Source organism: Simochromis diagramma, unplaced genomic scaffold, assembly GCF_900408965.1.
Source record: "Simochromis diagramma unplaced genomic scaffold, fSimDia1.1 OVJJ01000802.1, whole genome shotgun sequence".
Taxonomy (NCBI): domain Eukaryota; kingdom Metazoa; phylum Chordata; class Actinopteri; order Cichliformes; family Cichlidae; genus Simochromis; species Simochromis diagramma.
Window position 1 is genome coordinate 7,786,076 of NW_024387492.1, and position 65,117 is coordinate 7,851,192.

At 39.6% G+C, this 65,117-nt stretch overlaps 1 protein-coding gene and 1 long non-coding RNA gene across 2 annotated transcripts; one reads left to right on the top strand and one right to left on the bottom strand.

Annotated features, from left to right (window-relative positions):
• Positions 1-1,995: 1,995 nt before the first annotated feature.
• On the bottom strand, positions 1,996-8,756 carry LOC120725342. Its single transcript, XR_005694099.1, has 4 exons — positions 8,559-8,756; positions 7,115-7,167; positions 6,487-6,567; positions 1,996-3,403 (listed from the first exon to the last, which is right to left on the bottom strand). It is a non-coding gene; the product is annotated as an uncharacterized LOC120725342 (long non-coding RNA).
• Positions 8,757-14,330: 5,574 nt separating this feature from the next.
• LOC120724981 (cAMP-specific 3',5'-cyclic phosphodiesterase 7B-like) lies at positions 14,331-39,511 on the top strand. The gene is given in 15 exon segments (XM_040017549.1): positions 14,331-14,634; positions 17,788-17,848; positions 23,320-23,703; positions 27,309-27,398; positions 30,334-30,431; positions 30,433-30,498; positions 30,592-30,655; positions 30,877-30,972; positions 32,127-32,227; positions 33,408-33,539; positions 33,638-33,729; positions 34,162-34,306; positions 34,439-34,535; positions 34,983-35,063; positions 36,097-39,511. Coding segments are annotated over 13 exon segments (1,590 nt in total). The 5' UTR covers positions 14,331-14,634; positions 17,788-17,848; positions 23,320-23,387; the 3' UTR covers positions 36,309-39,511.
• Positions 39,512-65,117: the final 25,606 nt, after the last annotated feature.

Below are 65,117 nucleotides of genomic sequence, written 5' to 3' on the forward strand. Positions count from 1 at the left end.
GGTTTCTACTGGCATGCATTTGACAAGGGCAGTAGCAATATGTTGGAAAGGGAAACCTCTCACACACTCATAAGAGGAAGCTGCTTACTTTTTCCTGGCACTGCATCTTCCACAGGTTACACACAGTGACACTGATTGACCAATAATGACAGTGTAACACAAAAAAATGTTCATTACAATAGAAATCCTGCTAGTAATTGTCAGCTTATAGTCAGTTTTACTGTCATTTATTTAGGATGCCTTGTTATCTTCTTCTCTTTTCTCACTTTCTTAATCAACATTTCATACTTGTCAGTATTATGAAGTATTTGCTCTGACTGATCTATGTAGGATCCCAAAAGAGTGAGTATACCCCAAAAGACTTCATTCTTCTCACTGAATTTATGTCAATCTACTTCCTGACATTTTGACGCGCTGCCTTAGATATTATGGACACCTGAAATAAATTACACCTGTTCAAAAAAACAAAAAACTGGATTACACAAACATATTTCATATTTCACCAGCAGGTTGGATGTCTGTTTATTTTTGGAGATAAGAAAGAAATGTGCTGAATGATATTTCTCTCTGTGGTAAAAATGCATAATTTTGATACTTTTCATATAATCTGATATTTGTAGTGGTATTGTGACTTCCCTAGAATCTGAGACATTCAGCTCAGCCAGCTAAATGACATTTTGGCCCACAATCTTATATGTTCCTCAGTTTTCAGTTGATGCAAAGGAGAACATTGTGAAACACAGGTTCATTACACTAACCCAAGTCCACTAGGGAGACCATATTGAGAATGGTGAACACACAAAACACAGATGCCAATGAGTAGAGGGCATCAGGACTATCCTTTGGTCTTACAAGAGTCAGTAAACACTGGAATAACTACTAACTGTGCTCCTCTGGATACTCTCCTGAGTTGAAGAATACTTTTGAAGGACTGCTGTCATTGAGCTTTACTACTTTGCTATGAAACATTTTAGTAATTTTTCTGTTACAACTTAACATGCTTGTGGTGTTACACTAGAATTACAGAATTATGTTTTTGAGTTTTGCCTTAAATTACAGTTCAAACAAGTGTGTCACAAACTTTCTGTGTTAAGTGGAAGTGCACGTTTGTAATTGTGCAATGCTAAAAAAAAAATTGATTTAAAGAAGTATGGTTTTGTTATTGTACCGCTTTTAAAATGTTTCAATATTTTCGATATTTTTGTTTAAAGTACAGGCGGCACGGTGGTTAGCACTGTTGCCACACAGCAAGAAGGTCCTGAGTTCAATTCCAACATCAGGCCGGGGTCTTTCTGTGCGGAGTTTGCATGTTCTCCCCGTGTTTGCGTGGGTTCCCTCCGGGTACTCTGGCTTCCTCCCACTGTCCAAAGACATGCAGCTTGTGGGGATAGGTTGATTGGATAATCCAAATTGTCACTAGGTGTGAATGTGCGAATGAATGTGAGTGCGAATGGTTGTCTGTCCCTGTGTGTTGGCCCTGCGACAGACTGGCGACCTGTCCAGGGTGTACCCTGCCTCTCGCCCTATGACAGCTGGGATAGGCTCCAGCGCCCCCCGCGACCCTGAAAAGGATAAATGGAAGTGGATGGATGGATGGATAAAGTACAAGGATTTACAAAATCCCTTTATCATTGACAGAAGTCATCTTGCCTATAGACCAATACATATTTTTTAAGGTGGTCATTCAATCTCAAATCAGCCAATGTTAAGAAAATTTCCTGCTTGACCATTTCTAATTTGCATAAAGATTTTGTCGTGTTTGAACATAATCAGTACTGTGAAATTTTAGGTTCACATCAATAATATCATATCAGTTTTATTTTTTTGGAAAAACTTTCCACTGACCCACTTTCAGGTCTTCTTTAAGAACACATCAATGTTCAGTATTTGAACATAAATATTTCAAACTCCATTAAAGACAAAAGTCTGTATTTTCTCTTGTTGTTTTTTACCATCAAGTTTTGGCTAGTTAAAATATGAAAAAAAAAAGCCCAATGTTTGTTCACAGCAATTTAATTCCTGAATGATATGTAGTTGAATTTTACAATACCAAAAAATAAACCATATAGAATACTTGTCACAAAAAAAGGGGAAAAAATGCATATCAGATGCTATATATGGCAATGCTTGAAAATGAACATCTCAAAAACTGTACTCAAATTAGAATAAAAATAATAATCTATTTAAATTTCTAGAACATTCTCCAATTTGCAATAGACTTATTATGGTTCAGTTTGGACATATATATTGGAACATCTAATTTCTTATTACCATTGGCCTATACCCTTGGTAAGCTTAAGTTCCCAAAAGAAAAGTATTTTATTTGAGTTTTACTACTGTGATTCAGATTTATAAAGGGGTTTATAAAATAGCATAAAAAACATAATTAATTTGAGCTGGGTTAGAGATAATTTTTCCTGATTGGTCCCAAATCTGTGTAATGTCTTTGGAGAAAAAATTTGTACAAAATATGTAATATGTACTATGTAATTTTAGTTTCATATATCAAGTACTTTTCAAGATATATTCTTGTGAAAAAAGGTCCGTCAACCCGCTTTAAAACATTTTTTCAAAATCTACAGCAATTACATTTATAATGATTACTGATAAATTTGATCAAAACATTTTTTTTAATAAAAAGGTCAGTTGACCCACTTTCACACCATTTTTTTCACGCATTGTTATAACAATTCTAGATGTGATGTAAAATATATGCATGTTTCCCCAGTGATTATTTTTTCAGATATTTGCTTTATTTTGCAGTAAATTCAACTACATATAATTCAGAAATTGTCACTGTCTTCTTCTAATTGTTCCAATGTATTTTTTATTAGTGTGTACTGAAATAGGCTGCTTAAATTTCATAACTTTTTGATGTATCCAGACCAAATTTGAAATCCAGGTTTTTTTATGATAATGAAACAGTAAAAAGTTGTTCATCAGGCATTTATCTGTAATAGTTTTTGAGATAGTCATGTTCAAACATTGCCTCACATTTCATTATCTGCAGGAAAAATGGCATTAAAGTGGGTTGACTGCCTTTTTAATAAACTATCTTGCAAACTATTTGATATATATAGCTAAAATTATCACCAAATGTTATTTACTCTATACTCAAACTTTGGAACATAACATTTTTATGCAAATTAGAGAAATGTTTGAAGAGTAGACAGGAAATACAGCAGAGGCAGACATGCAGTGAAAGCCAACAGGAAGAAATTAGCTGCTGCATTAAAAAAAATTGACTTCTACTTGCTTTTATAGTAACACTTGATTACAGCAGCTTAGGGTTTGAGAAATGAAATTTACAAAATTATCTAAAAAAAACCAAAAAACCAAATTGTTGCAGGATCAACTGTAATTGCCCAAGTAGAAATGTTATGATTGTCATCCTCTTCTTTCACTGTGAGAAATACAAAACAGAAAAAAGAAACATCATACATTGTTTATATATAGTCAGATACATAAATATTTGAAAAGCCACCAAATACAATCAGGAGTATCCCTTATTCCATACATCCATTCATCCATAGCTTTAATTCACAGCAAAAGTATTGCATTAACTTTTGTAGAAATTAAAGCCATTTATACACAACCCAAAGGAGTGGCCAAATCAGTCTGGTTCATTCTTAAAAAAAGATGTGCACTGACCCAGTCAGTAACACCCAAAGGCCTGGAAGACCACAGAATACAAGTGGGTGATCACAGAATTTTCTGTGGTTAAGAAAAACAATGTCACAACATTGAACTAAGTGAAGAACACTCTTTAGGAGTTACATGTATAACTGTCAAAATCTACAATCATGCGACACCTTCACGAAGTAAAATAGAGACAGTTCATAACAAGGAAGGAATCTCTGGTTACAATAAAGAACAGGTAGACCAGATTAGACTTTGCCAGAAAACATTTATATGGGCCTCCGCAGTTCTGAAAAAAAGAAAAGGAAAAAAAAAACCATGTGTTCGGGCAGATGAAACCAATAATAATCTGTACCGGAATTACTAAGAAGCATCCAAAGGATGTTTGCCTATGAAACATGGTTGAGGCAGTGTTATGGTATGCATGGTTCTCAGTGGAACCCAGCCACTAATTTATATTGATTTATTAAGCCAAATGCAGCAAAACTGATGGAGCAGTGCTTAATGGTGCCATTGGATAGTGATCCAAAGCAAATGCAACAGCTGCCAAAGATTTTCTAAAGGCAAAGAAATGAGATATTCTTTAATGGTCAAGCGAACCTGATCTCAACCTAACAGAGTAGCTTTTCAGTTACTGAATACAAAACTGAAGGTAGAGAGACCCACAAACAAGCAGCAACTAAAGATGGCTAGATAATATGAGACACAAATTGTCATGATCCTGGGTCCTTTTGACCCAGCGTTTTGTGTTTTCTGTTATTGTGATTTTGGTTCTGTTCTTCCTCTGTTTAGTGTTTATTCGGTTCTGCCCATGTATTCCTGTGTTAAGGCCATGTTTCTTAGTCCGTGTCCTTGCATGTGTAAGTTCCTGTTTTATTGTGAAGGTCTCTGTCTTATGTCAGTGTGTTCTATTTACGTTTCCCCTGCCTCGTCAGCTGTTATATCTTTCAGGTGTGTTCCCCTCCTGTTTCCCATCCCCTGATTCCTGGCGCGTGTATTTATAGTGTGTGTTACCTCGTCCTTGTTGCTGGTTCGTCTGTGTTATTTGGCGTTTTTGTGTCTGTGAATCTCTTGCCGTCATCCTGTGAAGTCTCCCTACAAGTTGCTTTCTCTCGTGTTCAGGTTTTAGTTTTCCCAGTGTAGTTTGTCTAAGTTCGGTTTCTCGCCACACTCTCCTTTTGTTTGTTATCACTCGAGTTTTGCATCAATAAAGCCCTCTCATTTCACTGCATATCCGTATCTTGGGTCCTTTGTTAAATTCACACGGCTTGCCCCGGCAATGTCATGATCCTGGGTCTTTTGACCCAGCGTTTTAAGTTTGAGTTTATTTTGTTCATTAGGTTATCTAAGTTCATTTGGTTATTAGACTCCTTGTGTTTTCTTCTCCTGTATTTAAGCTTCCCCTCACCCTTCGTGTTTCATGCTGCGTGTCTTATGTTATCAAGTTTGTATTATCATGCCTAAGTGTTTCTAGTTCTTATTATTTCCCCCTCGTGTTTCCAACCATGTTAAATCTCCCCTGCTCTTCATGCGTTTCATGTCTGTGTCTTACATTGTCAAGTTCTGGTTGTCGTGTCTAAGTCTGCATGTTTCCTGTTTTATTTTGAAAAGGGGTCTTGTGTTCTGTGCTCATGCGGTTAGTTTTACTCTTGCCTGTGCATCATTATGTTTATCCTAGTCAGCTGTTTCCTCATGTGTCTCCACTTCCCCTAATCACCTCCTGTGTATTTAAGTCCTCTGTTTTCAGTGTGTGATTGTCAGGTCATCTGTTGTCCACACCATGTTTCCCATGCCATGCTTCCAAGTTTCTTGTCTAGGTTTTTCTTATTGTTTGTTTAGATTCCCCAGTTTAGGTTTGTGTTGATTTTGCTTCAGTTGCCTTGCCCTTTGTTCGTACCTTTTCTACTAGCCATATTAAACGGCTCGCCTTTTGTTAACATTTCAAGTTCTGTTCCCTGTTCCTTGGCGTCTGTGTTTTGGGTCCTTTTTCAATTCATACAGTCTGCCCTCGCCAGACTGTGACAGGCAACCCGTGACAGAAATTCCTTTGGGGTTGCATCAGGAAGGCTATCCAGCATAAAAATCTGTGAAATAAAACAATGGAGTACCCTCTGTGGAATCAGGGAGTGGCCAAAAGTAGCTATAGGATTTCTTGAAATAATTCTAAAATAATTTATGTAGTCTGATATGTATTACCAATTACTTTTTGGTGGAGATTGTGTCATTGTACAAATACGTACTTTACCTAGCTGGATTTATAATTTTGCAATCTAATCTTTCTTTTACAAGCTTTTACAAATGTTGGTTTCATCTGTCTAAACAGTGTTATTTCAAAACTGGGCAGTCTTTCTTGAAATTTTTTTCAGCAAAGTCTAATCTGGTCCTTTTGTTCATGAGGTTAGGAAAAATATCTTGGGGTAAACCCTCATACGGCATCACATTCACTAAGTTGTCTAGTGATTATAGACTCAACAAAAATATTCCACATGTTGTGAATGTTGATAAAGGACTTTTCTTTGTTATTACATTTTTGATTTAGACACTCCTGAAAGTTTCTACTCTGGTCAAGAATTCTCATTAACAGCTTCCAAATCCAAATTTGCAAAGCCTACTTCAGTCACATCTTTATGACTTAACTTCATATCCATTAGTTTACAAAGTTGAAACTAAGCAAAAGGTGTTACTGTCCGTTATATTTATGCAAAAACATGGATCCGACATTCCACAACTGTCATAATGAAGTTCTTTAAGTATGTTTACGGGTGAATTTGTTTTGAGTCTGAATTTTAAAAAGGGCATTGCAAGAAAAACAACTGAAGTTTTGCTTGATCTAAAAAAATGTTTTACCTTTTGGTATGCTGAACCTTTTAGTCTATCTCCATTGGGGTGACGTCGTCATCCATGGAGGAGACAGATGGTCCAGCAGCACTGAATGGGAAATAAAGGCAAATGCATAAACCACAACACCTGTTTATTTAAGCAGTGGCAATAACAGTATGTTGTAAATTAATTTTTAAACAGTACATAATGGAACTTGCTTAAAATTAAAAATTAAATGTCTAGTCTATTCTACAAAGCAGAATTAAAAGCTTATTGTAAGCTGTTAAATCTGCTTAATTCTGCAGAGTATTTTAAGCTTACTAGTTTTCTACTTTTCTACTAGTTTATACTAGTTCAACAAAAAGGTTAGTCCTCTCAGGCTCAAATTAAGTTTTTGTTGCTAATGCACAAAAGAATACCTGCAGTGGTACTTCTGAGTAAAAAAAAAACTCATAAAATATGTATGTGGGGTAATCAGGTTGTTAACTTTTAACTGTTGCAAATCTGCAATGCCTGCCTTGAGAGGGTTATACATCTAGCATGTATACAAACAGATACTGAATATAGATCAACAATAATGTAATGAAGTTTGTCAGTTTGTGTTTAATGTAATAAACACAAACTGACAATGTAAGTAGAAAAGTGTGTAAGTTACCGGCCAGGAACTGGTTGTTCACCGTAAGCAGTCCAGTCCATCAGTTCTGGTTCCTGGAAAAAAGAAAAAACAAACAAAAAACACATGATTCATATCACATTGTGTCGCATTGTGGTGCTATTATACTGCTATGAAAAGCATGTTGTCCTGGATATGGTCTGTTTGTTGCTAAACCCTATGAAAACCTTACTTCGTGGGCAGCGCTAGTAAACGTATTTGGCGTAATGGGTGATGGTTTGCCCTTGATCACAAGGTTAAACTCAACCTGCAATTAAACAAAAAAGCTTTATGGAGTTAAATATATTATATAATGGTTATATTATAATACCAAATACTTTTTTAAGCTAAAATTCAACCTTACATATGAGCGATGTGGAATGGAAAGATACACGTTGATAGCGTCCATTTTTCCGGAAGTACATCAACACGTACAAACTTGGCGTGCTATCATGTCTAACTATTCATGACACAAATGAATGCTATTCACAGATATATATGTACATAAATGCTCGTCATGCAAAACTATTAGTTATTGTATTTTAGTATTTTTAAAACCATTTAATTCCTAATATTTTTTAATTTATGTATTAGTTTTCTGTTTCTGTTGAAAGCATATATTTGTATTTTACAAAGTAAACACAATTTATGTTTAAATAATGAAAAATATAAAAGCACTAATTTTCTTTTTATGAAAATTATTAACTTTTAACAAGATTTTTAACTAGGTATTCCCTCTATGCTGAAGATGCACTATTTAACATGTGCTCTCAAATGAAGTGTACACAGTCTCTGACTCTCACTTTAGTTTAGCTCAAAACGCACTTCTTCTTTTTGTCTAAACAGTGTACAGTATGATGAATGTGGTTTACGGTCCACACTACCCCAGTATCTCAAATAAGAGAAAAAGAAGATAGCCTTCCTCACTGGCAGGATTAGATGCATATATCAGATGCTTCAAAGAGTCGTTTTGTAATTATCAATAGCAACTTCAAAGTTCAGGAAGAGGCCAGCTGACTTCAGTATGTATTTGCATGTATTTTTGCATCTGTAGCATGTTTTTTTGGGGGGTTTTTTTGGTCTCACAAGTAGGTTGTGGATGAATAGTCAAATTTTTTAGGAAGTGTCAGGGTGCTGGGTTTTTATTTTTGAATTCATGATTATTTCCTTTACATTATGAAGATGATTTAAGTTCAAGCTTTATACAGTTTAATCTTGAGCCTGGTTCTTTGAGTCTATGTCTTTGAGCTTATTTGTATTTCTACTACAGTCAGGTTCCTTTTGTGTCTTTGTCTCATCCCTGTGTTTCCTGTGAGAGTTTGTCGTGTTCTCTGAGTTTATGTTTCCCCAGTCATGTCTTTGTTTATTCTCTCTCTGTCTGATTTTTTTTCCTGTTTGTGATCTCCCTATGTGTCTCAATCCCTCTCTCTCTCTCTGTCTCACTTACCTGTTCCTTTGTTCCTCTCCTTGTGTTTCATCCTTGTCTCCTCAGCCTGTCTCCTCATGTTTGCTCCATGTCTCCCTTAATGTTCCAGGTTATACTCCTTTTCCCAGAAGTGAGGGATTTCGTCAGCTGTAAAGGAACCAGTTGCACAGAGGTCAGCTGATTACCAGCAGCTTCTAGGTGTGTCAGGCAGGAATGCAGGTAAACAGGAAGAACCCCGCCTTTGAAGCAAACTAGGAGTTTTACAGATGGTTATGGGAGGCGCAGGAGAAAATGTTAGCTCGACACAAAAGGATATCATGAAAGTTTCTATTTCTAAGTAAAGTGACCCAGTATTATCTGCATGGTAGTCCATAAAAAGAGCTGGGTAAAATTCCCTAAATTTTTAGGAAAAGTGCTTAAATGCTTTCTTTAATAACTTATTTACCAGAGGACACATGAAACCATTCTTTATGACAGGAAAGAAGATAATTCTGTTCCACAATTCATAGCCATGCACCCTCACACTGTTCGCGAAGACAATCAATAAATATGCCAAAGTATTGCAGATCATGAAATGTTCTTTAGAAGTATATTTCCATATCCTGCTGATACATGTTGAATTTTCAACAACAAGTTAACTATAAACGATAGTTAATTCTCCTACACAGTCTTCCTTAAACTCATGACGTTTTCTACTAAGTTCAAGGAAGAGTGACAAGGAAAAGGGAGTAGGTGGCCTGTCTGCCTGATAGACAAAGTTATTGGTCTGTCAGCCTTTATCGCTCCTTCTGGCCAACTGGCTGATCTCGGGGCCAACTGGCTGATCTCGGGGGCTCTAAGTGTTAAATCATACCTTTTGGTTTATTCAACTCAGCTGTTATATTTCAACAACACAATAACATGAATATTGTTGTTAATGTTATCAATGATTGTGCTGTTGGTTTAAACAATGTGTCCTTTGTCACACATTACCCCTTTTTGCATTCTTTAGTAACTTCTGTTGCTGCTGTAAACAACAGACAGCTGACAGCTGTTGTGGAAATTTATTAACAAAGCCTGCAGACACAATGAGCAGTTAAAACCCAACACTTTATTTCCCATGCATGAGGAGAGACGTCAGTCACGGGGCACTGAAAGTCGTCTCTGACAATGAACAGTTCAGGTCCCTTTTAAACACTGTCACGGAACAAAAGGCTTTTACAGTTGCAGTTCCCACCTTGGCTCTAAACAGAAAACTCTCTATCACCTGTGTGAATCTCCCCCACTCTGGGGTCAAGTCTTCCTGTGTGAGCTTCCGTCTCCTGGGAGACATTCACCAGTTTCTCACCGTCTGTTTCCCAGCGTGAATGAGGTGTGAACCAGACATACTAAACTAAATAACATGAAAGCATTTCATCAAGACAATACATTAAAGGACAATACGCTAAAGAGAAATCCCACAACACAGCTCACAAAATGGGTAACTCTTTGAGGTACTCATAACTATTAACTATTATTAGTAACTATTATTAACTATTATCTCCCGTTTCTCTTGTGTGCTGTGCCATAGTGTGTAATCCCACCTTGTCCAATTTTATAGTTCCTGGTTGTTAGGTTTCAGTTTTGTTTCTGTGCTAGTATTTCTAGCTCCCTAGTTCTATGGTATTTCCTGAGTTCTAGTTCATAGGTTTTGTTATTTGGCTTCCCTGTGTTCTGTGTTGTGTACTCTGTGCCTTCCTGTCCCATGTCTCAGGTCCTAATGTTCTGTCTCCCCTGTCTCTGTTCTAAGTTTACTTATCTTAAGTTCAGTCAGTGTGTTTCCTGTTTTACTTTGAAGGTCCGTGTCTTATGTCAGTGTATTCAGTTTTGCTTCCTCCATACTACCATCTAAATTATGATTTTACAGATTTAATGTTTGAAAGTGCCAATAAACTTTCAGAAGCTATAATGAAATGTTTGTTACTTTTTTTTTTTTTAAATCCACTGTTATACAAATTAACTTGGCACAAAAAGGAAATTTATGTTTGGTTGATTATTATGTTGTTATAACAATGCCTCTTAGCAGTAAATCTTATATATTTGGAAAGCATGTTTATTTCCCCTTAAATGTTCTCAATGAACCCAAAAAACTCATTAATATCAAAGCTGAATGTTTTTGAAGTAGTTTTTAGTTTTAGCTATTTTAGGGGAATATCTGTGTGTGCAGGTGACTATTACTGTGCATAATTATTAGGCAACTTAACAAAAAACAAATATATACCCATTTCAATTATTTATTTTTACCAGTGAAACCAATATAACATCTCCACATTCACAAATATACATTTCTGAAATTCAAAAACAAAACAAAAACAAATCAGTGACCAATATAGCCACCTTTCTTTGCAAGGACACTCAAAAGCCTGCCATCCATGGATTCTGTCAGTGTTTTGATCTGTTCACCATCAACATTGCGTGCAGCAGCAACCACAGCCTCCCAGACACTGTTCAGAGAGGTGTACTGTTTTCCCTCCTTGTAAATCTCACATTTGATGATGGACCACAGGTTCTCAATGGGGTTCAGATCAGGTGAACAAGGTGGCCATGTCATTAGTTTTTTCTTCTTTTATACCCTTTCTTGCCAGCCACGCTGTGGAGTACTTGGACGCGTGTGATGGAGCATTGTCCTGCATGAAAATCATGTTTTTCTTGAAGGATGCAGACTTCTTCCTGTACCACTGCTTGAAGAAGGTGTCTTCCAGAAACTGGCAGTAGGACTGGGAGTTGAGCTTGACTCCATCCTCAACCCGAAAAGGCCCCACAAGCTCATCTTTGATGATACCAGCCCAAACCAGTACTCCACCTGCCACCTTGCTGGCGTCTGAGTCGGACTGGAGCTCTCTGCCCTTTACCAATCCAGCCACGGGCCCATCCATCTGGCCCATCAAGACTCACTCTCATGTCATCAGTCCATAAAACCTTAGAAAAATCAGTCTTGAGATATTTCTTGGCCCAGTCTTGACGTTTCAGCTTGTGTGTCTTGTTCAGTGGTGGTCGTCTTTCAGCCTTTCTTACCTTGGCCATGTCTCTGAGTATTGCACACCTTGTGCTTTTGGGCACTCCAGTGATGTTGCAGCTCTGAAATATGGCCAAACTGGTGGCAAGTGGCATCTTGGCAGCTGCACGCTTGACTTTTCTCAGTTCATGGGCAGTTATTTTGCACCTTGGTTTTTCCACACGCTTCTTGCGACGCTGTTGACTATTTTGAATGAAACGCTTGATTGTTCGATGATCACGCTTCAGAAGCTTTGCAATTTTGACACTGCTGCATCCCTCTGCAAGATATCTCACTATTTTTGACTTTTCTGTGCCTGTCAAGTCCTTCTTTTGACCCATTTTGCCAAAGGAAAGGACGTTGCCTAATAATTATGCACACCTGATATAGGGTGTTGATGTCATTAGACCACACCCCTTCTCATTACAGAGATGCACATCACCTAATATGCTTAATTGGTAGTAGGCTTTCGAGCCTATACAGCTTGGAGTAAGACAACATGCATGAAGAGGATGATGTGGACAAAATACTCATTTGCCTAATAATTCTGCACTCCCTATAAATTCTGGAGGTAGTCTCTGATAAACTGAGCTTTGTCATCTTGGAGGATATGTTTTGGTCCCAGAACTTAGAGACATGGGATTATCGCTGGTTGCAAACTCTCATCTTGATATGTAACTGCACTGAGATTGCCTCCAATTATGACAAATCTTGTTTCTTCAGTGAGGGAGATGCTGCCAAACATGATCACACTGTCTCCACCAAAAGCTATGACAGTCTGAACGTACGATCTAGCTGCTGTAGGCAGAATCCAGATTCAACGTTCCTCCACATGTTTCCTGACTCAGTGTAGGTCAAGCTACTTGAAAAAAGTAATTAGTTACTAATTACTGATTACTTCTCCAAAAAAGGAATCCCATTACTTTACTGATTACTTATTTTCAAAAGTAATTAGTTACTTCGTTACTTTGTTACTTTTCAAAAACATGATACATAACCATAATACACAATAAAGCAATAGACCTTTCAGCCCAATTCTATTTTCTCTGCATAATCCATCATATAACATTGAATCAAATGGAAAGCCTCTTTCTAACAATTGTTTTATTTGTTTTAGTCTTTTAATTTTATGCACATTGCATTAAGCAAAAAATTTAATTATATGCAGCTGTTTTTGACTTGAAGAAATTGTTTAACATTTAAACCTATTTTCTGCATATTCCAGCATATAAAATAAAATAATGTTTTGTGTTTACACTCACTCGTTTAAATAGATGCAAGTAAAACACAGCAAAATATAAATCAAATCAAGTAGTTCCATAACTACATGGAAGTAAGTACTTCCATGCTTTAAACGCTGCATGGTCGTTCTCACGTCTGTTGCTGCCACAGGCATCGCACGTGCTTACATCATTGTCATGAGACACTCTCACAAACAAAATCATGACAGTTTATGCAGTAACGCAGCGTGCTTATAGGAAAATAACAGTAATCTCATTACTTTTTTGCAATAGTAATCCCTTACATTACTTGTTAATTGAAAAAAGTAATCAGATTACAGTAATGCATTACTGCCCATCTCTGTTCCTGACAGCAGCGCAAACAGGCCTGATGGTGAAGAGTAGTCATAGTAGGCCTCCTTGCAGCCCTGTGAGTTGGGACATTGGCTGTGTGCAGTCTGTTCCAGATTGTCTCAGTATCTCATTCTGAAAAATCTGTAAAAGACTGCCTACTGCTCCTAAGTGCCGACAGGGTGAGGAACCAGTCATCCTGTGGTGTCATCTTTTTAGAACACCCACTTTGCGGCCTGCCTGTGACATCTCCCATTATCTGAAACTTGGTCTTCAATTTGGAGATGGTACTTGCTCTGACTCCAAGCAATGCTGCAACTTGTGTTCACAGAACACCAGCTTGAAGTTGTCCTATGGCACGAGACCTATCCAGATCAGTCAAATATGACATGCTTGGAGCAGACAACAAGTGACGCTATAACAGGGTCCATGCTCACAGGTGTTGCTAGTCAGGCAGCTGAAGCTCAAAAAGAAACTTGAAACAAGACTCAATAGCAGAATAAGCTGTTGGGCAATGGCAGAGAAAATTTTGGCAAATTTTTAATGGGTGCAACTCACATATTCAAATCTGCCGCTCAACCCACAAATGTATTTTTCCTACAATTTTTGCACCACTTAAGGGGAAATAAACAAGTTTTACAGTCGTATGAGATTTATTGCAAATAAGTATTATTTCAACAAACTTTTAGTGCAGTTTATTTCGTTTCTGTATATTTCTATTCCACTAGATGTCAGCATTCAGCATGCTGAAATATACTTTGACTAATGTGTTTAAACGTGGCCTGAATGGCAACAACCAGATTGTTTGTTCTCTAAGATCACCAACATGTGCGAACTACTCGGGGACGATTGTTTTATAGAGTTAACACTGAAATAACATCCATTTACTTATAAAAGTGAAATAATGTGGTAGTTGTAGTGTAGTAATTATTGAATCTCTGTTAGTATAAAATATATATACTCTTATTTCTTCCAGTAAACAACTAAAGGTTGGGCTGCATTGCTTTATTGTGTTGTGCAGTATCCCGTAGTAGTACTTACAGTACTCATCCTTATTTTAGAATATTCCAAATTAAAAACACTGTTTATTTGATAACGACCAATCGTAATTAGAGCAGGTACTGTATCCTAGTCCTGATTGGATCTTTCCCAACAAGACCCGCCCCGCCCCCCTCCCCTCCTTTCCCTCTGCGGCTCACCAAGCACATACACACACAGCAGCAGCACGCGGGCAGGGGCGGAGAGGGAAAACAGCAACTTGGGTTTCACCTTTTAAAAAGCCCACAGTGTCCTTACCACGCGTGTATGATGAGGGGTAACCGCGAGAGGAGGATGAAATAGTTGTTTTATAACAGTTGTCAGCTCGGACTCTGTCACCTTTCGTCCTGCTGTACGCGATTAACTCCTGAGCTCCCCCGTGACATGAAAACAGTCCGCACGCGCCTGATTCCGTAGCGTTCACTTGTCATCTGCGAGCTGCCACGATGGTTAAATGTCCTGTTTAATGGTCGAGGTACGTAGACTGTGATTTTTTTTTCCAGCTGTGTCGGCTGCGTGCCTCTAAACAGACAGACTTGTTTTGTAATAGGCCTTAACGGCAGAAAGCCGTTACACCGTAACGACCTGTGAACAGTCTTTGGCGCTTAAATGAGAGTTTGTAGTGAGCGAATACTGTTTATGGTGCATGCTGTGGCGTTGCATTAATACCGGGTGAGCGTGCTAGTATTCTTATATGGGCTAAATGTTTGCACGACATGTAGCAAGCAAATAATGACCTTGTGTTTTTTTTGTGGTAAAGACTTATTGGTGCAGGCTTGTTCTTGTACGCCGTGTTTGCTGCAGTGTTCGGCCTTGTGTATTATTGCCATGTGTCACGTCAGTGTACTGACAGATTTACAGCAGTCAACCTGCAGCCTGGGCACTGCAGACCACACGCAAGCAGGGGAAAGATGTGAAGTGGACTTGTTTTTGGCTGGGTTTGCTTGTGGTGTTTGCTGACATGCCACAGCATATATGTTAAGTATTAGATGTTCAGTTATAAATGTCTAAGCAGATACTTGAATTGAATATGCATAAATTATTTACATAAGGTATGGGTAAAGAGGTGCATGAAAATTATTAACCTTAACCTTATTAACCTTATAAATAAATAACTCTAATCCTAACTAAAGGGTCTGTAGCCTATTAGAGAGGGTGGTTTTTACAATAAAAGTTATTTCAGGAACTTTGTAACCCACCTCATGGTTTTCCATGAAGCGAGGAGCTTACTCAATTGTGGGGAAGATGGTTTAGCTGTCCCCACTTCTTGACTGTGTGGCATTGTAGTGCTACCAGCAAGTTTTTGGTAGATGATATTATTGAGTAATTGTTGAATTTTTGGGTTAGTTTCTGTTAAATTGTCATTGTTAGATTAATTCCCTGATTTGATGTTTACTATTCTCTGCCCTCTGATATTTTGAATAGATGCTGATTATGCATTATTATGCATCATTATGCACACTGCTTATTTCTTTTATTCCATGCATCACTTAGTACAAGTGATGCCTGCACAGACCCTGCCCATGAAAACTTTTGAAGAAACTGATCCATAACATTAACATTTAATATGTGTTTTCTTTGACCATGTTCCACTTCAGGGTTTAATGAAATTTGTCAGTGGTATATATGAAAAGTTTTAAATAATTTAAAACTATTTGTTGTCCAAACATCTGTATCCATGACTGTCACTGACCTGTTGGTACCCGAGTGGACATTTAGCTACAGATGCAACCATTCATATGTTGTACCACATCCATTTTGTATTGGCTAAATATTCAAACATAGTGTAACGAATATTTAAAACACTTCAAATTGCCATTTGTTTCCCTAGCACAAAACGGATGGGGGATAAATATCAACAAAAACAAAACATTGACTCCCCGCTATGTACAGGAGAGTGAAAAGCTGTGTTAGTCATAAGCATTTGAGAGAGAGAGAGACTTAAACTAGAAAGCTGGCCAGATGAAATGAGTAATGATGTGAGCATAGAGATCATGGAAAAAAATGACAAGACGTGTCCTGTAAACATGCCATAACCACGTGGGCTGAATGAGCGAACAGTCACTGCCTCTGGTTTGCCTCCTTCCACCCATTTCCTGCTTGACGGTAAACAATGTGCGCTAAATCAGATGTAAATCCTCCTACTCAAGGTACATGTTTATGACTGTCTTGCTCCAAAGGAGTAACAAAGAAAGAACATGTTTAATAATGGATAACAGATGATTTGTCAGGTTAGCTAGAGTACCTGCTTTCAGTCATGTATATATATATATGTATATGTGTGTGTGTGTATGTAGTTTGTTCCCACATTGTACCCAGTCCCCTCTCACCCGTTTCCAAAATGCACATAGATGTCAAGCCATTATAACTATTATAGCCATTACTGGCTATTATAAATAGATGACCTCAATTGGGAAATGTACTGAGCTGTGTCTGACTGATCTACAGCACAGGACTCTGGGTTTTAATTATACTCAAGAGCTGACATCAGATCAGGGTACACAGGCAGATGTGGCACTGCTAGCAAGCTTTATCAATTTTGACTCATAAGACAGTCATGGTATTTTAATCTTTTGACATTCATATTACTTTGAAGGGACTCTTCGACATTTTGTAGTACAAAACAAAATTTAAAGAAAAAAAACTTCCAGTGGGACAGTAGCATCTGAGCTGAGAGTCTTAAACGGAGGCCTAAGTTTAATTGGAGGGTGAGAATAAAGTTTTCTGAATATATAATTGAAAACAATTACACAAACTCAGGGATTGTGACATTTTTATAAAAATAATTCTTAACTGTAAACTTAATGTTAACTTGCCGTTATACCAATAACGATAGTAACAGTGTAATAGTATCAGGTATTGGAGGGTGGGAGTTGAGAAGAACAGTACTGTGAGTCTTATCTGCTCCATCTTTCACTATTAAGGAAACAAACAAACAAAAAAACATGTGATTTAAATTAGAGACAAGTACACCTTTGATAGAAAATGACTAAAAAAGATGACTAAAGACCCCTGGCCGTGAGGGCCAACCATGTGGAAGCATGTGATCAATGCGCAAATCATTGCCAGTGTATGCCAGTATGCCGCCTGACCCACTTTTTAGCGTTGTTGGCCAAAACACAGACATGTCTCTACTGGAAGCACAGATGCCAGTGTCACTGATTGCCCCTACCCTCTCTTACTCACTGTGATGAATAATAATCTTTAAATAAATACCCTTCTTCCTTCCCCAAATTACTTTTTCAGTTTGACAAAGCACCCAACACAGGAAGTGTCCTGATGTGATGAAAATAGACCAAAATCTCTTGAAATATTTGCTATTTGCTATGGTTGGATAGATAGATCATCTTTAGTTCGTTTTTAGTTTAAATTCAATTTCCATTTATAACTGTTCATTTAGAATTTCTCTTACTTTTAAGTGAGGGCTTGTGGGAAAAGAGTGCAGGGGTGGCACACAAGTGTGAAAACCATCTGTGGCTTCACACGTAGGGTCACTGCGGCTTTTAGCACAGTTTCCTTTTTCACTAAACACAGTTCATTGATAGCAGTGTGCATATTTTTGGCCTTTGTAATATTAATGTCAGCCTTTCCTTCCCTTTCCCCTTTTCCCTATTCCTCTCTGTCACAGAGGTGTGGAGCTGTAGCCTTCAAAAGTTGGGAGCAGAATGCCATACAGGTTCGCATGCTGGGTAAGAATGATCATTGACCCGATTCCATCAATGTGCTACGTATGCTGTAAATACAGCATATGTAGTCAGCTGTAGTCTGGTAGAAGATAGTGTGTTCAGATATTTGGTTTCAGGCTTTCACTGACCTTTGGCCGAGAATAATCTCTATGTCAAACAGGGATGCATATTTCCGCTATCTCTGTAAACTGTCTACATTGTTAAGCTCTGTGGGTTTCAATACACAATGTGTTTTTAATCTGGAAAAGTCCTACATATGCAGGACTTAGCCTGCTTAGGCCATGTTTTTAAAGGCTTTGTCTTGAGAGGAGATATAGCTGTTAATCATAACTACAGTCTTAGACCTTGGGGATGAGACGATGAAGTGTAGCCACAACAGTGTGTCTAAAAATACAAATGCTGATGTCGTTTAACCCCTTACACCATGAATGTCATTGTAGCTGTTATAAAAACACAACCAGCACTATTTCTTGAAAGCTACTATATGAGACACTTTCACTGTTAAGACTCACTGTGTTATTTAACGTTTTTAAAATACATTTATCTTTATATCTATCAATTTATCTATCTAAATGATAGGTAATGGGTACAGGCTAGTTTAATGACTGCAGGCTATAACTAGGCAGAAGACAGACACTGTGATGAGAGTACTCTTTGGGAAACTGAAACTCAAAATTAGGAAGGGGTTCCCATTAAAGAAAATAAGACACCTGAAAGAGGTCAGTGAGTCAGGCGAGCTGATTTTTGTTCACAGCTCTGACTTTGACCCCCTTTAGTTTCACATGGTTTGTGCGGGAAATCCTTGACAATGCTTGAGTTTTACGGAGAAATGCTTGAAAACATTTGAAATTGGAATTGCACTGATATCTTTATAGGTCGCTGTTTGTTTCAGTAGTTTGCCTGAGATCAATAAAATCATTTAGAGAAGATTTTATCTTTGTCTTTCTCAGAAAATGTAGGAGACGTTTGTCGATTATTGCATGCTGCTCTGAGCGTGTGACTGTAGTGTGATCAGCTATTCTTTTTTTTTAAGTCTGTGGGTGGGACATGACAACATGTGGGGGACACTGCAGTTTCAATGAGTGCAGGCTTGAAAAGAAATCATATTAAATTAAAGAAAGACCCAGTCTTCAAGTCTCCTTCAAAAATCTAAAGGACAGAGAGTCAGTGGTTTCCAGCCATATAAAGTGATCTTTATTAGAAAACCTACAAAACGTACACTGTTCACATCTTTTTTCCCCTTATTTTATTTTTTATATGTGCACATGTTGTGTATGAGCTGTGTCTATCTGATAGATAATGACTGGTTAAACCACGGCACTGTTTACCCCCTGTTAACATGTCGTGCAGAGATCTGGAAATGCATTACAATGATGCAGACGAAAGCCATATGTAGAGAGTGAGCAACTGGTTAAAATTCACTGTACGGATTACAAATGATTTCAAATGTTAAAATTTGAGTTGAATGAAATCTTAAGTATGTGTTATTAATGTTGATATAGCATTCTGCCTTAAAGGAACACCTCAGACTTGAACAGAGAGTTATCAGACACAGATATGTTTTTATTTGCTGGTGGTTTTAAGTAAAAGAGGCATTTTTACTGTTCTCCTTAGGCTACAGAGATTTAGTGTTCCAATCAACCAAGCTAAAAAGAGTAACCCAAGGCACATATTTTCTTATCTGGTACAAGGTAACCTTTAATTAAAAATTAATTCAAGCTTAATTAAATATTAATTCAATAGTGCAATGTTTATGGCAGCAAGACAGACATTTATGCCAGATGTAATGTAAATGTATCATTTTCCACAAGGATGGAATGCACATAAGGTCACTGTGACCTTGACCTTTGAATACTCAGATATAATCAGGTTATGATAAAGTCCAGGTAATCACATTTCATATTTGCCAAAATTGCAGAATTTTCCTTAAGGCCGTTGCATGAATGAATGATGTGAACATATAGACAGTCCAAGGGTTCAATCCTCTGAAAATGGCTGTCACTAGTCTAAGCATAATAATATTCCATGTTTAAGGGAAAATTTGTTTCTGATGTGAATATAGTAAGATTCTTGGTGCAAGCACAGAGAAATACTACAAATACAGCCAACAAGAAAATACATTTTACACAAAATACCAAATGCTGATCTAAGCTACAATGAAACAACTCTATTCTCAGCACATAGCAATGATACATTTTCAATGAATTACTCTGTTCTGCATTTACTCTCACTGCCTGCTTCACACAGTTTCTCACAGTAGTGTATCTTTTATCTTAATGCTCTTTGTCTCGTGATTTCTTAGAACGAACTCCCTGCAAGTGATACGTGGCGTTCAAGGCTATGTTCCTGTCATGTGTGTGTGAGGGTGAGTGCGAGGGTGTTGAAACTTTTGTCTGCATGTGACCGTTTCTCAAGGAAACAATTCCACTGGAAAAACCAAAACTGTTAGTACTGCATCCTCCAAATGAAGTGCATGTAAAGAGGAGCACATGCTATATCTAACTGGCTTACATTCACTGAAATTTATTCAGATTAATAGATTTCAGCAGCCACAGAAATACATATGTTTTCAGTAATGTAGCAGGTGATAACGAGTAACAGATACTTCCATGTGAAAGTTCATTTTTCCTGCAGAAACAGAGCTTCTAACATCTTAGGGAGCTAGTCACACTAAAATACTAACAACAATATCTACATCAATTTTAGCTGTCATTATGATCTAGTTTTCTGCTTTTATCACATTTTTATCTCACTGTTATGGTTCTGAAAAGCTGGATGGATAAACTCAGTGTTAACAGAGACAACTGATAACCAGCAACCTTGTGATCTCATTTATCAAGGATGCTCAGTGTTGGGCTTCAATGCTGAGGAGCTTCATCAGCCTTGGTTCCTTATGAGAACCAGACTACATTTCAGTGGGTTTGAGAACTGAATATTCTGTTATTTAGTAAAAGAAAGTCGTGACAGGAAGAATTTATAGGCTGCATTTGTGAGTCATCAGTGAATTTCATGTAATAAGTCTTTCCAAAGGCAATGACAACAGTGTTTCTGCAGTTTTGCCATTGCCAGCTTTTTAGGTCCAGCACAAGCAATTTGCAGTGGAAATCCAGGTCTTTAATGGTTGAAAAGACATAAAACAGAGAGGTTTGAACTTGTCTTGAGGTACAAGTCTCTCCTACAATTGGGCCAATAAAATCAATTAGGCTAGAGAAGGGACACAGTTGCATGATGCATAATGGCTGTATGAGATAAAAGAATGAATTAGGCTTAAGGTAGAATTGATAGAACAGAGGATTGCAGATATTTAGCTTTAGTTTAGGGACATTAGCTAGCGGATTTAAAAATTACTTCATTTTAATTTTGAAAACTGACCATTTTCTTTTAACATTTCTAAAACATGAAAATCTTCTAAGAATTTAAAGGGGTTTGGGTTGTTTTTTTTTTTTTTTTCAAATCTTCTTCTGCCACTCTCAAAAATCCTTGCTGTGTTTTGGCCCAGGGCTGGTTAGTCACCTATACTGAAGAATTCAGAGCCAATAAATCACAGCAAATCCACCCAAGTGTTCCTGTGCCAGTGAGGCCTTAATGAATGGTGACTCACAGCATGCACCTCGTTTTACCCCCGAGCAGAAGAAGTTTATAATTGTATTCTGTTGAATCCTGCTCCTGTGGCATTGTTACTGAGTCAGTGCACCTGGGAACAGGGCATTAGTAAAAAAAGAGCTTGTATGCATAAGAGTTAAATAAACTATGCGCACGTAGGGGTGGGAATCTTAAAATAGCTCCTGATATGCTGATGACGCAGATTGCAAACTCTTTCAGGTGATCGGTCCACTTAGTTGTAATATTCACTGTCAATACAGTGTGCTGATTAGAAAATGCAATATGTAATAGGCTGCAGTGATAGGTGGCTTGCTCTTTGTGGTAACACCATTAGTCAATATTCTGCCAAAGTAATCAGTGACAACTTCCCTCTGTTCTGTGTTTAAATATTTCTTAGCACCAAGTCCTGTGCCATACAAATCCCATCCCAACTTCTTAAGTTTTCCCAAAGTAAATAAATAAATAATTTTAAAAAGTTTTTAATGTCAGAGTTGATGATTTAAAGAAAGATCTCCCACTCTGGAGACTGAACCTTGTAAAATGACACAAAAATTACCGCATAAGCATAAGCTAAAAAGTTGGTCCAGCGTTCCACGGCCACGACAAACACTGCATGGTTTCTCCTGGATCTGAGGTTTAGCTAACAGATGGACTCCTCTCTGGTACCGTGAGTGACCTCAGTGCCCCCTCGTCCCCCTAATTTTGCTTCCTTTATAGAAGCTATGTCAGTGGGATTGAAGAAATCCTAAAATTATTCCTTCCACATCCTGACTATAGCCTAAGTTGACATCACCTCGCATTTTGTCCGAAATTCTTCAAGGCTGATCAAAAGTCATGCTCACCAAAGATCTCCGCTCCTGAGTTTTTGCTTCAACTACTACCAGAGCCACACTTGGCCTGCAAGTACCTACGAGCTGCCTTCAGACACCCACAAGCTAACCAAGCCCAATAGGATTGCTTCTCCAGCCTAATGGCTCACTTCACCACTGATGTCCACCGTCTGGTTGAGTTTACTACCTCTATTTATGTTATTGTAATTTTCAATATCTCTCTTTGCTTTAATTTTTTTTAAAGTAATTTGATGCATTGGAAGTTGAATGGACATTATTTAATATTAGTAGTATTTTCTATTGTTTCCATCCAACAATGATGCATATAATTGAAAAAAACTGTAGGCCTGTAGTGAGTTCTTATAGTCTTGTCTGCCTTTAAATGCTAAATTTGTAAAAATAGACTTAATGTTTTGAACTACCGTTATTGTGAAAATGAATTCGGGGGACTGATGCGTCTGTGTATATATCCTAAATTCACCTCAAACAGCTTTGGTCTCACTATTCTCACCATGTGACAGAATCTGTGAACCGAAGCTCGACGGTGTTTCCCACAATCCTATTGGTCTGTTATTGGGCTAGTAGGCAGAGAGAGACGGTGTGTGAGTGAGCTTAGAGAGGGGGAAGGAGGGGCTTTTAGACTCCACAACAAGGTTGGCGCGAGTGAGATTGAAGAGGGAAGAGAGAATGCGGCAGAAGGAAGAACCAGACTGTCAGTGGCTCTGGGACAGAGGGATACGCAACGATTCTCTTCTCTTGTTTTTTGGCTTTTCACGGCACCTCACTTTTTGTTTCTTTTTTGTCACTCCTCACCTCTATGCTCTCATTCTTTCTGTTCGACTGACTTTCCTTTTACTGATACCGTGTCTCCCTGCAGTCTCTGTTACACTGTCCTACATCTAGACAACTCCTTCATCCTCACCCATGGCTACCTGACAGTGAGCTTCTCCTTCTGCCTTCCCTCTTCTTCTGCCCTCTCTCTTCTTCTCCCTCTTTCTTTGTCAACACCACCATATTTTCTCACCCTCTCCTCTGTTTCAGCCTCTGCTTGAGTTTGATATTTTTTGGTGCACCTGTCATCCATCCTTCCATCCCTGCGTGGTATCAAAATGCCTGTCCTAGAGGGACTCTGGGGCCCAGATCTCAGGATGCGGGACACCGGTCTTGATGTTGGGGTCTGTCCAGAGGAGCCTCCTGATTCTCCAGTTTGGGGTCCCCTCAGGACTCCTCCTGTTACATGTGGTGGCCTCTCCCTAGCCCTGGAGCTACCAGCTCTTATACGGCAACTCAGAGCAGCGTGGAGAGCACGCAAGGGAGGCTCTCAGGGGTCACAGAGAAATCAAGCAAGTCCTTGGGTGGAATCAGGAAAGGAGCAGGAAGAAGAGATAAAGCTGGACACAGAAAACAGGAGTGCACGTGTGGAAGGTAATGCGTCCAAGTTTGAGAGAGACAAATTTCATACGTCTCAGTTTCACCCATTAGCACTGAAATTAGTTTAAGGTCTTGTTTTTTTGTGGTTTTGCAAATGCATTTCATTTTTTTAATTTAAATATTGAGCTTCTGAGTCCGTGCCATGTTTTCACTGTTAACAAGACAGATTTGACAGATTGTCTCTGACAAGCACTCCTCAGGCCGTATGCTTACATGCGCGTGTGGTCGTACGCCACGCAGGTCGAAATGCGGTTCAGAATAGTTCAGACAGCTGAGCAGAGTAGACAGTGAAATGAGGGATTTGGGCTGTAAAGCCAGAGGGTCCATTAAATAAAGCTGTGTTACCATCTGTGAGCTGCAGCTGTCCGTGTGACATCATCAATCAAGCCTATGTCTCTTACTAACGAATTTCAGCATCAACCGCAATTAAGGACAATGTGTTTTATATTTAACAATCACAGTAATAAAGCATTGGAAAGTTGCATAGCATCAGTTGCATAGCATCATTATCACATAGGATGTGATTCAAAAAACTTACGTTGACTGAGTATTTATTGAATATTTATTTTTGACATTTAGAAGTGTTTACGGCTCGATCTCTGGCTTCTTCTACGATACCTTCAGTTTGTCTTATCAGTGTTTAGTGAGACTTGACCTTTTAAGGAAAATTAATAGGTTTGAAGTCTGACGGCAACTGGAAAATATTTTTATAATAATCTGATGATTAAAATTGGAACAGCGTGGATTTTTAATAATGAATAGATGATTCATAATGTGGGGAATTACCTTTGCTGACTCAAGCAAGGGGGAAATGGAGAAACACTGTTCTCTGTCGGTGACTTTCCCTGTGATGACCTCATACATGCGACGATTTCTTAATGAGGGCGAATGGCTGTCTGCGCACTGTTTGATATCAGCACATACAAATGTGTGGAGACACTGCTGATAAGTTGTCAGTGGTGATTGTGAGTCATTGTGACATTTACTGTAGCAAGGGCTTAAAGAAAGCGTCACAAAGCACAGATGGATAGTTTTTAAAAAACACAATAAACTTTCATCCTGTGGTTTTGGATGCCAGTCTTAGCAAGACAATGAAGTAGAAGTGCACATACTCATAAAAAAAATAAAAGAATGGTAGCATTACCAGTGGGTTTTTACTGTATCTGCTCAGTGTGTTTACTGTATTTATCTGTGTATCCAGATAAAGCAGCAGCTCTGTTGGTGGAAGAAAACATCATCTCCCCCTTTTTGTTTAAAATGTGTTTTTCCTTTTGTTGTTGTTGTTGTTTTTTTTGTGGGGGGGGGGGGTTGCTGTCATATGCTGGCACTGCATATGACAGCAACGCATCTGTTAAAATTTCAGAACAGCCCCAAAGTACAGTTTGTGCCACAAACACCCACAGATTCATGGAAGCCAAGTGAATGTATTCCTGTCAGTTCCCCTGTGTCTGCTCGCGTGAGTGGGCGCTATGTGGCGAGTGTGCCATCTTGTTTTTGTATTTGGAATCAGGGATTTAACCTCATTTACAAGCGTGCATGTGCACAACAGCATGGTCTGCGTGACGAGGCGCATGTGCGTCGCCGCTTCTTTAAAACACCTCCCGACTGATTCACGTTTTCATCTGAAATGACCCAGTTTTGCGCATAGTGGAATCAATGACCTATTTTACCACACGGAGTTAAAGGAAGAGAGAGAGAGAAAGAGGGATGGAGAAGAGGAGCAGGTGGTGATGGAAATGATGGCTCATATTGAGAAGAGATGGGGTGTAGTTGTTGAACGGGAACGAAGGATGAGGGCACTAATGGAGAGGGAGGAGGATGTGCAAAAAGATGCCAAAAATTAGGGGAGAAAATGAAAACTTGGAATGATGTGAATGAAAAATATTGCAGCTTGAATAGAGGGAGAGAGAGGTGGGGGTGGAATTGGTGTGATTGTGTTTGTCTGAGTTAGAAGGAGGATGATCTGTGACTGCGGTGTTTTTCCAGAAGATGTATTTCCTCCTCTCCTCGCGCATCAGAACACAGGATTAAGAGCAAAGAGGCCTTCCCCTTATTCTCCTTTTATTGCAAAAACTAGGCCAGTGGGACTCCTCTGCCTTCTTTAGCAGGCTGAGTCACTTCCCCGCAGCACTTGTTTTTGTTCTTTTTACATGTATAAATCAGGATTTATAACATTTGTGCCATATGTTTTTTCCTGCAAAGCACACATACACACACACATGCAAACACAGCATCTACCTGCAAACTCCAACGCTTTGGCAGCTTAAACTTGCATAGCAAGGTCTGGCAACTCGAGGGCGTTACCACAGTGACTCAAACCCCATTAACAGGTAGTTCAGTTGCTTTTAGCATCTCTTAAGCAAGACTCAAAGAGGTGATGTGATTTGGCAACCTTAGGGATATAATACGCTCCAGTTCCCCACAACTGACGTGTAAATTATTCAGTATACCCATAGCTTATTCAAGTGCAAATTTTATCTGTGTGCATGTTGGCTGTGACTTAGGACCTAGTTCTTTTGTGTCTCCTCTCTGGCCTCAGAGTGTGTGAATTGCAAAGTGCTAAACAGAGGAAGTATTAGGAGTCTCTGTTTAGCTTTTGTGCTCCTTCTCCATCAGATAGATGCTCGAACCACAAGGAAAACCCAGAAGGGGACCTCTCAGTCTATTCAAGACTGTGGATGAGCGTTCACACAGTTTGCTGAAACACTTGATTCCTTTCAGGAGAAAATTTGCTGTTTGAAATCCATTGGCATTTATCAATATGTTCCCCAGAAAACATTTGTCAGCTGTGTAAACAGTGGAAATCAAGACATTAGGCTGATAAAACAAACTTTTCAGAGAAGGAACAAAAACAAGACTCCGGCTCTTCAAAGAAATCAATTTTTTTATACCAGAAAAGAAAAAAGTTCAGGTCTTTCAATTAGTCTTTGGTTGTAAGACAAACCTGACATTTGATTCAGATTAAAACCAGTTGAAACCATCAGTTTCAGCTACACACACACACAGACACACACACAAAGTTAAGGCAATAACAATCTGATAAAGGCAAAGTGTTAGTGTGATCCATTACAGCTGCAGGGTGGCATGAAATACATTTTCCTCTGGCAAACCCGGATGAGATGCACGATGTCCTGGTTCTTCTGTGTCATCAAGGATCCTCTTGTTTTACGGGGGCTAATCTAAGAACATCTGAATCTGAATCCATGAGGCTGATTATCTTGACTATCTACTTTAAGTACAACACTGTTCCCAAAACCCTTCTGGCTGCTCTGTTTTTTGTTCTTTGTAAAGTTTTATTTTGCTGTTTTCACTGCTTTGAGGCATTGTAAACCCACACAGGTTTTTGTTTGTATCATCTCTGCTAAGCACATTGAGTGTACTTACAATGAAATGTCTTATATAAATAAAATTGCCATTGCCGTCAGCCCCTTGTTTGCTCTCATTCCGTCTCTGCGCTTCCTCTTGAAACGTTGACTTATTATTCATGGGGTATGTGTGCCACTAAAAGCCACCACAAAAATATAATCCCAAATCTTTCTTTCTTTATTCATGTTTCTCGGTTACACCCCCCTCTTTCTTTCTTTCTTCTCTCCATCTAGCTGATGGCAGGCTGAACACTGGTCATGCTGGTGTGCTGCTGGCTGAGAGACGAGGCTCCTACCCATTGATTGATCTGCGAATTTTAAAAAGTAAGTCTCCTCATTTAAAAAAAAATATACATGTAAAAAACTATTCTCCTTTATACTTCTTGGAAAATGAAATTTTCTTGGAACAACAATAAACTGTATTTGATTGTTTCTGTATTTAAATCTAATATTAACACCTACTAAAAGGTACAACAGTGAAATTTAAGTCAAACAGTCAAGATTTAATTGAAGGGCAAACTTTCAGTTTTCATTCAAAGGGTTTAACAAATGTTAATTAATTAAAACTTTGTTTGCAAATCACACACAATATAAGGATTGTTTTTAATACTTGGGTGAAAATCAGCCCATGACTGCCTGAAGTGTAGAACCCATGAGCATCATCAGATACTGTGTTTCATCACTTGAGATGCTCTTCCGGGCGTTTACTGCAGCCACCTTCAGTTGCTGCTTGTTTCCGGGTTTCTCTGCCTTCAGGTTTGTATTTAGTAACTGAAAAGCCTCTCTGTTGTGTTGAGATCAGGTGACTGACTTGGCCATTGAAGAGTATCTTATTTTGCTGCCTTGAGAAACTCTTGGGTTGTTTTTGGAGTTTGCTTTGGGTCATGATCTGGTTGCACTGTGAAGCTCTGTCTGATCAGTTATGCAACATTTGGCTTATTCTGAGCAGAGAGTGTAGCCTTGTACACTTCACAATTCATCCTGCTGCAGTCACATCATCAATAAACACCATCCAGCCATACATGCCTATGCCATAACATTACCTCCACCATGTTTGACAGATGATGTGGTATGCTCCGGATCATGAGCTGTTCCTCTCCTTCTCCATACTTTTCTCTTCCCATCATTCTGGTGCAAGGTTTCACCTGTCAGATTCTTTTTTCTTTTCTGAACTGTGAAAACTCTTTGAGGTAGGGCTGTGCGATATAACCAAAATCTCATATCCCGAAATAAGAATTCTATTTTCCCGATAACGTTATAAATCACAAAATTTTTACATTTCCTGTAAATTCTGTGAATCTCAGGCAGCTCGACTTGCGTGAAGTGTTTCCAGCTGCGCGTCCTTCACCCTGAGTCGAGGGTTTTAACCGATGCGTGAAACTATATATTTTTAGACATAAGTTGTATTTATTACACGGCGTGCTGCGGGTTGCCTGTTCTAACGTTTGAGTCTAAAGTTTATTTTTTTAGCACCTGGCGGCTCTTTTTTACTTCTCATCCGTAAATAATCTGCTCTTTCACGTGATTCAGTTTATTTTGAAAAGTCTCAACAGGCTCTTGAGCTTTATTGTGAAAAGGTTTATGTGGAACATAAACAAGCGGACACGCGAAGGTGTTACCGTCGTTGTTGCTAACCACAACGCATAAAAACAGGCGCTTGTCCCGTCAGTAGTGTGGTTATATTACATATAAGAGAAAGAGAGAACTTTAAGAAATTAATATAGCCACTACAGTGACCATCAGAACGATGAAAAAATATTGTCGTAAACAGTCTAATCTTACCTTGTTGTTCTTGAGTGTTTACCAGTGATTTGCACCTTGTTGTGAACAATGATACACCTCCTCCAGAGGTGTGTTCATGACTTGGTTAGATGTTGTAAAGTTGTTTTTCTGAACCATGTAAATGATTGTATCGTCATCCACTTTAACTGTCTTCTGTGGTCTTTCAGGTCTTCGAGTGTTACTTAACTGGTATTCCTTCATTTTAAGAATGTACCAGATTGTAGATTTAGCCACTCCTAAAGCTTTTGCTCCTTCTGTGATAAGTTTGTTTTATCAGCCTAATGTTGGCCTCTCTCACTTACCCTGATCTCTTTGAATCATCTCCAGATATTGTCTGTATCATTTGGGAACAGGCCTCATCTGTCCATGAAACTGCTTGTCAGTCAATTGTTATGTATTATTGTAGGGTCTACCTTACAATATAAAGCGCCTTGAGGCGACTGTTGTTGTGATTTGGCGCTGTATAAATAAAATTGAATTGAATTAAATTAAATTATTTTTGACCCTCTGATAACGGAGAACTGTGTTAAAGAGTGGCTGTAAGTCATAAACAATTAATGCACAATTTTTTTTAACCCCCTTATCTTAAAGCAGAAAGTCTGCACTTTAATCACATCTATTTTTTCTTTCTTTGATTTAAAATCCACTGATGTTGTTCACAGAGGCCAAGCAGTCCCTTTGTTCAAAACAGTTACCTAACTGTACATCAGTGTGAAGCAGTGTTAGTCGTGTCAACCTAAGAAAGTGCTCAAATTTCTTAGTTTTTTTTTTCTTGTTATATAACAATTACAAAATACTATCCTTGTAAACCACAAAGGCCTTCTAGAAAAGACTGTCTGACATTCCCCCCTCCCTTTTTTTTTGCTTTTTACTAAGCTGTTTATTTCAGCTATAAATACATTTAATGACTAACAACACATGGTAAAAAACAAACAAACAGTTTTTATGAGTGCTTCTGATTTTAACATATATATATTTCTCTTGTTTTACTGGCATCAGGTTGGATGTGATAGGCTACTACTGCCAGATGGTGGCAGCAATGTGCCTGTAAGCAGTTTACTGAGCATGATGAAACAATAACAAGAAGAAAAAAAACAAAGCAGTAAAACATGTGTGCCACTGTGAAATTAGATGCTACTGTATAAACAGGAGAAACATGCAAAGCCAGAGACAACCACAGCTTTCATGAAGGAGGTTCAGTGCAAACTCATATCACAAGTCTACCACAACTATGCACAGTCATTTGAGCAGGGGTGGAAGAGGGGATTTTCAAAGAGTAGGCAAATACCTCCTGGTGAATAAATTATTTTTGAAATTCCCACCCTTTGTAATGATGGGGTTTTACCTAAAATATTTCTCTTCTTGGTTTCTGTGACAGAACAACATACTATTTAAATCCTGTAGGTCACCCATTTGTGTAGAAAACGTGTTTCAGCTATTCACACAACATGCATTTTCTTTCTTTTTGTAATTTAAGCCAGTGCCCAACAGGGGGAGGTAGAGACCGTCACCAGGAGAAAGGTGAAGCGTCTCCTGAGCTTCCAGAGATACTGCCACGCCTCTAGGTTGCTGAGGGGGTTTAGTTCCTCACACCCCCAGGTCCTTACACTTACTTGATGATGACTACCTGGGACAAGCTGCTGTGAGAAAACACACACACATATTCATATGCAGTCAAAGCCATACACATATTACCAACAGATAAAGTCTGACAATTTTCTTTCTTTCTTTCTAGCACATGCTATCAAAAGTAGGCACATGGAACTTTGACATTTTCCTCTTCGATCGTCTTACAAACGGTGAGATGATTTATTATTAAATTGGTTATTTTCATAAACTTTTTTGACCCCCACCTACAGGATACAATCCACCATCACTCTATGCATGCTTCCAGCACAAACACTGTATAAAGTTATTCCATATGAAATGTAAAACGTGATTTATTTATTTTTTTAACTTGGTGGACTTACTGATCTGAGTTATATGAATTCTTTTGAATGTCAAATGTTGTGTGCTTTAGGTAACAGCCTGGTGACGCTGATGTGCCATCTCTTCAATGTCTACGATCTCATTCACCACTTTCAGCTGGATATGGTCAAACTTAACAGGTTTCTTGGTAAGCTGCAATAAAGTGTTCATAGTTTTTTTAAGCTTCCGACTTAAGGAATTCTACACTTTCTCAGCTTTAAAACACTGCTGTCCTTACACATAATTATTTCTCCTGCCTCCATAGAAACATTACTTACTATGAAGTTCGCCTGCACTGTTATTTTGGCGGGACTGAAAGCTGAGAAGGAAAACTCCCAATTGCTTTTTACTCAACCAGTAAATCATTACAAAAGAGACTCTGAGCACTAACAACAAATCTGGGCAAAGTGATAGTCCGCACATTCCTGTAGTAAGTGAATATTAACCCAGTAACCATAGCAAGCTAAATGGTACCTCATAGATACTGCAGAGTAACAATGAGCTACGTGTTGTTATGGCAACAGAGCACACAGTCAACATTGTTTTGTAATTTCACACAGCAGAGGAAAGAAACACAATCTATGGGTTCAAGTATAAATGAATTTTTGCACGATGGAAATGACATTGAATGCCCCGCCAAAATACTATCTGTCTACCTATCACCTGCCAGCTTCCTAGTACTGTGCAAGTCAGTGTGATGTCTGATTGTGCTGGGTGTAATGTAAAGATAATGCAGGAAGTAGTGTGGTAAAATCACAACAAACAAGTATTTATTATTTTCTGTAGTGAGATTATGTCTTAAACTGATCATCTCCAGTGCCAGCTGACCCGATTCAGACATTGTCTGGACTTTGTGTGCGTAAACTGATCGCAGTAAAGACATTTCAAGTCATCAGAATTTTATAAAACTAATTAGCCATTTATAGGACTTGTTAAGGAGTAAACACATCACCCGCTGTGTTCACTCCTTCTGAACCAAACTCTGGTTCTTTTTCTATCGCGGTGCAGTTTGCTTGTGCAGGTGTGAATGTGGTTATCACACCATGGTGTGACTATGATCCAAGCTATGAGGATTCAGCTCCCACATACCAAGAGACCATTAATAATTGACATATGAAACTATTTAGCACATATATTTGTTTCGCAGGCCGGACGTGACACCCTTGGACCAGGGTAAACAAACTGTTGGTGTGAAAACACCCTTAAAATCAAATGGAGATTGAAACAGTCAAAACAGTAGTGCAGGTCAGTGGTGTGAAAGTCGTGTTTCACAGGGTTTGGCCTTGTGTTTTTCTTTGCTAGGCATGGTGCAGGAGGACTACCACTCCCAAAATCCCTATCACAATGCTGTTCATGCTGCTGATGTTACTCAAGCCATGTACTGCTACCTAAAGGAGCCCAAGGTAATGAATAATACTGTATTCACACACACGCGCTCTGCCTCTCTCTATCTGTCATACTTACACTGTAAGACCTCACCAGGCTAAGCTTCTCCTTGACATATTCTATTAGCTTTGTTCCCTCTGGGATAATTCCCGCTCACTTAGACTCAACGACACATCAATCCATAGCTCTGAGAACTCTCCAAAGCCCTCTGACCAGATTAAGCTTCTCTGCATCTTTCCCTTTTTTCAGTAATTGCTTTTGTGTCCTCTTTTGCTCTGTGAAGTGCTTTGTGATGCTTCTATTTCGTTAAAAGCCCTGAATGAAATTCAGTCAGCACATGCACCAGTGTGTCATAGACAACAAACATTCCTTTATAAGAACAGGCCTGGAGGTCAATATTCTATGATTACATGCTATGGCCCACACCTAGGCTTTAACTGCAAGTACTTTAAATGGCATGATACACAATTTGATTTCTCCAGCAGGTAATATTTGTAGGCTGTGCTATGAAAGTTAGAGGTGCTTTATACCACATTCAGATCTACTGAATGAGTAAAGCACAAGAATCACAGACCAAAACGCTTACATTATGTAGACACACACACACACACACACACATATTTTATCTACAGTCTGAGAAGCTGTTTTTAAAAGTGCTACAGTCATCAGCCCACATAAAATATTTAAAAAACAAACATATTACGGTGTGCCCCCACAATGCCAACAAGTGCATTTCCTTTCTTGCCTTCTCTTTTGAATGATTCTAGTTGAGTGAATTTATAAAATACATATTTTAGCCTGGTTTTCTGAAAATTGGTGTCACTTTGGCATGCAGACTGGAGCAGCCAGAGATCAAACTACCGAGCTTCCAATTAGTGGATGATCTGCCCTACCTCCTAAACTACAGCTGGTGTAGCCAGTAGCTACTTAAACACGCAGATACTGTTTGTTTTTGTTTTTTTATGCCACTGCATGAATGTTTAAAATCTCATACACAACCTCTTTTGTAAGTACCAACTGTAAAAACAGACCCAAGAAGTGGCAGTAATAAGAAAACTGGGCACTTGTCAGACTTAGTATTATTCTCCAAAGAACACGTGTCTTTTCACAATCAAGCAAAGAAGCTTTCTTTAAAATTTCTTTAAAATGAGTCTAAGTCTTCCTCCTGTGTAAAGAACAAACATTGCTGTGTTGTAGCTGGCAGAGCATCTGAGTCCTCTGGACATATTCCTGGGTCTGATGGCAGCAGCTGCCCATGACGTGGACCATCCTGGAGTCAACCAGCCCTTCCTCATCAAGACCAGACACCACCTGGCATCCCTCTACCAGGTACACACCAGTTTGCAGATGGATGTCAGCGTGTGGATGAAGGGCCTTGTGTCTCGGCCTGTTTGAAACACAGTTTGGTTTTTATTTGTCCTGTCTAGAACACATCTGTGCTGGAGAGTCACCACTGGAGATCTACTGTGGGCATGCTGCGAGAGTCGGGACTGCTGTCCCACCTGCCTGCTGACATGTCGTAAGAACACACAAACACGAATACAGCATAGCAGGCTGATTTGGATATTTGAAAGTGTTACTGTAAAATTTCATTTGTTTAAATGGACAATATGCAGGCTTAAGCTTTAACTTGCACAATATAATGGCTCTAAAATGTAAATCCATCTGTGTTTGGACTGAGAGCCTCACGTCCACTATGTAAGTCTTTTGGAGGGAAGTATTCTAGTACTACTTTATACAATTAAAGCATTTTTGCTACTCTTGTTTCTTTGCACCATGAGTCTTTGAGCCTTCACAAGAAGGTCAGAGGTCAGTCTCAGTATGTGAGCGCCAACCAAGGAGCTCTCCATGTAGGAAGTTATTGTAAAAACAGTTGTTGCTCGGTTACAGGTGGAGTTGAAAGTTTATGTTTTGCTGTTTCGTCTTGGTGACGCTTCCCTCTTTTCTGCAGGCGGGACATTGAACAGCGGCTGGGCTCTCTCATCCTGGCTACAGACATAAACAGACAAAATGAGTTCCTAATGACCTTCAGAGAACATCTGGACAACCAGGACCTGGATCTTCAGCTGGCTTCACACAGACACTTTATACTGCAGGTATAGTGCACCGTCTCCATTTCTCACAGCAATTCTTCCTGTGACTTCAGCTTCATTATCAGCTGAATTTGAATGAAAACCTTGTCTACATTTACCATATATGTGCATTTCTTTCAATCTGCAAACCTGCAGATTGCGCTCAAGTGTGCAGATATCTGTAATCCATGTCGGGTTTGGGAGCTGAGCAGGCAGTGGAGCGAGCGGGTGTGTGAGGAATTCTACAGACAGGGTGAGAGGATGTCTTATCTCAATTTATGTCAAGGTTTTCTCAAACGATCAGTGACATGATCAGTTCATACTTTTACTAATATTCAGTGTTAAAACCAAATGTGGATTTCTTCAAAATACCATTTCATTGTTTAATAACAGCAATACTCTTTCTGTCTTGCAAAGCAATTAAAAAATTCAAGCAAAACTCAATATTGATGTAAAAAAGAAAAAGAAATAGGACATCTCTAAATGTGAGATCAATTAAATGTGTGTTGTTTTATCATAAATGTATTCAATTTAGCCACCACAGCCTACTAGTTATGCAGAGATGTCATTTTTGTAAATAAAGACATCACTGTGTTTGAAGTCTATACACAGTATTTTGTTTTTTAACAGAGATTAACATCTGTATCTCTCTTCATTATGTCTTATATCTGTTTTCTGAGTTCTGGCATTTAACCTGCAGGTGACCTGGAGAAGAAGTTTGACCTAGAGATCAGTCCTCTCTGCAACCAACAGTCTGACTCTGTCCCAGCCATTCAGATAGGTGAGTACTAGAGTGCACTTACAGACACACAACTGCACTTCATAGGGGCTCTCTGTGTACAATAAAAAGAAAGCACAACCCCTTTAATTCTAAGGTTTTATATATCAGGAGTTAATACAGTTTATCTGATCAACTACAAAACATCAAATATTTCACTGTGTCATTAATTGTTAAACAAAAACTAAGCCAAAAAGGAAGAAGCGGTTTGCAAAGGGCTAAGTATATCTTTACTGCTTCCACAGAAAACTGCTAAAAAACCCAAGAGCTACATCTCAGACTCTATAGGCCTCAGTTAGCATGTGAGATGTTAAAGTTCATGACAGTTCAGTCAGAAAAAGACTAAACAAGTTTGGCTTGTTTGGAAGGGTTGCCAGGAGAAAATGAAACACAGCACACTCATATCAGCAAGGAGGTGGAGGGGTGATGATTTGGGCTTGTTTTTCCAGCCAAAGGACTCGGGCACCTTGGAGTCACTGAAACAACGATGAGCTCCTCTGTATACCAATTCTATAGTCAGCTAAAGGTGGGCTAAAACTGAATCGTGCAACTTTTCAGTGATCCCAAGCTCAGCAGCAAATCTACAACAGAATGGCTGAAAAAGAAACAAATTAAGATGTTACCCAGTAAAAGTCCAGACCTGTGGCAGGACCTTAATAAATGAATGGCGACAAACCTTAATAGCCAGAAGCACTATTGTAAAGAAGAGCGAGCCAAAATTCCCCCACGGTGATGTGACAGACTGATAAAGTCACACAGAAAAAAAATTATTGTTGTTCTATAAGATACTGAATCACCCTGCGTTTGCATTTTGGCTTAGCTTTGTTAAATCAATAATGACGGTGTAATATGTCATGGTTTTTTTTCGTCTCAGGTTGTATTTACCTACATTTAAGACCTGGTGATGGCTAGATTTTTCTTTTATTGTGTACTAATACGGAAATACTTAGAATCAAAAGGGAGCGCGCTTTCTTTTCGCCCTGTTCGCGAATGCCGTACCGTGTGTACCTAACAGAAGATGTCTGTGTGTTTTAAGGTTTTATTTCCTACATTGTGGAGCCCTTGTTTGAGGAGTGGCACCGCTTCACTGAGCCCAGCCTGCTCAGCCAAACAATGCTAGATCACCTGCACAAGAACAAAGCTAACTGGAGCAGCTTACGATGTGCTCACACACCTTCAGACGTGCAAGGCCGCTCCCAAGCTGAGGAGCCTGAAGGAGAAGTTGGAGAGGGAGCAGACATTCCTTAATCTCCCTCCTCTTTCACGGGGTGTTTCATCTTCCTTTATAAATGGAGGAAAGGAGTGTTTTCAACTCCCCTGTTGTGTCCTCCAGGGTGTTTGCTCCCACAGCCTTTTGTCCACGGCTCTGAAAGCGGGAGCACTGGATTGGCTTGGATACGTGAGAAATGGGTCCCTCTGCAGGAGCAAAGGATTGTAGCGCTGCAGGAATGATGAAAATGGAGGGAGATTTTCACAGTTACGCAGTCAGGATGGATGATCTTAGTAAATTAATGCAAATTTTGACAAAGTCATGCCTTGCTTAATAACCTGTTGATAATATGTGCTTCAAATTAACTGAGGAAAGTGGGAACAGAATGAAAAGTCTGGCAGAAGAGGATGAGTGAAGACAAATGTTAGTTTGTGATTGTGCAATGCTACTGGGAGAGTTTTTTAAAAAGCCAAAATTATATACAAATCAGCTGGACGGTGGTGGAATCATGATGTAAAATAGATGAAAAAATAGGCGGAATATATAAATATATCAAATATACTATGCTTTTTAAACATTTAGACAGTATATATTAAGCTCTTTACTTTTTCCTCGTTTTGTACTGCTTGCACTCCTGTTGGATGCTTTTTCAATCAAGTGTCTCACTTGTCTACTTTTCACTGAAGTGCGTTTTTAACTAAAAGCACTAAGTTGGTATGTCAAGGTACAGTAAACTGTAACATGTATTCTGTTTTAACCTGTAAGAGTGACCCAGATAATAAATACCCTTTCTGACTTATACGCACACACACACACACACACATACATACACACACAAAAGTGTCATCAGCCGCTAGATGCTGAACACTGACCGTCAGGTGGATGCTTGTTTTTGTGACTCGAGCTCGCTCGCCGAACGCAAACGAGAGCCATTTTTAACAAAAAACAACCAGTTTGTCTTCATGCAATGTTACGCTGTGTAAATACTGTGATATACAACCTCAGCACTTCACATGCCAAAATCTCAGCAATGTGTTCATCTACTTACAGGGTACGGTCACTCTTTGTAACAACTTTATAGGTGCATTTATTTCTAACCTCACTTTATAAGCTCATATACAACAAAGCCTTAACAGCAACTTGGTCTGTCTGTGAAGCATATTGTGTAAGGAGTTTTGTTTTTTGGAGAAGCTTTTTTACAGTGTATGCCTGTTTTTCTTCAGCCATACCAGCATATACTGAAACACATGCACAGTGCTGTAGCAGCTTGTTTCCTGATTGATCTTTCACCCGCTGTCAGGGTCAGATTAGGTCGTACAACGGATAAACAAGGCCAAGGTGCCCATATACCGTTATGACACATCATCTCACTGCTTTGTTACCTCTCTCAGACTTTTGTACTTGGTACAGTATCCTGTCTTAGTGTATGCCATGAAGAGACTTGGGCCAATTAGTAACTGCAAATACCTCTTAATTCATATTTATTCTGCAGTGTTACAGAGAAGTATATGCCATATTTACTAAAAATCTATATGGTTTAAATGGTGTTTATAATATGTATTATGTCAATGGTGAGAGTCATCCATAGAAATTAAAATGTGTGTAAATACTGGTTGGTCCAATTACCAAACACACTGCTGTTAAACAGTCTATTTTTTAGCACTCTGCTCTGGTTCTATACAGTTTGGGTTGTCACATGTATGCAGTGTTTACAGATGCCCGGGTTTTCCTGAGCTACAAAGGAGCTTTACGATTCCACCGACCCAGCCGACACGCAGTATATTCTGTACACAATGGTTCTACAGCATAATTAAAGCTCCAGTAATGACATGTTCACAGAAAGTGTAAGATTAATGACGTTTCTATGATGTCTTTTTTTTCTAAAGCTGCGCTAGCTGTGTTTTAATGTGCAATAAAGTTAAAAGTCACTGGCCGAGTTGTATGAAAAAGGCCGTATTCATATCTGTAGCTCTGGTTATTAATGGGTAAATTATTAACGTGTCTTCACTGTAGCACTCTGTTGGCTTTGCTCAGACTCGCACTGTTGTTTGGCGTGCGCTCCTATGTCACTGTTATCACCTGTGAAAAGGTTTCATTACTGCATTGGTGCACACTGGCCTGTTTGATTGCATGTAGTGACAGCAGAGAAAGTTTACCGACTAATTCAGCCTCGTTTTCATTTGTGAGTTCTGCTCCCTTTGCCGAGAGCAAATCTGTTTTGTTTTTTACCATTAATACCGAGTGAAAAAACATATAAATATGCTACCTGAACAGTATTGAATTCTGAAGTCACACGTTACTGCCATACTGTAGACCCAGTCCAGACAGAAGGCCTCAGACTGCCTTGTATTCAAATACCTCTCAGAATTAGCACTGATACAGGGTAACTGAGCCATACTGACTTTACTTACTATTACATGTACTGTATGTCTATATGCCAGAGTAATTATAGTATCGACATTACCATAAATATATCTCACGAAAAAGAAGTCTGTGAATTTATATTTTGATTCTCTAAAATAACAGTCGCACCCAGCTGTTTTTTATACCTTATATATAGCATATACTCGTAGAACAACATGTTACAGAATCCTCTGATTTACGTCCTCTGAGGGTATTCTGCAATCAGCAATAACCGGTTAACTGTTTGCAAATAACAAAGAAATTTAATGCCGCAACAGATTTTAATCTCACCAATAATCAAATGTCCTTCATTGCGTATAGTGCAGTAACTTAATGATTTCTAGAGAAAGTGAACGCAGTGCTTAAGACTTCAATATACAAGCTCCATTTTCAGCTCTTCTAGTACTCCTCATACTTTAGCTTAAAGTTCCCGGTCAGTTTCTGACTGTGAAATCTGGATCTTTTCCTATTGCATGCTCTTCATCTGCAAAAGGAGTCTTCTCAGTTTTAATTGTTCATATTTCTGTGTGCTACCTTATGGACTATTATTATTACTACAGTGCATAATTATTAGCACAGCAGCTGAATTAAACAGAATATTTTTTGAATGAAACCTTTCACATAAAGCTCTCGATATCCTGTATCACTAATAGAGGGAACTGGAAATTAAAGAGCTGTTTGCACTATGTCTGTCATGCAGTCTAAACAAGAAAAGAGTCTCTATATGGAAGGGTGGGGTGTCTGACGGGTCCTCTGACTGCTCGACTGTACATTTGTGTTCTGACAACCACCCTCTGAGCACTGTGAACAATATAATAAAAGATTTTCAATAACCATACAAGGTCTCAGTTTTTTTTTTGTATCTGTATTTGTGCTCTAAAAAGAAAGAAAACGGGAGGACTAAATGGAGTTTTAGCAGCTGTAATAAGTACAATTGACCACTAGATGGTGACAAATCAATTTCACTGGCTTTGATGCCATGCCATTAGTCTTCAATGACACGAGGGCACCTTTGTCTGCTGCTTTGTTTACAGTATGACTACAGTTGTTAACCAGGCAACCAACATGATGATTTATGGGATGTAGGTATGGCTCGGGGTTATGAGCTCTTATGTAAAACATAAATAAATAGAAGAAGAAAGATGGGGCAGAATCAAGCAGCATGGAGTCGTGTTTATTGCAGTTGCAGGGCAAAGACAGAAGATGAAAGAATCTAGACTTTTAAAATTGCCAAATTGCGATATCGTGGTGTGTTTACTGCATAATTGAGCATATTTTCTTGTGAATTTCGCACAATAGAAAAACGAGGGAGCGGGAACTGGGAGGACGTGAGCTATGCAAAGTGTGAGGAGGGAGAACAAGCCTTAAGAAAATAAATGCGGGGGGTTTAGTATTCAAAATGGAAGAGTAAAGAGAGTGCTGTAAATACGGGCTGGAACAACAGGGGAAAGGACGGAAATGTACCAAGAGTAATGAGCAGCAGAGAGGTGCTACAGGCGACCTGTGTTCTCCTTATTTGCATATCTGAAATTTGCAAAGCAAAACAAGCGCACACACAGAGTCCACTGGTCAGCCGGTGCCAGTCACAATACACCGTCCTGGCTCACTTCTCTAAACTTTATCTTTATCCAACGCCACACTCCAGAGTGGCCCGGGCCTGGGTGACATGCTGATAGAGGCTGTGTTTCTGACATGATCTGCTCACTAGAGCATGACATCAGGCACCCATTCATGCTGGTATTTCCCTCTGAGTGTTTCCCTCTCTTTCTCTCTCTCTCACACACAAACACACACACAGAGACAGTTTGCCACAGTCAGTGCTCCTCCTCTGTGTGTGTCACTGTAAATATTGACAGTGCAAACAGTGACCCTCTTTGCCCCTTAAATTCTACCCCTCCTTGTGTAAAAACATCCCCTCCATTACCTCATCGAGCTGATAACCATCTACCTCCAAATGCAAAGCTGGCAAAAGCGTGATCGCTGCTTTAAATGGGATACACCTTCATTTTTCAAAAAAAAAAAAAAAGAGGGCAAAAGCTGAGCTAAAAAACGTAAAGTCAGCTCCTGCTTGGCCTCCCGGCTGTAAGATAAAGAGTGAAGGATGTGTGTACTGAAAGTGAAAAATGAAACCCGGTGTTCGGATTCAGCGCTTGTCTCACTTTGTGTCTGACTGCTGCTGAAAGGGTTAATCTCCTGTTGTTAGTCAGTACCCTTTTTTTATACCGTAAGCTCTTTTTGCCACGTTTCTCTGCCTCGTCCCTTGTTTCTTTCTTTAACCAGACTTTATGTCAGGTTCATGTGATCTTTTCCAACCTTTGCATCTGTATTCTTATTTGTAGGTTTTCGCCCACCTGCAGCAGAGAGAAGCACATACTTGTAAAAAAGAAAAAGAAAAAAAGAAGCATTTCTCACTCTTTCACTCTGACCCACTGTCACACTCACTCACGTACTATATTTATCATCATACAGACCAAATGAGTCTATATACACTTTTATGAAAAGAGGAACTCCTCTAGTCACCCCCCACCCCAACACGAGTGATGCGAGGCTGTCTTTTTAAATTTACTCTGAAAGACAAAAGAGGACACATTCATTCTTCTGTTTTGCCTCAAGCCACGGCGTAAAGGCAGTTGAAAGGTCAGCATACCCTTTACATTGCTCTGTTCTCAGTTTGCGTAAACACACCAGAAGCATAATAAGCATACTGTACACTACTGTATGTGCTCACTCTCACTCCTCAGAGCTCTGAAGCACTTCACAAAGGACCAACCCGGTTGTCACTTCAGCAGCTCAGCCTATCGCGCCCCTTCTTTGCTTTATCGCGAATGAAACCTTTCGAACTTTATCACTCGCGCTTTCTATCAGATATCTTTGCACGTCTGTCTCATCCTCTCTCGTTTAAATCACATTTTGAGCATGCCATAAATGGATCGCTGCACCCCTACAATGTGGCTGCAAAGGGGGCTCCACTTTGGTGAAATGTGCATGAAATAATACGCGGGGCGTGAATCAGTGAGACCTGAATGTAAACCTACCGATGCACTTTATCAGCTTGCAATGATTTGAAAGAAAACAGTTATCACATTGAGGTCATAGCTAAAATCTGCTTCAATCTCGATGTTTTCGGGGCTTTACACTCTACTTCATCTGTCCTTAAACTGCACCTCAGTGCAATGGGTGATTTCCATGAAACACACTGTGTAGTGGAATGAGTAAAGGGTTAATTTTTCTTCTTTTTTTGTGCAGTATTTACGTCTCTCACATGAGCCGCCCCCACACAGGCCCCAAAAAACACACTGCAAACAAATAAGTACATGATCAATAACCAGGAGCCAAACTTGTTGGCGCCTCTGACTGTGCCCTCGCTCTTTCTTTGTGTGTGTGTGTGTGTGTGTGTGTGTGTGTGTGGAGATATGTGTATCTGATGAAATAATACCCAACCCCTAGGCGCAGTGGGAACACACCTGCCACATTTCACCCTCTCATGTTGTGTGTGTTTGCATGCTGGACAGTGAGCTCAGCATTATAATTATTATTATTATTATTTAGTATGTGTGTGTTTCAGGAGTTGGATTTGTTGGCCTCTTTCTTTTTCATTTTCTTTTTAAACATTTGCATACTGCAAATATGTGTAAGAACGTGTGGGCGGATGAAAAGCTTTTAACAAATGAAGACTAAGCGGTACATGTTAATGTAATTTGGTTGTTTTTGTTCTGAGACAATTTAACGCAGGTCTCAGCAGAGGATTGGCACGCAAGGAGCCTGCAGCCCGATATGCACTATGAGGGGCCTGCTCACAGAGAAGCTCACGAGTGAGCGCAGTGAAAGTGTTTTTGTGTATAAGTGGGCTGCGTATGGTTTCCTGGCTGGTTGACATGTATGATGTTCACCTCTATAACCTGCTATTGACCTTGGACCTTTACCTTTTTTTCTGGCCCAATTCATTTCCATCTTCTGGTTGTAAAGTTCAAAAAGAAAAAAAACAACAACAAAAAACCTCACCAACCATCATGGAAACGCTCAAATATTTAGTCAACAAGTTTTTATGGCGCTATTTATACTCAAGTGTTGTTAACAGCCCTCGAAATCATTGCGATTTTTTTCCCCTTTCTTTACTGCATCCACCTCCCGTGGCCTGCTGGGGGAAGACGTGCAGCTTCCTCTGACTCATGCCTCCTCTTGTTATTGCAGGTACAGCTCAGCCTGCTCGGCCTGTTCTTCCAGATCTGCATCATTAGTCAAATCATATTGCTATCAAAGTCACAATTACACAGGCTCAGTGATATTGTTGCTCCTGTAAACAAGGTGTCTAGTTGTGGATTAAGCCATGCATGGCCGTGTTTATTTTGTCTAGTTTTTGGGGGAAGTGTAATGTTTGTTTTGGGTTTGCACGGTCAAGTTCTGTAGTGCGATTGGGTAAAAGGTTTTCAAACCTTCTAACACACCCCAGAATCTCAAGTCAACTTTTCTTTTCTTTTGTTGTTGTTGTTGTTTTGTTGTATGTGTGTGTTTCTTGCGGAAAATACAAGTTTAGAACAATTTTCTGAATGATGTTTCCTCATTATCTTTAACCCTGAAACATTTTTTTAATACCTCGCAAATCCACATTAACGTGATCTTCCTTCTGATCCGTTAGATTCTTCTTCCCTTCTCCCAATCAGCCACAGCGTTGTTTGTGTGCCGTTATTTTCTAATCAGACGGGGTGTGATGTCACACTACGATGCCATGACTCAGCAGTTCATTAAAGGTCAGCTTGATTGTGATATACACACTATGAACTACAGACGTGCCAAAATAAATCACCCGCTGCTATGTGAGCCCTTCACATCAGCATCTGGCTGCTAAAATGCTGTTTTTTGGGAGAGAGATGACTTATTACTTACCAGCTAATGCTAGCAAGCTTGGTTAGCAAGTTGCAGCTATAAACTAATGATTAAGAAGCTAAAACTATAGCTTATTTAGTCATCTGTGCATCCAGCAAGTTGTGTTATTTATCATATGATTTCAGTGCATCAGCACCACCGAGGTGCTGGACAATGGACAGTGGAGAAGTCCAGATCAGTGACTCAACAGGTGAAGCCTAGCCAAATTTAGCTGCGTGTATGGGTACAATCAAAATGGGCATGCCCCACTTGCTCCAACTTTAAGCTCAGTTTTTACAAAGGGCAAAATTCTCTTTAGAGAGCAAAACATCTTTCTGTACACTGCTGTAAACATCTCGACTTCACAGCTAAAGTTGAGCATTTTAACATGTCATGAGGATTTACTCACTTCTGGAAGCAGCCTCTAGTGGCCACTTAGGGAATTGCAGATTTCAGGACGGTCACGTCAGCTTCACTTTTAAGCACGGGGAAGCTGTTGCTCTGTCATCATCTGCAATCGCATTCCTATTTCTAGGTTTAGCTGAAGGTGTTCTCTAACCTCTTTATTTACACAGGCCTGCACTCAATATCTGTGCAAGTCCTAAAGCCTTTTAAACCTACAAAGGTTTCTATGTTTATATCCGTTTATATCTCTATGCTAGGCACATAAAGGTGCTATACGTGTAAAATTGCCATTACTTTCGACAATCTTGCTGCAACCTGTGAGTGAGTTTACAAAGAGTTTTTTTCTGTTCATAATCGGTTTAAAAGTTTAAATATAATATCTTATATAAACACCCTAATCAGAGAGAATTGGCGCTGTCCCCATAAACCCATCAAAAGCAAAATTTTACAATGTAAATGATTTGATGCAGTTATTTTTTTTGTTTGTTTGCTCCTGTACTGACGCTGACTGAGGACATACCAGACATCCATTTTCAGTATGTTACCCAAACAGTTGCTAAAGAGATAAGATAACCCGATATGTAGAAAAATGCATGTGTTCGTCACACTTTTCTTTAAATGTATTGAAGCATGTAAACAAATACCGTTTAAACACTTTACCTGAAATCTTCAATCTTCAGTGTGAAAAAAAAAAGTGCAGGCATGTTTCATTTTAAGGGGGAACTAACTGTAATGCTGCATATCTTGTCTGGGCAGTCTTTATGCCACTTATCCAGAAAATGGCTCAAAGTGAAACTAAAAGAAAAAAAAACAAACGGCAAATGAAGCTGAAATACTTTGCTGTACATAATGTAAAAACAGTTAAATAATCAAATATCACTAACATTTGCATTAGATGTCATCACATACATCTGTCAATATTATTTAGACTCCACTAGATGCCACCTTTACATGCTAAAGTCTTTTAGTGGCTCAAAAATGTCCCGCTTATCTCTTAAATGTAAATATTTAACTTGTAAATAACGATCATGTACGTGCCGTCTTAGTGACAAGTGTGTTATTGTTTCTGATCAAAATAACCAAAATGCTTAACCATCCTGCCAATACAACTGTGTACTCCATTTCTGCAGTCAACAAGGCCTCGGGTTTAGATGACAAAAGAAAATAAAGTACCTTTTTTTTCTTCTTTTTTTTTTTGGTGTGGCATAACATCAGTTTCAATAGCACAATGTACTATAATAGTGTGTGTTCGACACTGATTGTAAAAGATTACACAAAAGTCCCACAAGATTGCACATTTGCTGTAATTGGTTGACAGATTATGTCATGGTGACAGAGAAATAAAAAGCTTTATTCTTCAACACGGCCTGAACTTTCTTTAAGTTGTGTTCAGGAATAGTTCTCCAGGCTTCCTGAAGGACATTTAAAGCTCTTCTTTGGATGTTGGCTGCATTTAGTTCCATTCTCTGTCAAAATGATCCCACACACTGCTTCAATAACGATAAAGCCAGGTTCACATGGTATTACATGGTGAATCTAAACCTAACTGTACTTTCCTATGTTTGTATTTTACCTTTGATAAGTTCCCCAACACCACTGGCTGCAATGCAGCCCCCAAAATGGCAGAGGTTCCACCATGATTTACAGATGGCTGTAGACACTTGTTGTTGACAATTTGAACCAAAATAATCTCAAATTCATCACTCCATCAGACCTTTTGCCACTCATTTTCAGTCCAGTTCTTATGTAGTTTGACACACTTCAGCCTTTTATCCCTGTATCGTTCCCTTAAGAATCGCTTCTTGACAGCCATCAGTCACAGAAGGTCCTGATTCATTTCTCATTATACTTTTTAAGACCTAACTTACATATCATTCATCTGCTGTAGATAGTTTGCGTAATCTTTGGCGTTTGTCACAGATCCGATTAAAAGACAAATGGGAACAAATGATGTGTTTTTGCAACAGGATGCTAGTAACAAAGTTGTCTGTTACATGTAGACATAACCGCAATTTATCCCTTGGAGCCTTTATTATGCTTTAATGATTCATAGGTCAATGTGAAGTAGCTCAACAAACAAAAAAACATTCCTCTGAAAATGGTCAAGTACAAGGATTGAACTGAGAATGAGGGAAAAAGCAGCAAGTGTCCAAAGGAAATTCTGGAAAACTCCTATGCAAGAGTAAAATGATCATTTTGGCTCCTTGGAAGCAAAATATAAAGAAAAGCGAGGTGGCTCAAGACTTTTGCACCGTAGCATAGCCTGACTAATACAACCTAATCAACTGCTTGAAAAAAAATAGCATCACAGTCTATTTATGAGCTCCCACACTCCAATGTGCACACTGAAAACATCAGGTTCAATAAAAGCCCTCACTCTGCGGGTGATGAGGGTCTCCATCATACTGGTAGTGAACAGAGTACAGAAACAAAAAAAGGACACGGAGGTCTTGACCCCTCAAGCACACATTTCCAGTTATCCACAGTGCGTCAGCTTGTGCAACAAATGACAGCGACAGTAATTTAATTTCAAGAATCCCCCTGAATGAAGCGAGGTTCATTCTCACCATCAATACAGTGTTTTCGCTCTTGAACAATTCCAAATAACACACAGCTCGTTTTGTGCCGTTTAACACACGCTCAAGTGCGTCTTCTCCCCCGGCCACTCAGAGAATGACATGCTTTTCTAGCAGTTTTCTTTAATCTGACTTCACCTCTTTTTTTCTTGGATGTAATTTGGGAGTCTCCTGAGGAAAAAGGGGGGAATTCTGGGGAAGTTTGCTCTCTAAAGTACTCACTGCTACTTTCCCATGCATTTGATTTGACTTGCAAACTTCAATGCAAATTTCACTGCGGACTGAGGGAGTGGGCGGGGGAGTGTACACCTTGAGCTGGGTCAGTGTGTGCGCATATGAGCGTGAACCGAGGGATTATTGCCTTCATGCTCTGTCTTGCCCCCCTCCGGCTGCGCGGTCTTGCCTGGGTTATTTATTATGATGTTGGTTTTTGTTTTTAGTGATGAAAATGTTCCCAAGCGATAGGACTGGCTTTACAAAATTTTGCATGCAAGTCTGGATAAGAACTAAGGGCTGTGTGTGTGTGTGTGTGTGTGCTCTCACTGAGTGTGCTTGTGTTGCATCACAAAAGAATGAGGGACACATGTACCTTCCTCTTTCTAGTTGCAAAACAACTCTCTTCTCCTTCTCTCTCCTTCCGCGCGCACACGTGTGTGAGTGTGTGTGTACATCTTTCTTCATTCATGTGCAGTAGTAAGCCTCCCTGGTAGTGAAAACCGTGGGGAAGTTGTCACAAAGAAGGGAAGTGTGTAGTAAAAATATATCAAGATATGTCAAGTATTGTTCAGCTCATTGACCGAGAATTTCCTCTTTTGCTTCTGTGCGTGTGCCATGGGGTGTGTGTGTTTGTGTCTGTGTGTGTGTGCGTGTGTTGCTTTTGCAGGTGTGTGTGTCCGTGTGTGCAAAGAGGGATACACCTATCACTTTAAGCGACACATCTAAAATAGCTGGATTTTGCTTTTGTTCCTCCTGTATCGAACTTCCTCCCGTGAAGTTCTCTGTGAGATGATTACACCATAAAATAAAGAAGCTTCCCTCTCATTTATCCAACTGCTTCCCTGAAAACATTTAAATTTATTTAATTTCACCAGCTACTTCCCAGCTTCCAAACTATCAATAGAACCTCTACAAACCTCCCTCTCCTGCGACGAGTAAAGCTGCGGTGGAGTCGACTGAGCCTCGTCTACAGGACGGCTCCTTTATATGTTATTTATGAAGAAAACCCAACTGAAACACACCAGAAAACACCATCTAAACAAATGTGATGTGTAATTGTGGCTATGGCAACACTGCTTTGCTTGCATCATCATCGTGCGCGTTAGTCTGCAAACACGCGTGCATTTATTTATGTGCTCATGCATCTCTTCGCTCACTTCCTGCTGTCTCCTCTTTGTCCACTCTCTTTCTGTCCGTTCAGTCGGACTTGACTTCTCGAGAGAACCGTTTGGTCTCCTGCTGTTTGCGTCTGTGCGTGACGGAAGGAGGACCCTGGCGGTTGTGCCATGTCCAAGTGAGTCTGCTTACCGACTAGTTTTCTCCTCGTTCTTTTCCCTGCTTTCAGCCTCTCGTCTTTGGATTCATCCGGACACACGACCGCTCAACTTACTCGCCTTTCCACCTGTTTTTTTTTTTAGGGGGGTTGTAAGTAGGCTGGGGATTTGAGTGTGTTTTGCCTCTTCTACAATTTGCTGCACATGCTGAAAATCTGAACTAAAAGCATGACCAAAAAAAACCCAGAGTCCAACAGTTCGACTCGATTCTTCTTTATAACGCGCATCAGAGAATCCAGGCAATGTTAGAATATGCACAAAACACACAAACGACACACAAAAAAAAATGTAATTCAGCATTTTTAGTGTGTGTGTGTGTGTGTGTGTGTGTGTGTGTGTGTGTGTGTGTGTGTGTGTGTGTGTGTGTGTGTGTGTGTGAGCACATGTGGCTTTTTTTTACACACACACAAGGAATCTTCCTTATTGTTTAGCTGGTTATGTTTCATTTTCTCTTTTTGGGAAATGTGGAGAAGTGGAACAAGGAAGTTGATATGAAAAAATCTTTCATGTCTTTCGAGCCTTTGGGACACACTAATAAAAAGGTTTTATTTTTCTCAGTTAATACCAAATTCTTCACCTTTTAAAAAAAACACAAATCTGTTTTAACATGCAAAAGTGAAACTATGACAGCTATGACAGATGTTGTCTGATGTGAGATTTCAAAGACACATGGGCATTGGAGCATAAACAAATGCGCAAATACACATATTAGACATCAATCTTTGCCTCTCGGGGACCAGTGTTGTCCTGTAAAACACCGATGTGAGTGAAAACATTATCTAGTCCACAAACATCCTGGTTTGTTTCAGGTGCGCCCGGGGCAGGTCACACACTATTCATCTGTGTGCGTGCATTTGTGTGTGTGACCTGCCCCCTCGAGTGCACACAAATGCACTCTCCTGACTCCTTAAACTTGTCTCTCAAGCTCTGCTTCTTCAGACACTTACTTCCTTCACTTTTGGAGCGTGTAAACAGAAAAAAACACCATGAGCACCTTTGAACAGACTCCCAGCTTCCTTATTTCACAGCAGACCCCTTTTTCCCCCCATATATCTAAACAGGTGTAAAGGCTATAATCTAATGTATTGACACTATGGCATGCAAAGTCATATTCTTCCAACTTTTTCCTCTGTTTTTAAGATACCTCGTCAGGAGCAAGTGTTTGTCAATGGGAACATTTGACCTCATGGTGCCATGAGATAAAGGGCAGAGGGGGTCACCAGAATCCCTATTATTTATCTCATGGAGACAGGAGTGGGGGCAAAGCATTTGATAGGCAAAACAAGCTACTGACCAGCTGCCAATCAGATTATTGCAAGCACTCGTGCATACACAATAAGCAGTGCAGGAAAGAAAAGAAAATACAAGAAAAACAACTGGATTTTCAAACGTAGCACATGAGCAGGGTCTAATTTAAATAGATTAAAATAATTTAAGTTGCAAATGCAGCTTTCAGAATAAAGTCCAGTGTGCACCAATGAATAATTTGGCTTTGCAAAAAGTGACATCTCATTTTTTTTCCCTTCAGAAGGCCTGCTGGCTATTTGTTATTTACTTATTCTCATAAGTAAATAACAAATACACATTTATTATTTACTTCTACCCATGAAGTAAAACACTAATATAAAGATGGATCGATCTCGCTGCCTCCTCCTTGTCCTGGGCCCTGATGAATCTGCACATGTATGTGCGTCACAAATAAAATGTTTTTCATGTGCTTTCTAATGGTAATAAAACAGGGGGGGGGGGGAAAGCACAAATTGTGGGTCTCTGAGTGTTACCTGTTGGTTTTTTTCTTCTCGTATTTGTTCGAGAATTACATTCTTCACAATGAGGATTCGAACGCATCCAGATTCGCATGCTTTCTCTGCATTTTAAAACATGCAAATATACATTTATCATATATTTTATAGGTGGGAAACATTACTTCCTTGTCGAAGCTGGTTTCTTCCTGAAGTGATCGACTTACTGAAAGTCATGTGACTTACTTGACTTGACTGGGGAGTTTGATAAGTATAGTGTAGCAGCAGATGTACAGGGAGATATAGTGGATCTTTCCATTACTAATTCCACTCCCATTCTGTTTATCCAGCTAATTCCAATTCAATTCAATTATTTTTCTTCTTAGCTAAAAATGCTGGTAAATAATTTACTATTATAGGCTTCATGATAAACACTTTGCATTGTCACGTTGCATTTTATTCAAAGAAATCAGGGTTGTCTTGATTGCTTTAATGTAGGTGTCTTCTTTGTATGGAAGAGTCCAAATCTGCTGTGTTGAGGAAAAAGACAGAAAAAAAGATGGATGAGTTTCAAAGAGAAATGTGAGTCATGGATTTAGCTAGAAGAAAAAGTCGAGAAGTCGTGGAAAGGTGCTGCGCGCAACCAAAACCTCTGAATCCGGCTGAGCGAGAATTTCCTAACATCTGCGGCGTGTTCGGACACGATGCCGGTCGTCATGAAGACTTTGGGATTGGATCATGAGTGGGGAGTGAGATTAAATCCTGAAAAACGGGATTCCACTCTCACTCCCTGCTCACGGAGCAACATACCTCTCCAAGATTTTCCCATGAGAAAAACCTCAGGCGTTTTTCGGTCCAGGTAGAAAAAAAAAAGAAAAAAAGAAAAGGAAATCAGCGCGGTGGTAGATATAAGACTCTATAGGGCTGCAAGGGAGAACGTGGGGGCGCGTTTTAGTGTGCTGCACTTACTTTAGACCATCTGACATTTCAAGACTGGCAAGCGGCTGATTTAGGAGCCAGATTCATGAGAAAAACCGCTGGATAGGCATCAGCTGGCCACCTCTGGACCACAACGTTTTCATAACTCTCTGGTGAGGTGTGTGCAGCTCAGACATGGGCCATTAATGCCAAGTGGTTCGCTCAAGTTGCCGGAGAAATGATCAAATGTTAATGATTGAATGATCTTTGCTACTGTTTGCCATTAAGACAAATAGAAACACGTTCATAAAAAAAGAAAAACACTTGGGTGTGGTTTATATTTCAATGTGACCCACTAATATACCTGGAATTGCCAGTGATGTGACATTTTTTTTCTTTCTCTTTCTCCCTCTGCCTCCCTCCATCCATCCATGTCTTTGTTGGAAGGACTGAGTCAGAGCTGTCAAACCTGTTCTTGGTCTTCATTTATCAGCTGGATCTGGATGGATTTCGTTCATTCACCACCTCTTCCTGCTCTTTTAAGGAACACGCTTGGGAATTATTTCGAGCTAAGTCTGTGGCTAAGTAGTATATTATATCTTTAATCCCTCTATATGCTTTTTGTACCACAGAACTTAGGTATATCGACAGAGGGACGTCTTCTTGAAGATGATGTGACAAGTGCTCACTCACCTACAGCACTGTTTCTAACTGAGACTGACCTGGATTTTGAACTTTTGCCCTCTCTCCCCACTCAACCTCTGTGTGACAAGAAAAACGGTGTTACATAATGGAAATAATAAAATATTCATTAAGTATTAAAACACCAGTTGCAAAAAAAAAAGAAAAGCGAGAGAGAGAGAGACAGAAATGTCCAAAACTCTCAAACAACCCCTCTTTGTTTATGTTTTCTGCCGAGGAGTCACACTTAAAGTGATCTTGAGCAATAGTTGAGCAACAGTTCCTATGAAAACCACAAAAGACGTCCTTTTATAGTTTTTCTTTGGATATCGACTGCTTTTTCACTCATTTTCATTCCCAGTTCTTGGACCTGATCATTATGAGAGGGATGTTTTTATTTGTTAAGCAATTTGACACTTAATTATGCATCATTCATTTTTTTTAAAGGCTCCTAACTCAAATGGTAAATGGCCTGTATTTATATAGCGCTTTACTAGTCCCTAAGGACCCCAAAGCGCTTTACATATCCAGTCATCCACCCATTCACACACTGGTGATGGCAAGCTACATTGTAGCCACAGCCACCCTGGGGCGCACTGACAGAGGCGAGGCTGCCGGACACTGGTGCCACCGGGCCCTCTGACCACCACCAGTAGGCAACGGGTGAAGTGTCTTGCCCAAGGACACAACGACCGAGACTGTCCAAGCCGGGGCTCGAACCGGCAACCTTCCGATTACAAGGCAAAACTCCCAACTCTTGAGCCACTGAATCATCAAGGGATGATTCAGTGTTGTCTCTACACGAAACAGACAACTTAACAAAGAATCAATATTTAAACTGTATCTTTACTAGCGGACTGTCACAAAAACACGTCATTTATTCTCATTTATTTGGTTGAATCGGTAAAAAAAATGCCAAAAGATAAAACAGTTAGACAGCATAAAATATTTTAATCTAACAAAGCTATTCCCAAAGAGCTATTAGCTGAAACTCGATATTGTGGGTGCGTGCCTACATTTTTTTTTTAAGAAACTGGAAACTGGGCAAGTGGAGGACAAAAGAAGAAGTGGTAGATCTAAAAAAAAAAAAAACTACAACAGATGAACAGCATCTGAAATTAAGCCCTTAAGAAATCATCAGAAATGGTTTCATTAGAAGAGTGGCTGTCAAGAAAACACAAAATTAAACACTATCAGTCCTGGATGGGCCTCCCCAGAGCCTGGACTTCAGTATTATTGAAACAGTGTGGGATCATTTTGACAGGGAATGGAACTACAATAAGTTCTCACTCCCAAAGCATAACATTTTACCCTAGATGTCAAATCTTCAGTATATTATATGTATATCCGAGCACCCAATATGTCCCTATATTACGAGATTGTAAAAGTGACGAAACATGAGAACCATTTGGAATGAATGGAAACACTTAAATCGCTTTGGAAAACGCAATCTAACGTCATTAAAGTGGTGGTTAAGGTTAGGGATAAGGTTAGGATTAGGGCTGGAACACATGGCAGGAACATCTATTACCGCAGGACCGCCGTTCTACTGGATTTCATCCACAACCTGGCGCGTAGCATAGGAACACGGAAAGTCGCCTTTTACATTCCCATGGAACGCCTTACAAATCGTCGGTATATGACGCCTTGGGAGTGAGAACAGTCTGGGAACAAAAAGGCAGCCAAAATCCAAAGAAGAGCTTTGAAAATCTTTCAGGAAACTTGGAGAACTATTCCTGAGGAATGCTTAAAGACATTACAAGACAGCTGTCTAAGAGAGCTCAGGCTGTGTTGAAGAATGAAAGTGGTCATCCCATATATTGACTTTCAAGCTTGTCAGAATTGGGCAAACTCTGCTTCAATAAACTGCTACACCTATTAGTCATTTTCCTAGGAAAATACAAAGAAATCACAAGTTGCTTTAGACGTTTGCACAGTGCTATAACTAGTAGAAGTTGCTTATAATAATAACCTTGTTGAACCTTGATTTCAGTAAACATAGCAGGAAAATAAAATCTTGAACATAGCTTGACAAAGTTGTTTTCATGTTTATTAATGGTCACACTTTGGAAAATCCTTCCAACTGGATTCTTTCTCTTAACCCCTGAACAAGACATAGACGAAACAGACAAAGTTCTTATAATTATTCCTTGTAATATCATAATCTCCCCATGTCTTTGGACTGTGGGATTGGGACAAAGCCGGAGTACACAGAAAGATCCCATACAGGCACAAAGAGAATATGCAAATCCCATGCAGAAAGTTCAATCTCTTGGTGTATCCACTGAACCACAGTGTTTTTTTTTCTTTTCCCTTAGGGGAAAATGAAAAAAAAAAAGTCTGCTATCTCATTATTTTAACCCGAGTTGTTGTGTAACCATAGCTGGAACCTTAAGACTAAGCCCACATTATTTACTCACTCACAATAGTGCCAAAAAAAAATTCCATTATGGGACTGACTCACTGTTTGCATCTTATTTGCATAGTTTTGCATTTGACTGTGTTGATTTGGCAAGTTATCCTTCAGCTGCATGTTTGTAAAATATTACATTACACTATGTTAAAGTAAATCTAAAACTGAGATTTTTATGTGTGGGCACTCTCTCGGTCCTCTGAGCGACAGGGTGCAAGACAAATTGTGGTAAAGTCCCCGTCATCAGCACAACACGGACCTAAGGTTTACAGTAAAGGATCAATTTCATCTCTTGTGCAAACACAAGTTCAAAAAAAAAGTTTTTAGGCATTTGCACTGCTACATCCTGTTTCAGAGAACCCCCTCAATCCACACACACACATACACACACACAAACACTAGTACCACAGAATTTTGTCTACTGTAAGTTCCCCTTATTGCAAAAACAAAACCTTTCCATTATGCCAGATCTTCAGCTTTAGATCAATATTATCTGAACATCCAGTGTCTGCTTGGGGCTAGACTAGTGGGTTTTTAATATCTGCATTTTATAATACTCTAACTACTGTACTGTGATCATAATAAAGAAACAGCATTACTTATATAGGATTTGACAATGCACGTACAAATATAAAAAATATATAAAAAACCTGTTGACTTGCCACCCAAAAACACATAGCTTCATCTCTTTTCGGCAGCTTCACACTCTTGACTTTTTCAGCAGTGACTTTTAGTTTTCGTCCTATAAATTCTCTACCTCAGATAAAAACAGGTAGCCAATTCAAGTCTCGTCTCTGGTGATAGCTGAGGGCATAGCTGGCACAAACAAAGGCCGATCTCCAAATACGGGTGGGGGAAAATATAATTCTGTACAGCTGTTGTGGCATATGGTCTGCCTGCAAATGTTTCACAATAAAAGCCTTTTAAAAACAAGTTAAAGCCGTTCCATTTCACACCCTCATAAGTCCAGTGCTGCAGTGAAAAGACGAACACAAAGACCTTTTAAATAGCAATAATGCAACATAATGTTTGATGATTTAATTACTATTTAAATCTACTTCTTTGCTTGTGTTAAAACACCTGACATCATTCCGGGACCTAAACAAGCCTGCCCAGACAGGACTGTGAACTCCTGAGCTTCTGTTTGACAGCAGTGACGCTACCAAATTTACTATTGTAGCCTTTTACTGTTAGCATTTTTTTACACTGTGATGTAAGTGTTTTTTCTGTCAATTCTTTTCTTGCTTAGCCTTCAAATCTGAAATGGGCTGGAACTAAGTACAACTGATGTAACCTCTCCCAATATACATGGGTAGTTTATTTATTAGGTATACCTTGCTGGTACCAAGTTGCTAGTACCTTTTGTTATCAGAACTACCTCACTTCTTCATGGGGCAAATTGAACAAGCTGCTGGACACATTCCTCAGAGAGTTTGGTCCATATTGGCATGATAGCATCACACAGTTGCTGCATCCATGATGGAAGTCTACCGTTCCACCACATCCCAAAGGTGCTCTTTTGGATTGAGATTGGACTGTGGAGGCCATTTGAGTACAGTGAACTCACTGTTGTGTTCAAGAAACCAGTTTGAAATGATTTGAGCTTTTTTAACATGGTGCAGTATGCTGGAAGCAGGCACGAGAAGATGGGACCACTGTGGTCCTAAAGGGATGGATATTCTATTACTCGAAGCGGTATGCTTGGTCTCTTCTGACCTCTGGCATCAACAAGGGAATGTTGAATATCCAGTCCCACTGACTGGATGTTTTCATTCTTTTAAACTATTCTCTCTAAACCCAACTGATGGTTTTGTGGAGAAATCCCAGTACTTTAGCAGTTTCTGAAATACTTTTACGGGCCTGTCGACGTCACTCAAATCACCTTTTTTCTCAGTCCAGATGTTCATTTTAAAACTTCAGCAGGTCATCTCGACCATGTCTACACACCTAAATGCATTGAGTTGCTCCAGTGCGATTTGGGTTAATTAGCTATTTGCGTTGATAAACAGTTGAACAGGTGTACCAAACAAACTGACCTGCAGTTTGCATTTTGCGCCAGTTACTGCAGGGTGCAAGAGCAAGCACAGAAACGCTGCTTGTTCTGTCTGAACTTAAGTTTGAGTCCAGGTTGTCTGAGCTACTTCAATTCATTACAATAACTGAAACTCCCAAACACTGCAACAAGGCACCAGATGTTAAGCTTCAATTAAAGCAAAGGCAATGAGAAGGCAGAAAATCCTAAGGTTGCTGTTTGTGTTACAGAATAGCAAGCAAGATGTAAACTATTAGCTTAAACACACAAGTAGCCATATATTCAAGGATGCAGAAGAATAATAAAGCTCCCTCATGACAAAACCCTATCATGTTTCTGATGAAGTACTAATAAGTGCTGTCTGACCGGTTCAACACGTGTGTATTGTGTGTGTTCAAGTCATCTCGGGCTAGTGTGCAAGTTCTGTCTTGTCCTGCATTCACGGAAAAGGCAGAGTGCTGAATGCGTATGTGTATCACAGAGTAATAGATACACACACAGAGAGATTACAGCAGGAATGCACACATCCTTCTCAATAAGCGCCCTTCATTTTGCTGACACTTTCTTTTGTTTTCAGTGTTTTTCCATTTTTATGTTTGTTTTTTCTTTTCTCACTTTTTTTTTTAGTCCTCGAGTGTGACTGACAGCTAAGAGCCCCCGTACCATTAATGACACATGATCATTTTTGGCAGCTATGTGAAGCCCTAAATACATCTTTAGCTTCACAGCTTGCATACAAACACACACAAACACACACCCGTATATATCCTGTACTTACTGAGGTGTGTAGACAAACGCATCAGATAGGGCCATGTCGCTGTGACACATACACTCGCTGTTTTTCACTCTACCCCATCTCTCAGTGTTCTAAGCAACATGCCCACACACTTTTTGTATTGCCCTTGTATATGTGAGTTATCAAGGCCTCGTGTTTCCTGTTTTGCAATCACCACCAAGGCCTCCCAGAAAACGTCTGCCTCTGGCTGATTCAGGAACAGCCTGGTTTCTGGCCCCAACCCTCTCGAAGTGGGGATTTAACTCTGAGGTATGTATTCATGTATTCTATGTTTCAGCTTGAATATCTCAAGTTTCATTTAACAATTTCCAAACCTTAAAGGGTCTGTATGTTGTTTTAAGCAGATGTGGCTTTACCTTACTTATAAACATAATTTTTAACCCTCAAAGTAGAAGTGGAGCTGTGAAAACAAAAAGTAAACATGTAAAGCTGTGCTTTGACAACACATTTGAGGGTAAGCGCTGCCAGTTTCTGTGCACACAACATATAGTTTAAAATGACAACAGTGGCATGATTAAGTTCAAAATATGGCCCAAAAAAAAGGATTCATAATCTTACACCATGGTGGGAAAAATCCAGTTCCTCATTCTAGCAGACAGTTGTTAGTTTTCCTAAAACTGCATGCTGCCGGATTTCTTTTTCTTTTTTTAGCCGCTGCTACCTAAGTAACGTAGCGTTAACATTAACAAAGAATACTTTCTGTATGACTTTCAGCAGACTCGTTTAAACCACGAAACCTGTAAACAAGCCTTAAAAAGTAATTTTGTCGTATTAACCTCACCAAACTGTGACTGAAAACTAAAACTAATATGATGTGTCGTCTAGTTCCAGCCTACTACTGATATGAACCAAAAGCGATTGCTGATCCCAAATTGGTGAGTGAAAATGATGTTTGCGTGGCCAAAAAAAGAGACAAATAAATTGTATGCAGGCACACTGACTGACACAACGGTTAAAGTCATTTGCACCACATGATCTTAGTCAGGCAGCTCAATGGCTCCACATTGGAAATCTCATCCCACCGGATGAATGCAATGAGCCCAACCCCTTGTAAAGAAAATTAAACAAAACAAAATAAAAACCATAGAATTTCTGAAATGATGAGATGACTTTGGACCGGTCTTTTGAAAACTACTCACTGGTCTTTGTGCCTGCAGAAGCAGCTCTTACCGCTAGTGTTATTAACATAAAAACTGTGTCATTATGACACAGAAGTTGACGTTTTTCTTTTGTTTTTCTGAGGATTTATGCTTCACTGGGAAATCTACACTGTACAACCTGCGATGTAACATGATGTGATGAATGTTGACATCAGTCCTATGCAGGCCGCAGCTATTGTGATTGGCCTAATTGGTGCTGGCTATTCCTCTTGTGAATTTTTGGCTACTTTGTTGCTGCAGTTTTTGAATTTATCTATCCAAGGATTCATGAAAGTCTGCAAATTCCCTGTCAGAGGTTGATGAAACTATTGGAATGGATGTGAGGGAATGAATATACAAAGAAGTGGAAAAACTTGAGAGACAGATATGCTCGCCCCCAAAGAGTAACACAACCACCAGGTTATTTAAAACACTTAATGCACCACACACAAGCACAAATGCCATCAATGATGTCAGCTACTTACGTAGGTTGTATCTTAGTTGCTACAAAGACTCAAAACAGAAGGCTAAATAAGGCCTTTAAATGTCCAAGGTCAGAAGAGGCCACTTTCACAAGGAGACGACTTTGAAGGGTGACTTTCAGATCACTCCTTTAGTTCCAGCATTGAATTTCTAAGTCATTCCAGAATGTCCGGACTTCCTGTTGTCAACTGTTCCAGTTCTGACACAGCTACCGTAGATGATGACGCCCACTCAAGACACTTGTCAAATTTCCCCATGCTAATTAAATGCTCTGCTTCTGTGTGAGTTGAACTCTTAGAAAGGACAAAAGAAAACCTCATTGGGCACAGGATGTTACAGGCACACAACGTATGTATTCCCAGGGGTAGCCTATATTTTGATTGCTTCCAGGACCAGCTTTGAAACAGTGTGGAAGTAAAACAGCGTGGACAATGAGCAACTGATACAGACTAAAAAGGATAACAGGTTTTAGATTATTAGAAAAGTCAATTTAACAGGATGATTCTGTCAAAGGGAATTAGAAACATTTTGGTTTAACACGCTGCATGTGTTGGAAGTATCTTTATCTTGTGGGTCAAACAACATAATGCCATTCTGCGTGATAAAATTGCATGCCACGGGGTTATCTACTTGGATGCTCTTACTCATGTGTGTGCGAGTGTGTTTGCATATGAAAAACTCCTCCCCACCCAGCAAATTATCTCTCCAAAGGGTTGCACACCTGTACTTTACAACTTATCTTCACTAACGTGCCACACAATAACACTTAAGACCACCTAATCGGGACACATACCTCTACGCCGTTTAAGCGCTAACACATAACAGATGGGGGTTTCCTGTCCATTTTTATTGCTCCCATTTTTGTGCATTAAAATAAATAATCAACTTATCTATGGACATGCCCTTGGAGGTGGTTTCCCTGCTGACAGGTGCGTGCCTGTTTGCATATGTGAGTGTGGGAGTTCCCCTGAGGAAAAGCACAACTTTCACTTATCAATTTAGTAATCGATGAATGACTAAACCATTGACTGATAGTGATCTATACCAACCATGAAAGCAAAGCAGTTATATTCAGTCTATATTAGCAAAAATTTGTGCTAATTCTAAATTAGCACTACCATAGGTCTTGATAATAAGTCAGGGGCTTTAGGTGTGGTCGTGGCGATGAATTGTGGTCAAGAGGGGTACCTACTGTGGTCAGGTGTTCTGTGTGTGTGTTTGTTTGTGTGTATCTCTGTGGTTTGTGTTCAGGATGGGTGGAGTTGGGCAGGGCTTTTTTTTTTTTTTTTTTTTGCTCATGCACAAAAGAGCAGGGCCACAGCTAAAAAATTTAAAGTAGTAAAGGTCAAAGCAACATTTCTATGCAACAAAAAGTGTTTGCATTGTGTTGCGCCTGTACAATTACAAGTTCCAGCACTGAGCATGTCCCAGCCTTTGTTATTTTGTGAAGACATCTGGTGTCTGACCGAGAGCGGTGTCTGTTTATACTAGTGATGCTTACATGAAATAAAAGAATACTTTTTTACATTCAGTACATTCAGAGGGGGAGAAAAAAAAAAAGAACAATGTCTCATCTTTATAAAGTGATGCAAAAGTGATTCGCTACTATTTTTTTAATGCTTTTATAAAGACATTATACTATGTAGGAAACAAACTACTGTTGGAAACAGACAGTAGGAAATTACTAAATCCTTTTTGCTTAATGCTCTGCTCAAAAATAAATGATATTTAAAAGAAAAATAGACGGAGCCATCATCATATCGCTTGTCATCAGTGAATTGTGTAAGGAAACCTCGGACTGACCGCTTTTGCTGTTGTCATCATTGCAATTTTAAACTGGTTGTGACCTGCTGGGATAAAAGGACTGGTAAAGAATGCTTTTCTACTCTATCTGAGCACTCAGTGTACTTTTTTTACTACAAGCCTCATTCACACAAGCCATTTTTTTCTACAGCTAAACACTTTTAAGCTAACATTCCACACTCGTACTCTAATAAAGACAGTAATGCAACTGGATAGTGTAGTGGTAAGACCACACACCTTTGGAGGGGAAGTTGCAAGTTCAATTCCCTCCCAGTATCCAGTAAGGGTCCTGGCTAGGGCCCCCAGGCGCAGCTATGTCTACAGCCTGTCCGCAGCTTGGACACGACACATTTCACTGCATGTTGCTCAGTATCTTGCCCCAGGATACTTTAAAATGAGGATTAGAAGATCCTGGGTTCAGCCACAGCAACCCTAATGGATGGCCAATCAAAACAATACAGGGTTAGGGATTTTTTTTAGACCTCAAACCTACAGCCATCTTTTACACCATCTATGTGAGCTACCCAACCCTCAGCTCTCAGTGGCACGGGAATGCAGGTTTTTTGGCTTTCCTCTTGTGGCTTCAGTTTTCTTTTCAGGTTTAGTCCCTGAATAACTAGAAAATAATCATTTGAATGTGGTCTGCTGTGCTAACATGTCAGCTTCCATAGAAAAATAACAGCTTAACATGGACAGAAAAGCAAATTGTCTCTCAGACAGCACACACCTCCCTGCATCCAATTGAATTACAACAGGTGTCCAAAACTGTGCAAAAGACCCCCGGTAGCATTTTAGCCCTCCCTCAGATGTGTCCTTCAGATGTGTGTGCAGGTCTGTCAGTCAAGAGTCAAGTCAATCATACCGTGTTTATTGTTATGGTACAGAGGTGATCCCTCATGTCTGTCTCAGTGAGCAGCTGTCACTCCCTACACCTCTGCTGTTGTTGTTGTCTTGATGAGGTACTTTCCCTCTCTCACACTTCCTCCCACAGGACCCTTTGTTTATGACAGGGTGTGTGTCTGTGTATGTGTAGGAGCGTGTGTCAATACATGTGGCACACGCATCTGATGTGGGCCCTCACATTCTCAGAAAATAATTTGAACCAAATGTACCCTCACAAAGCCGCCTCGCACTCACAAAGAGACAGACGCGAGAGCGCACGCCGAGATTTGCAGTCATTTGCATCATTTTGTCTTCCTACATTCAGACACTTTCTCGAAAGCGCTCCACGGGTAGGTACCGGTAATAAAAGCAGCCAAAACGCTCAACTGAGCGGTGTTTTAACCGAACGACAGCACTGCCTCCCTGGTCGTCTGTACACCGCCGCACTGGCAGAGCGACCAGGTTGAGTCGTGATTGTTTTTGCATAAAAACAAAAACCAAAAAAAAACAACCACGCGGCTGTTCCTGCGTCTCATTTCCTCTCTCTCTCTCTCTCTCCATTTCCCTTTCCCATCTTGCTTCCCTCTGCTTCCACTGCCCCGGGGTCCACTCTTAAAAAGCGCACCCAACATCCATCAGGTGTGAGATCGAGACCGTGACCTCACGAAGACAGGAAGTGACAGGTACTTGCGCCCACGTGTGTGTGTCTGAGTAATTGTGTGAGGGAAGACACACAGCTGGTTTCAGCAACACCAGGAAAATTTGCTTACTTCAGCTGAGCTCTGCCGCGGGTGTGTTTGGTGAAAATACGTGAGTGGCCGCTCGAAGAGAGCCTTGGGTGTCAAGTTTTGTTTTTGCTTCTTGCTGTGTTGTTTCTCACCCCGCCATCTTTTTTCTTTTCTTTTCATGTACAGCACCACTGTACATGTGCATAAAAGAAAAGGTGCGAGACTTATCTGTCTATTTGCATGTGTGAGTACTCTGCAAGCAGGATGTGCAGTAGCCACGGAGCTTGAGTGTTGCGTTTCCCTGTAATAATTCGAGTCCATGCATTCGATGCGATGGCGCTAACACGCATGCGCTACGCGGACACTAAAAACCGTACCACGTATTTGGATATCAGTTTTATGAGGAGAAGCACTCAGGCTCTGGCCTACTCGCTAAACTCTTGTCTTTCTCAAGGAATATTATCCAGCACCGACCTCTCACCTTCAACCCTTCCCCAGCTTGTACTGGAATTCTCAGGGATAAAACTCCGGGAAGGACTGGAAATACCCCCAACGGCTTCTTTGATAAAAAAGAAAGGTAGAGAGCTGCACCCAGCAGATGGTACGTGGTGAGTGGATAAGGGCTTAACCCGACAGATGTAGGTAATAAACTCGCTTTCTGGGGAAAACTCATTAGAGTGTCGCTCTTTTATGTGGTAAAGCTGTTATGCATGTAAAATATGACACGTATGCAAATCAGATGAAAGTCCGAGATGTGATAGCTTAGTTTTTGTTGTGTAGTTTTGCTTTGTGCCTTGTTTTTGGTGTATAAAAGAGACATCTCTATTAAAATTGAAGGTTTGTGTGAATTGTGTTAAACTGCATCCCAACAATAAATATCTTTGTGCTGTTTCCTTGTTGTTGTTCTTGTTTTTTTGTGGTAGGGCCTCTAATTCAAAACTCCTAATGCTGACAACACTGAAACAAAGCATAACCTCTCACCCTCTCTCTCTCTCACACACACACACACACACACACACACACGCAGTCTACATATCCATCTGTTCTCTCTGCTTTCTGTCTCTCGATTCGACAATCCCACAACTTCTTATCTCTTTGCACGGCTGTGCTCCCAACACCCTGAATCCTGCCCCCCCCACCACGACCACCAGACACACACTCTCCACATCCTCACACACACACACACACACATATACACCTCAACACCCCCTCTCCTTTTCTGCTGATGAGCTAAGGCGCCTCTGCTTGGTTGTTTGGTCACACTACCCCAGTGTTGCATCCAGATAACTACACTGTGAAGCCTGTGGTTTTGCCTGTGAGTGTGTGTGTGAGTGAAGCAAATTTTCAAGGTGTGTATAATGTCCCTGGGTTTTACTCGAGCTGTTGTCAGATGGTGTAACTCAACAAATAAAAAGGTTTGAAAGTAATGCACTCTTGTGTTTTCTTTCTTTTTCTTTTTTTGTGTGACTTCTACAACTTAAACACCTGCTGGGTAAGGTAAATATTTTATATTGTTATATTTAAAGGTGTGCCCTGGGTGTCAGGCTCACATTGTAACTGAGTAGTTTGTGACGTAAAAAAAAAAGAAAAAGAAAGAAGAAGCAATAGAAGCACTGCAGCTACATTTTAAACCTTCTGCCTTCACCACTTGCACACAGCAAGTGTTATTAAAGCGGAGTGTGCATACAGCTAGCTTTGGAGCTCAATAAAATGAGAAAGCAAATGAGTTAACCTGTAATAACCTTAAACTCTATAGTGACTTACAGTCCCATCGACCTTTATCGTGGTACATGTCTCGGATCAAAAACACATTACATACACTTAGATGCTGGTTCATCAGTGACTATATTAAAAACAATCCAAATAACAATCGTATCGATACCAATGCTGGTATTGGTTTTGGATCAATAATAGCCCAAAAGGATCCACATTCTATTTCTATCCTCCAACTTTTTGTGTGTTGACTGTCACACCTATATTACTTATAGCCTATAGCGCATTTAAAGAAGAGAAGGTGACCCAAAGTGCTGCAGAGACAGTTAAAAACACACTGCTGTCCCCTTCATATGCTGCCATTGTAAGTTAAAAGTATCGGTACTAATTTCAGCAATACCGCCCCCTGTATTTATTTCTAATTATTGGGTTTTGGATTGATACCAAAGCACTACTTACAGCACTACTTTATACTGGGGGGTGTCACCTTTATTGGATGGTAACAGGAAATGTGGAGGGAGAGAGCAGGATAATGAGCCGCTCGGTGTCAAACCACAAATTCTATTTAATGTTCATCTTGTCATGTTGCATTATAAGCCAGTGTTGGGGTGGTTACTCAAACAAAGTAATGTTTTGGACATCGCGTGCTAGTGTTCTTAAAAGTAATTCGTTACACTACTCATTACATTACTTTTATGTTACTCATTAAAATTAAGCTAAGTTCCACACACCAACACTATTCTAAAGAGGACACACATAAAATATTTCTTTGAGTTTTTACATAGGGGCACAACAACCACAATACAAACTGAAGATGAAAATTCAACTGTGGAAACACGAACAGGTAGTAATAGAGGCTACACTGCTGCAAGCCTCACTGCTCATAACTGTTTTCGTTACCTGATGAAGTTCAGGCTCTGGGTGCTTGCCTGGGGTCGACATTCACTCAGCTTCTTCTTGGCTAGTTTTGCGCTAGCATGCTGTCTGCGAAAGATGCTTGGAGAGAGCCAAAGTGTTTTCTGTCCTGGATGCAGTTGGACATCACACTCTTGTCCTTTTTGTGCAACAAAATTTAAAGTAATGGCCATATCTCCACTCAACAAAAGCTGTACCACTATTTTCTCTCGCTAGCACACAAACTAATATCAGCTAATAGTAGAGCGCAGGAAGAAAAAAAAGTTTTGTTTATTTTTTCTTTCTATCCAGATGGCATCGAGATAATGGAAAAACCTTTGTAACACACATAAGATCGGTACATAACAGTAACAGTACTGTAACTACTGAATTTAATACAGTAACATGCTACATTAAAGTGCTACTAAATATGTAATCTGATTACTGTAGTTTTTCATCTTTTTATCTGTAATAAGTTATGCTATTTTTTCCTCTGGTGGATACTGGTAACTGCAGTATTAAATACAAAACTCGACACATTACTCACTGTAACCCACTCACTCACTGTTTGCTTTTATAAGAAGCAAAAACAAGTCAAATTACCTCATTCTGTAAAACTTTGCATCTTTTAAGGTAGGGCTGTATATAAGAATTCTATCGTCCCGATAACGATATAAATCACAAAAATGTAACATTTTCTGTAAATTCTGTGAATCTCGGGCAGCTCGTCTTGCGGGAAGTGTTTCCAGCTGCGCGTGGTGTACTTGGAGTCGAGTGTTTTAACAGATGCATGAAACTATACATTTTTAGACATAAGTTGTAAAGG